Source organism: Populus euphratica, unplaced genomic scaffold (assembly GCF_000495115.2).
Source record: "Populus euphratica unplaced genomic scaffold, PopEup_1.0 scaffold395.1, whole genome shotgun sequence".
Lineage (NCBI taxonomy): Eukaryota > Viridiplantae > Streptophyta > Magnoliopsida > Malpighiales > Salicaceae > Populus > Populus euphratica.
The window spans coordinates 162,130-218,996 of record NW_011500282.1 but is presented as its reverse complement, the minus strand read 5'-3'; the positions used below and the strand labels follow the sequence as shown (position 1 = coordinate 218,996).

Sequence of the window (56,867 nt, the reverse complement as noted above, 5' to 3'; positions counted from 1 at the left end):
TAATAATTGATTAATTTATATTCATTAGGTATATTGTCTAGTAATATATCATGATCCACCAAATATTAGAAAAATAATGGTTTGACTTAACCTTTTAGTGGTCGGTTTCTTAGCGTAATTTATATCATTTTATCAATAATGTTTTTATTTGATATTAAAGCATGGAATATATCTTCTATGTTAAATCATATTTGTTCTCTGTATAATAATAATTGATTGTTTGAATAAGATTTGAAATTCTTTTCAAATCTTATTCTATATTGACCAAAGATTTCTCAGTTAATAATATTTGAGAACATATGAAACATTTTTCATAATTTACCTAGGGTGATAAATCATTTCTTAATTACTTAAGTACCTTTATATAGTTAATAATAGACCTAATGTCTGCCCTTTCAGTATATCGATTAAGATAATATATAATAAGATCAAAGCATAACATTCTCTATATAAGATCACTTAGTAATTTCAAGTGTAAAGATACTAATACAACTATTACGTGAGCCTTTTCATAAACATAAATGATCTCTTGATATAAAATTTTTATATGGATCAGTTCAGTGTATATATCTTATAACAAGTATCTACATATTAGTTATATGTATCTATTTTACTCTAGCATATGCAAATAACTATTTCCTTTTATAAATGAAAGAACATAATATGAATTAATTTTTATGACTTTAATAAATGTCTAATATTTAATAAAACATTGAGTATAAATATTTAGGAACAATGCTTTGATGTAATAAAAATACTATAATTATTACAACTTTATGATTTTCTTTGCAAAATATTTTTATCAAATGGACTTTATTTTTACTCTAGATTTATAAATTAAATATTAAATTTATTAATCTAATATTATATAAATATTAAAATGAAATTAAGTCTTTATTAATCATAAATATATATTTAAATGAATACAATAATGCTACATGTGATATGACATATTAAACTAAGAAGGATAACATTACCTCTAACAATGGACAAGAAAAAAACAGAAATTGTTGAATTTGTTTATCTACAAGAAAAAAAAGAAAAAAAATATATATATATATATATACCTTGGGAAATTTGATGTGAAATTATTGATTGCAGCACTTTTGCTGGCTGTAAAAGCCTTGGGAGGTTGTGAATTAACTTGGCTTTTCTTGAGGTGTTTTGTACTAAACATGGCATCAAGTCTCCCATTACAAAAAAGAAACCTTTCCATAATTATAAGGACTCTTGTTTGCTTTAACAATTATGAGAGTGCCAGTATTGAAGTTCCACAGTAGATTTTTGCACATTGGGCATCTCTTCGAACATTTAGGAAAGATGGGTTTTGTTCATATAAAGAAAAAGGAATTCATTAAATGGTATTTTGCCTGATTGAGTGAAAAGACTATTAATCTCACCTTTAATACACTGATTTCACACACTAACATTTCATGGCCAAAAGTTAATTACGTGTTGCTCATAGGCAGTGGTGCCAATGGAAGAGTAAATTGGACATTGAATGGATTCTGATATTGGATTATTTTCTGTTTTAGTGAATGATATACAGTACTACATTTGAGAATTGCCAAGGAAAGGAGTTATTGTCGAGTTTCTTTTTTACTCTCCGGTGAGGGGCTCGGTGGACTTTCGGCTAGACAGGTGAGATACTACATTACAAACTCTAAATTTCCAGATTACCGCTCCCAATTTTACAGTCTGAACCTTACACCTCTTACTGGAAATTTCGTGTCCTAAGCAAGCTAGTCCCCTCCAGTGAAAGAAAGTGTTTTAACACAATTGAGAATACATTAATGTTAACACTGAACTTTCCTGGTTGAAATATGAAAGATAATAGCATGAGAGTTGTTGGCTTGTAAATTTCCCTTTTGGGGATCCAGCATCATTTGATCTGCTGGCTCCTGCGTGCACCTAAGGCCGAACAACCACTCAGTTTTTTAGGTCATTATCACTAGCTGTATCCGTTCAAAATTAGGTTAGTGTTCATACAAGTTTAGCTTATAAGCTGTAATCAAAACTAAATATCATATAAAAGTTTCAAGTTGGATCATGAATTATTTTGGGTTTTAGGATGAGTTTTTTTTGTCAATCAAGCACTTAAGTGTTTCATTAATATTTGATTAGTATTTAAAAATGTATTTTTATCAAGGTTTTATATTATTATTTTGCACTTGAAGTATCAATAACTCCTTAACTAAAACATGTTTTATAATAACAAGTCTTATATCATAAAATTCCTTTGATTTATGATAAATATTCATCTTAAATGCAGGCCTATCATATAAATAAAAAGATTGATTGATGAGTTTAAGTATTAAAATTGAAAGGACAAAAAGAGAGTCAAACTTAGAAAATAGATGCTAGTTCAGTCCAAACTAGAATACTATTTGGTAATTGGATCATAAATGGAGTTATAGAACTTGAATTTAGATTTGCTTTATATAAATAAAAATCTAAGACATAGATCTAAAAATTTCATAGAAGGCAAAACTCAATTCTTTTGTTTTTCAAATCTTAGCAATAATGGATTAGTCCGAATTTGTCCTATAGCCTAGACATTGTTCAATATTTAGCTCATATCTCGAATTTTAGAAGTCTAAATGACTTCAATTTATTTTTTTTAAGCTAAGATAATTTCTTAAAACTTTTATGATTTAAGTTTGTTTGAATTCTGATGTTAGCAATGACGTTTTTAGCAGAAAAAAAAACATAAGAATTGTCATCAAGTCAAGAGTTAGTCACTTACTCAACTCAACTATTAATTATCAAATCAATAATTCTCAATTTTGGCCTATAAAAGGAGGTATTTTTCATACATTTAGGCATCTTGGTTTCCTGATCAAGATCATGCTCTTGCTTCCTCTCTTTATATTTTGTAATGCTTAAGTTTTGTTTATATTAATCTTTTGTTTATGCTTTTCATTTTCTTTCCTTTAAAGTTAACTTACATCTTATTTATGTTCTTATCTTTTTTATTTATATTTCTTTCATTCATTATGTTTAGCTAAGTTTATTATGTCTATGTGAAAAAGTTATACTAATGATGTAAGAATAAATATAATATAAACTCAACATGAACTTTAATGTTGGATACTAACATGTTTTATATTTGTTATCTTATTCACTTTTAATACCTTACTTGTTAAATGATTAATCTAGATTTATGTTGTATAACTTTTGGTACAACAAATATTTGGCACTTTCATAACCCAAATCGTATAGTATAACCGACACATGTGCTATGAAAGAAACTTGATTTATTGTTAACATAAGTTATAATCATGAATGCTAGATAAAATTTACAAGTATTAGTATTATTCGAATAAGATAACTAATGTAATCATGTTAACAATTTATAATCTGATTGGAACCTCCTTTATGTGTGGTTTCCAGTTAAATAATAAGAGTTTATACTATATTTGTTTGAAATACCATTAATGGATCCTCTAACCTTGACATTTGTTGTTATCATTGTTTAATCCTTACATTAATCTTTCATTTCAAAGTTATTATTGCTGTACCATTAGTGGATCCTCTAACTGATTAGCACATAATCAAGCAAATTATTGCTGATGAAATTTATTTAACAGCTAAGTTGGATTTTTATAATAATCTACAATGAACAGATAAAATGTTATAAAAAAACATTTAACAATAAAATGAAAAACTAATGATTTCTCAATTTCACATTAAATTCTTCCAACAAAATATGCCAACAGAATATCTGTACAATTCTGCCCATAGACTTTTATTAATAGCATTTTTCCGGTTTTCTTGAAATCAATAACGATCCACGAGAACAAAGAAAGTGTAAGTGGAATCAGAGAACATCACGTTAATACAGTGAATAATAATCACTAATTATTTTATAATAAAAAAGCATAATTGCTCAAAACTAATTGAATTACTTATGTGATGTGATTTCACGGTTATATAAATTAATTACTCTAATTTAAATAAATAAAAAAATAAAAAGTAAATAAAAGATTAATCCCACAAGTAAGGTTTAGTTTATATTTTATGCTATATGCAAATGAAAAGGGGAGGGATTGAGGTTATCTAGGTTATAATAAAATTAAACAATCAAGCTAAATTAAATAAATCAGAAAACTATTAATAGAACAAACATTGGTTTCAAGCAGATATTCACTTATAGAAATTAGAATTTAATTTATATTCTAAACATTTATCTTTTCTTAATATTGGTTAGTTAGCAGACCTATCATATAACTAACCCTAACCATATAACAATCACAATGTTCGCATTAGTAATTTAATTCAATGGTAACCTTATGAACTAGAAAAGTTGATTAATCTAGACAACATAATTATACGCAGTTCATGTTAGATTTGACTGAATATTTTTTTCTAAAATTAATAATCTGGATCCGCCACAACTATTAATCTCAGTTGTTTCACAAGTTTATATACTATAACTCCAATTCTGATAGCAAACTTAGCAATAAATTGTTTACAATAACAACTGAGAGTCCACTCTAGTAATTAAAATAAACAATCATAGGAAATAAGCATAGGAAAACAAGCATGTTCATCATATAAACTGAAAAGAAAAGGTAAAATAAATCTTACAGTTCGTGAAATCCAAATGTTTGAAGGATGGAAAATGTATTTGTTGCTTGCTATCAAGTTGATGAAGAGAGAATTCATACTAAAGAAGCCATGATGATTCTCTAAACTTTCATCATATTGTATACATAATAAAGATATCCTTTAATGATGAAGACCTTTTACTCAGATCAAAACTCTATAATTGCCCCCTTTTTATAATAAAAGGTTACTTTATAAGATGGTGAATTGTATTTTGGTGGATAATCTTAAAACCATGAAAGAGTTTGGGATTCCTATGAAGAAACTCTTTCTAAGTCATTTTATAATTCAAGGCTTTAATCAAGGAGAACAAAACACCATGAGAAAGATAAGACTTAAGATACAAATGAAAGATACAAAGTCCAATTCTTTTTCATGTCATAAATGCCAAAACTATTTACAACACGCTACTCGAATGATTATCGATACATAAAAATGGTATCATCTTCTTCACGCTCCACTAATGTTTTAAGTATTGTCAAAATAGATAAGTGAGAAAGATAGTGGTGAATACTAAACTATTTACCATAGCTTAAACCTATCAATGCAAAATTCTATTTTAGGTTAGTTATGATGGAAGAACTATAATCCCTACCTAATCACCAAGAAGAGGGGAGAGTTTACTCTAAGAGCTTAAAGGAGCATAGGTCATTTGCAAATAAAAGAATGACTCATCCAGTGAAGAATAAAAGAAAAAAAAAGGTAGTATAAAATACTCTTGATAATAAAGTATCATGTAAAGCTATGATACTCTGATATATCCTAGTGTTAACAAGAAATGAAGGTCAATCTTCTATTACTAAGGATAGAGAGAAGATCACAAAGGGGCTAAAATACTTGACAATGTCACCTACTAATCTTACATTGACCAAGGTTTCAAAACCTTTATTGAAAGGGTTCATCAAATTGAGTCGGTGGTTGTGAATTTCGAAGGATGCTCCAATAAATGAGTGAATAACTTTGATTCCAATACTTATAAACTTTTAATCAGGGCTGGTTAGGGTTATAAAGATATTAATAAATTAGCAAAGAATGATGATATGACTCGAGTTGAAGGTAAACAAGTTCTAACAAAGACTAAAAAGGTTTAAAAAGAGACAAAACTTCTAGAAAAAATTCAAGGGTTGGTATTGGATGCAAATCTTTTACGCCACTTTATTATAAGATTAAAAAAAAGGCTTCATGACATATAAGTATGGAAAAAGTGAATGACAAATAGCAAAGTTAGCTTACACCTCTTAGAGCTTCAATTTGGGATTATCTTGGTATGACTATGACTTGTGCTTTAGTCTTGAAAGGATTGGGACCCAAAAGAGTGGAAGTACTCTAAAACAAACATCAATATTCACAAGACTTGGATAATCCAAGTTAAAAGATGATAAACACATACTCGATTATTAACCAACTTTGTTTAAGGGTTAAAAGGATCTTTATAGAAAAGTATCTTCACGTGTGAAGAGACAATGTGAATAAGTGGTAAGTACTGAGATGACACTAAAAGGCAAAAAATACATGGTAGTAATCATAAAACCCTTTAATGAAAAGAAAAAAGAGAAAATGATGCATCTCACTTCAAATCACATCACTATTAAAAAGGATGATAATGATGAGTTTTAATTGAAGAAGATGTTGAAAAGGCTTTGCCTATCTTCGAATCAAAAAATAAGTTTATAGTGAATGAACTTAAAGAGGTTAACTTAGGCACCGTTGAAAACCCATGTATGACCTTCATCAATGCAAACTTATCACCTAAAAAAAATGGATTACATTGAACTTTTTATGGAGTGTCGAGATATCTTAACTTGGTCCTATAATGAAATGCCAAGTTTAGACTTAAGGGTTACAATCTATCATTTAGTAGTAAGAAATAGGACAAGTAATATTATTGGATTTAATAGACTAACCATTCTGATTCATAGAGAAAAACACCTTATAACTTAGGTTATCTCAGAACTAGAAATCTATCAAATCTTGAATAGTCATCATGTAATTAACATTAATAGTCTCACATTCCTTACAAAAGTTAATAAATAAATATTTATAGTTTTTGGGAAGAAAATAACCTCTTTTCTTACTAGCTTCATTAAGTTCATCAATAAAAGGGATGAATTCATGATGAAAAGTGCTAAAAATAAAAATACCATTAGATTATTTTAATCACTGAAGTGACACAGACTCCTCTCCACTTGAGGTAGATATTGTATTAGCAGAAGGATTCCAAAGGTTATAGAAATGATAGATAACGTTCATTTGCCATTCATACGTAAAAAAAAAAAGATGCAAAAATAGTGTCTCAAATATGTGCCCTCTCGAGGATCGACTCATAGCGTGTCAAAACATGTTATTGAGAAGAAATCCTTAAAAGTAGCGTCACTAGCATCTTTTTGGTGGTCAAGTTGTAATAAATTAACTAGAAAGGATGTTGAAGGATTGAAGTTATAAAACTTCCTGATATGAACCCCCATGACCATAAAAAGCTTACAAGAAGTCTCAAATGAAAAAAAAACTTAAATGCTTAATGCTTTCAAAAGACCATTTCTTAGTGAATAGAACATCGACTGGTTCGCGTACACAAAAACTTGTTTAATGATATGTGTCTAATGATGTTTACATATCCTTTTTTTTTCTAGAACATACATTTATCAAGAGCCAAAGAAAAGTGGTGCTCTAGCGTATGAAAAGAGAGATTATGAACCATCCAAATTTGATGGTTCATCAAAAGTAGTAGCCGATGATTGTTAATTGACACGACTAAAAGGTTGATGTCTTCTCCCAAGTGCAGGAGTGTCGAAGTAATAAATAACCCGCCAAGACCGGGGTCGAACCACAGGGAGATTATTTGTACAAATTATAAATAACAATAACAATAACAATAAAAACAACAACAACAACAACAACAACAACAAGAATAATAATAATAATAATAATAATAATAATAATAATAATAATAGTAGTAGTAGTAGTAGTAGTAGTAGTAGTAGTAATAGTAGTAGTAATAATAATAATAATAATATTAAAGAAAGAAAAGAAGAAAAAGATGATGAGAACTTCGAGATGGAAAATTAATGTAAGGATTAAACAATAATAATAACAAATGTCAAGGTTAGAGGTTCCACTAATGGTATATCAAACAAGTATAGTATAAACTCTTATTATTGAATTGGAAACCACACACAAAGGAGGTTCCAATCAAATTATATATTGTTAATATAATTACATTAGTCATCTTATTCAATTAATGCTAATACTTGTAAATCTCGTCAAGCATTCATGATTATAACTTATGTTAACAACAAATCAAGTTCCTTTCATAGCTCAGGTGTTGGTTATACCATACATTATGGGCTATGAAAGTGCCAAGCATTTGTTGTACCAAGTGTTATACAACATAAATCAAGATTAGTCATTTAACAAGCAAAGTATTAAAGAGTGAACAAGATAACAAATATAAAACATGTTAGTATCAAACATTAAAGTCCACATTAAATTTACATTATACTTATTCTTACACCATTAGTGTAACCTTTTCACCTTGACATAACTAACTTAGCTAGACATAATGAAAGAAAGAAAAATAGATAAACACTTAGCTAGACATAATGAAAGAAAGCAAAATAGATAAACAAAATAAGAACATAAAAGTTAACTAAGTAAAGGAAAGGAAATGAAAGGCACAAACTTAATATTAATGAAAGCAAAGCATAAACATTACAAAAAATACAAAGAGAGAAAGGAAGAGCATGATCTTGATCTGGAAACCAAGATGCCTAAATGCATGGCAAATGCCTCCTTTTATAGGCCAAAATTGGGAACTATTGATTTGATGACTAATTGATAAGTGGGTGACCAACTGTTGACTTGGTGACAATCCTTATCTTCTCTTGTCTGCCCAAAACGTCATTGATAACGTCAAAACTGGAGCCAGTTGCAAACATGAAAGTTGTAGGCAATTGTCTCATCTTTCTTGTGTAAAACATTCAGCTCATTTGGACTTCTAGAACTCCAGATATGGCCAAAATACCGAACAGTGCTCGGGCTGGAAGACAGATTCGGGCTTTTTTGTTGTTGCTACAATTTGGACTTGATAATGGCCTTTTTAGATCTTGGGCTCCATATAAAAGTTGTAGGCCTATGTCTTACCTTTCCATCCATATAAATTGGACCTAAATCTGAGATATATCATATAAATTGGACCTAAATCTGAGATCTGTAGCTCTAGATATGACCCAATTACCGAACAGTGTTCCGGTTTGGATTGCACCGACATCTCTTTTCTAAGTTTGGCCATCTCTTTATCCTTGCAATTTAAGTTCTTCAAGTCATCAATCAATCCTTTCATTTATGTGATAGGCCTGCATTAAAAATAGACATTTACCATAAATTATAGGTATCTTATATTATTAGATACATTATTATAAAACATATTTTAGTTAAGGAGTTATTGATATTTCAAGTGCAAAATGATGATATAAAACCATGATAAAAATGCACTTTTAAGTACTAATCACACCCCCCAACCAGCTTATTACTAGTCCCTAGTAATCAAAGCGTTAAAATAGAAAACAAATTTGCAAATTTCACAAAGCAAGGTATTCATCATTTAACTTCCATTAATCCATCAAGATAAACAAACTCTCATTAAATTTATATATCTGCTCAATACCTCTTAACAAGATATTAATAAACCTTTCTTTTGTGCTCAATGTATCAACACATAATTATGGGGCTTTTCTTGGAAGAAAACAAAATTTTTGTTCTAATGTTTAAGGTTAACTTCCTTGGGTTGGGATTACTATTTTTGTCTTTTTTTTTTTGTCTCTTTTTTTTTAACTCTATATACATATACTTTAAAAACATCATGCATCTTTAACCCATGTAACGAGCTTTCAGCTAATGACTCCCAGACCAGTTGGTCTTAGGGCATTAGATGTTAAGACACCCCTACGAGCTTAGTAACTCGGGTCGCAGATACTGATATGTAGATAGTGCAATGTTTGATTCCCTTAAGCTTTTCTCCTCAACCCATGTAACAAGTGTTGGGCCAATAGCTCCCAAGTCAGTTGACTTTAGGGTATTAGGTGTTAAGACACCCCTACGGGCTTAATTGCTTAGGTTAGGGAGGCTACGAAACCAAACTTATCTACATTTTTATTATCATCATTTTTTTTTCTTTTTTTCTTTTTTTTATGTTTTTTTATTTTTGTTTTTTAATTATATACAATCCCTTTCCCTTAGTTGTTACCTTTAACAAAAGAACATAAATAATGTAATAATCCAATATGCAACCCACAATCATATGCTAAAGTGTGTGTGTGTGTAAATTAAGGTTTAAGAATACATGTTAAATAAGTATATGAGCAGAATTAAGTGGTAACAATACGAGTTTGTAAACCTGAATATTTCAGGAAGTATTATAATAGACCTTGTTAAGAATGATTACTAAGATGCGTCTCAAAAGTCACTTTAACAAAAGAGCTCCTTTACTTTGCCATCCTCGTAACAACAATTATGCACATGCTTTATGAAATGAAAATTTTTTTTTTTTTTATCAACTACTACCCTCTCCCCCCAACCAAAACGAGACATTGTCCTCAATATTTTAAGGTAGAAAGATAGAGTATAGAAGATATCACCTGAAATAACGAACACCGACAAACCTGAAACACACTAAAACAAAAATAAGAAATAACAAAACACAATAATAAAACCAAAAGACATAAAAATTCACAAATGAAGGCTCAAATCCAATCTAAGCTTTTTACGGCTTTCCTTAGATGACCAATTTATGCGACTCATGGAAGGATCAATCATAGGAATGAAAGATTGTAGTTGGTCAATCAATTGTTCAGTAGTAGCAGCAGAGATTATGATTTGTCGTGCAGAAGATGTTAGAAATTCCTGTTCCACAGCATGATCAGGAAAAGACAACAATTTATCATAATAACCATTAACATTTAACAAACCTATGGGTTTATAGGGAATGTGCAGTTGAGTCCAAGAGGAAATATGAAAGATCTCTTCCAATGTGCCTAGACCACCTGGTAAAGCAATGAAGGTATCAGCATGGTTAAACATTGCATTCATTCGAGCTAACATTGTGGAGGCCTGAAGTTCCTCTCCAATTGTTTTTCCAATGATGTCCCCTTATGCCAAAGCTTCAGGGACGACCCCCAAAACTTGACTACCTCTTAAAAATGCAGCTATTGACACACCTCCCATTAACCCAAGACTGCCTCCCCCATACACTAAATGAATCTTTCTCTCAGTTAGCACTTGACCAAGATGATTTGCTGATTTTAAAAACTCCTTTTCTTTCCCACGACTAGATGCACCGAAAACACAAATATTTCTTATTTAATGACTTGAGGAACTTGCCATTTCTACACACTTCTGTATTTGTTGAATGTATGGGTTGAGTAGAAATGAAAGGAAGGAAAAGAGGGTTTTATAGATGAGGAATTAGAAAGGCAATCATAATACATATATGTAGGTTAGCTGGAGTCTCACACACACTCTCTCTCTTTTTATTTATTTATTTATTTACTTTTGAAAAAAGCATGTGTATGTATAGGTAGTTGTGATTGTGGCTCACATCTTCCCTTGGTTTTACGTCCAAGAACAGCTTAAACGCCCTCTATGGGTCGGGGATAGGCTTCCCATCCAGTTTTCTTAAAAACTGGCAAACAGGGTCTTTTTTAGTCAGATTCCCAAGACTAAGTTGATCATGTTCTTTATGAAATAGTGGCCATAAATCATGAATTACACGATGCACATCTCCACTAGGATGCGTCTCAAGAGTCAATAGAAGATTATCTAAAGACTCCTTACTCAGGCCATCCTTAATGAATTGTATTTTATCTTCACGGTTTATAGATACCATTCCTAAAGAACGAAATTGTGTATTACAAGTCCATCTAGCACATCGATGACAGACTTTTAGTCGTTTTGCATGATGCTTCTTTGCAAAAGTGCTTTTACCTGTTCCAGGCATGTGTGAAATGAAGGAGTTAGAGGACTCACATGATAATCAGACCTTTGCTTCAATCAACCAGCGAATATCTTCAGGAATTCCATGATTCATTAACAATCTCAATCTTGCACATCTAGCACGGTAAATTTTTGTAATCGCATTCTGAGGTAGAGCGGGAAAATACTTTTTCAATTTTTCAAGATTAGTGTCCATTTTCAAATGAGAATTGGAAGAGAGATTCAAAGAATTGCACAAATATAAACACAGATATCAGTTATTGTGGGAAACTGAAAGAACCGACTTAAGTCATGGAGTACTGTTGTCCGCCATTTCACCGGGGTGAGAGAAACTAGCAAAAATCACTCAAAAAGAAACACAAAAACAATGTGAGAAAAAAAAATCATCAACCTTTATCTACAAGATCATTCCAACCAGTTGATTCAATTTTACTAGGAAAATTATCAAAATAAGTTTTCAAACAATGTCCATTTTCCTTAAAATCATTGTCATTCATTGAATTCTCAATATCACAGGCCCCATAAGAATTGTTCCATCTTGATCTTAGCTCTCTAGGGAATGCATAAAGTTGAGAATTATAAAACAAAACTTTTTTATCAGTATCAACTTTTTGACAATTTTCACAAGTTTTGCAGAATGCATGCGTGTCCTTGAACATTGTGGGCCAATAAAATCCATTTTGAAAGATTTTTATAGCTGTCTTTTTTTATGAGAAATAACTTCCACATGCTTCAGAATGACAAAGTTTAATGACACTACTTACCTCATTGTCGGGAATGAATCTTTGAAATATTTGATCAGGACAATATTTGAATAAGTTAGGGTCATCACAATAAAAGCTCTTCACTTCGTTCAAAAACTTTTCTTTGTCTTGGGTACTCCAATCAGCTGGCAAATCTCCTAAAGCAAGAAAATTGATATTTTTATTATACTAAGGCATTGGACTAAGAGAAAGTAAGGATTCGTTAGGAAAGTAATCATCGATTGGTGTGATGTCAGTTTTCGAATCTGCTGTCACTTTTGACAAAAGATCTGCATTAACATTTTCGGTGCTTTTTTCATCCGTGATTTTTTCCTTAGAATAAATCATTTGCAAATCTTCAGATTCATCCAACTCATTTTTACTTAAAGTAGATTCAAGGTGATCATAAACTAATTCGTCAATATGATCTACTTCTTGTAAATCATTATCATCTCCAGGTTGCTTGCAAATGTTGAAAATATTCATCTCCAATGTCATGTTTCCAAATGATAGCTTCATCAGTCCATTCCTACAATTAATCAATGCGTTAGAGGTTGCAAGAAACGGACGTCCTAAAATAACAGGAAATGAATTACATGCTTCAACAGCTTCTGTGTCCAAAACAATAAAATCCACAGGATAAATGAATTTATCGACTTGTACTAACACATCTTCAATTATTCCTCTAGGCACTTTTACAGATCTATCGGCAAGTAAAAGAGATATAGAAGTTGGTTTTAACTCACCTAGATTGAGACTTTGAAAAACTGAATATGGAAGTAAATTCACACTAGCTCCAAGATCAAGTAAGGCTCTTTCAATTTTATGCTCTCCAATAAAGCAAGAAATTGTAGGACAACCAGGGTCTTTATATTTCAAAGCATTATTATTCTGAAGAATAGCACTTACTTGTTCGGCTAGAAAGGCTTTCTTTTTCACATTCAGTTTCCTCTTCACAATGCATAGATCTTTCAAAAATTTAGCATAGGAAGGAACCTGTTTAATAGCATCCAACAAAGGTATATTGATCCTTACCTATTTGAAAGTTTCAAATATTTTAGAGTTGTGATTAACTTTCCTTTGTTTGGTCATGGCTTGAGGAAATGGAAGTGCTGGCAATGAATCAGTCGTTTCTTTGCAATTTTTAGATTCACCCCTTTCCTTACCTTCAGAGATTGACTCATTATCTTTCTCATAAGGTTCAAGAGAGGGTTTTTCAATAACCTTACCACTGCGCAGAGTAGTGACTGATTTGACTTGATCCATGTGTTGGCTTCCGAAACTACTTGCATTTGCATTGTATTGCCCCTTGGGATTTTGTTGTGGTTGAGATGGAAACTTACCTTTCTCTTAGAAACTGAGAGCAGATGTTAATTTTGCAAGAGTATCTTTAAAATCTGTCATGTTTTGAGCAAGTTGAGTATTGATTGTCTCTTGCTTTTTAATGAATGCATGCAATGTTTCCTCAAGATTTCTTCTAAAAGGTGGAGCATAAGGAGGTGCATATCCATGAGAATTTTGGAAATTGTGGTGTGCTTGAAATGGTGGTTGTGAAGTTTGTGCATTGTTGTTCTCACTCTTCCAATTGAAATTTGGGTGATTTCTCCAACTAGGGTTGTATGTTTGGGAGTATGGGTTGTGGTTAGCCCTTTGGAAATTATTTAAAGCATGGGCTTGTTCATGGAGACATTCCTTAAAAGAAGGCAAGGTTGGACAGTCGTTGGTTGAGTGTTCATTTGTTTCACAAATTTGACACACAATGTTTTCAACAGATTTTAATTGACCAATCTTTTTCAATTCTAGTGCCTCGACTTTTCTAGCTAAAGATGCAAACTTGGCTTGAAGGTCATGATCTTCCCTAAGGTTGTACATACCTCTACTAGATGTATGAGGTTAAGTTTTACTCGGTGCCTCATAAGTACCCGTGGTGTCCCAATTTTGAGCATTTTCAGCTAACAAGTCTAAGTACTCCATTGCTTCATCAGGGTCTTTATCTTCAAAAGTTCCATTGCACATCAATTCAACCATTTGCCTATCTTTAGGTGTTAACCCTTCATAGAAATGTGAAATCAATCTCCATGTTTCAAAACCATGATGAGGGCAAGTACTAAGCAAGTCTCGATACCTATCCCAACATTGGTAAAATGTTTCTCCTGGTTTTTTAGTGAAAGTGGTGATTTGTCTCTTGAAAGAGTTTGTTCTATGAGATGGGAAAAACTTCTTTAAAAATTGTTGTTGCATTTCATCCCAAGCATGAATGGATCCTGGTCTTAAATTTTGTAGCCATGTTTTAGCTTTATCTTTCAATGAAAAAGGGAAAAGCTTTAATCTGATGGTGTTCATGCTACAATTTAAATTATTATATGTGTTGCAGACCTCTTCAAATTCCCTTAAATGCAAGTATGGATTTTCCAATTCTAAGCCATGAAAAGAAGGTAAAAGTTGAATAATGTCTGGTTTAAAATTAAAATGAGATGCATCAGGAGGAAAACTATGCATGATGGTGCACTTGTTCTTGTGGGATTCATGTGGTCTCTAAGTGTTCTAGCACGGTTATTCTCATTATTTTCATTATGAAGTGATTGATTATCTTCTTCAGCCATATTTTCTGAAAATGATGAGGATACCCTACAAAGTCTACCACTTGATGTACGTGACCACACTCTCATGCACGTGTAGGAATAAAATGAAAATAAGAAAAAAAGCAAAAGAAGGAGGAAGAAAACAAAATAAAAAGAAACAAAAGAAAAGAAACAAAGTTATATACAAGAAAAGTGAAAAGATAAAATAAAATAAATACTGTAATTTATACAAGAACTTACCACCCCGGCAACGGCGCCAAAAATTTAACACGACTAAAAGGTTGATGTTTTCTCCCAAGTGCAGGAGTGTCGAAGTAATAAATAACCCGGCAAGACCGAGGTCGAACCACAGGGAGATTATTTGTACAAATTATAAATAACAATAACAATAACAATAAAAACAACAATAATAATAATAATAACAATAATAATAATAATAATAATAATAATAATAATAATAATAATAGTAATACTAATAATAATAATAATAATAATAATAATAATAGTAGTAGTAGTAGTAGTAGTAGTAGTAATAGTAGTAATAATAATAATAATAATAATATTAAAGAAAGAGAAGAAGAAAAAGATGATGAGAACTTCGAGATGGAAAATTAATGTAAGGATTAAACAATAATAATAACAACAAATGTCAAGGTTAGAGGTTCCACTAATGGTATATCAAACAAGTATAGTATAAACTCTTATTATTGAATTGGAAACCACACACAAAGGAGGTTCCAATCAAATTATATATTGTTAATATAATTACATTAGTCATCTTATTCAATTAATGCTAATACTTGTAAATCTCGTCAAGCATTCATGATTATAACTTATGTTAACAACAAATCAAGTTCCTTTCATAGCTCAGGTGTTGGTTATACCATACATTATGGGCTATGAAAGTGCCAAGCATTTGTTGTACCAAGTGTTATACAACATAAATCAAGATTAGTCATTTAACAAGCAAAGTATTAAAGAGTGAACAAGATAACAAATATAAAACATGTTAGTATCAAACATTAAAGTCCATATTAAGTTTACATTATACTTATTCTTACACCATTAGTGTAACCTTTTCACCTTGACATAACTAACTTAGCTAGACATAATGAAAGAAAGCAAAATAGATAAACAAAATAAGAACATAAAAGTTAACTAAGTAAAGGAAAGGAAATGAAAGGCACAAACTTAATATTAATGAAAGCAAAGCATAAACATTACAAAAAATACAAAGAGAGAAAGGAAGAGCATGATCTTGATCTGGAAACCAAGATGCCTAAATGCATGGCAAATGCCTCCTTTTATAGGCCAAAATTGGGAACTATTGATTTGATGACTAATTGATAAGTGGGTGGCTAACTTTTGACTTGGTGACAATCCTTATCTTCTCTTGTCTGCCCAAAACATCATTGATAATGTCAAAATTGGAGCCAGTTGCAAACATGAAAGTTGTAGGCAATTGTCTCAGCTTTCTTGTGTAAAACATTCAGCTCATTTGGACTTCTAGAACTCCAGATATGGCCAAAATACCGAACAGTGCTCGGGCTGGAAGACAGATTCGGGCTTCTTTGTTGTTGCTACAATTTGAACTTGATAATGGCCTTTTTAGATCTTGGGCTCCATATGAAAGTTGTAGGCCTATGTCTTACCTTTCCATCCATATAAATTGGACCTAAATCTGAGATCTGTAGCTCTAGATATGACCCAATTACCGAACAGTGTTCCGGTTTGGATTGCACCGACATCTCTTTTCTAAGTTTAGCCATCTCTTTATCCTAGCAATTTAAGTTCTTAAAGTCATCAATCAATCCTTTCATTTATGTGATAGGCATGCATTTAAAATGAATATTTACCACAAATTAAAGGTATCTTATATTATTAGATATATTATTATAAAACATGCTTTGGTTAAGGAGTTATTGATACTTCAAGTGCAAAATGATTATATAAAACCATGATAAAAATGCACTTTTAAGTACTAATCAATTAGATATTTTTATTATTAAAAACAAATATGAAGCTAGCTATCTTAGATAAAATGTATAACATGATTGTTATATTATCTATTACATAATTAATTTATTATCTAGAATTTCTGATGACCAATTAGAGTTTTCTAGTAAACATAAAATTAGATAGCGACTTATTTTTCTAATATTACCTTTTTTATATATGGTTCGCTGAAATGTCCCTACAACACTACTATTTAATAAATCTTAATTATTGCTTTATTTTATCTTTTTATTTTTTATTTTTTTATAATTAGATAGATATGTTGTTGATTACCAATCTTTGATCCGAGGTTTAATTATTCCATTGACAATTTCAAATTAATAATTAGAATTATAAAATATACTAAAGTTAAATCATTATTACAATTCAATTCGATACTAACTCAAAGGTGTTGATAGTGATAAGACTTTTTTAAATGGTAAAAAAGTTTTTGCATGAATGAATACTCTAAATATTATTTTATATGGCTAAGTGGATCCTAAAATTAATAATAAAAGCCCAAAGAAAAAAAATAACAATATTACATATGTTAAATGGATATATTACAAGGATTTAAAAGAATATCACAACACATCAAGTAGAATTTCTCATATATAATATTTAAGATATAAGGATACACACAAATAGGAATATTTTATTGGTTATGTATTTGGTATTTCTTTTTTATATTTATTTTGGATATTATATAATAAAGAAAGACTTGAAAGTTAATTTGTGAAATCATCCGATTTAGAAACTACTAGGATAATAACATCAACGATAAAAGCATTGCTAGAGGTACCTCTTTTTAAGTGGAGCCAACTTAAAAATCCAGAATAGAGGATGTAGTTGATGCTTGGTAGGGGAAATTTAGGGTTAGTATGTAATCAATACTAATTATTTTAGAAAAATGATTTTAAGAAAATGTTTTTGTGGGATGAGACAAACTTAAGGGTGGGAAAATCACAACATCACTAGATATGTTTTTATGTGTAAAGTAAATGTTTTTTTTAATTTTAATCTTTTATTTCATTATATCTTTTTTAGTTTAATGAATTTCTAAACCAAATTGTGTGATTTTTGGTATAAAGCACACATCTTTTGCTGAAAGAAAAGTTGAGTTAGGTAACTTTGAGATGTGAAAGAATTGTAAACCTCCTTGCATCATTAAGAGCAACTGGGAGAGATATTTAGAGTTTTATACGTCACCATAAAGGGTTTTAAGAGATGCTCATGAAGTGGGTCCTCAAACAAAAATAAGGAGATTTATGGTTTTAAGAGGTGTTCATGAAGTAGATCCTTAAACAAAAAAAAAAAGAGACTTTTTGGTATGAAACTTTCATTAGAAAGTATACTGACGGATTTCTTCATTTTACAAACCATGCAAAACATCTAGTAAGAAAGCCTACTTTAATTTCAAGTATTTTTTTTAAAAGATTATATCTATAGTTTGTGTTTAACTAATAACCAACATATTTATTTTGTAGGCTATAAAACTTGGACGCATGAAAAGGGGTGCAAACGTTTATCGATAACCGAGCTAAGGTGATTATTGTAAATAAAGCCTTTTTGTATATTGTTTGGACAAATGATTTTTTTTCCATATCTCTAACTTGTTTTTCTATGGTGTAGGAACAATATAATGTTACCATGAATGCAAAACATACGATCCAGATTTATGGTTGGAAATTAAAGCAACTAGTAGACCCAATAGAAATCGAGTTTATAATATTTCTATGATTACAATCCAAAAATATAAAATCAAGTTATAATGTTTCAAAAACAAGCATTTCATAATCCAGCACGAGTAAATTATTACTAGCCATTAAAAACTTGGTTGAACAACTAGTTAGTTCTTTAAGGGCCAAAATGAAAGCAAACTATGAAGCACCGAAAAAGAAGTTAAAGGAAATCATGGCAAAGTATGAAGCATATTTTTTAATTAACTATCCTCCCCCGCGGATCTCCACACGATATTTTTCTCTCTTTTCCCTTTCATTTGCAATTGGAGTTTGTAATTAATTTGTTTATATGTTTTCAATTTATTTTTACATTATGAAAATTTTGTTTTTCACTTGAATTGATTTTTATTGACATTTGTAATTGTATTTTTTTCAATGTAAATTACTTTTTTGATGTTGTTTAATGCTATTGAGAAATTATTTTATAGCATTGTTTTCAAATAATTTGTTTATAAATTGATAAAAATTCAACCGATCCATTTTTTCATCATATAATTATAAAAATTATAAATTATTTTGATTTATTATGATAACATTACTAATAAAATATATTATCAAGGTTATGTTGGTGAATAATTAGTGACACAAAAATATTACTAAGGAAATTATCAATCTAGTTGACAACTTGTTTAAGAACCGACTACAATAATCATTGCTATATATATATATAAAAACTAATAGATAAAACAAGATACTTTCGATTGACAAGATTCCATCATTAAATCCATCCGCGTTTTGAAATTTTCTAGTTGTGAACGGAAACAACGTATAATTCATTTTACACTTGTGGTGAGACTGGTAGATTCAGTAGTGTCCAAAATGTCTCCAATCCTGACTCTTAGGTCTTACTTTTCACATCATATATATCACGCTGGCATTTATAGCACGTGTTCGGTGTTAAAAGCGTGCCGTGTCCATCAACTATTGCTTCCTACGCGTTTACTAGACTTTTGGCCTTCTCGCAACTGGAATGTGTTTGGTATTTATGGCCAAAAAAGGAAAAAGAGTCAACTTCTGCGCTGTCGAAATCTAGATTATTCAGTTAGAAAAAATTATTTTCAGACAGTCTGCAGTCGCAGGGAGAAAGCAAATTTTGCATTAGGGGCATCAGACATGCACAAGTTCATACACTATCACTTGAAGACTTGTTGAAGACATGGCTAATAAAATAAGAGTACGTGAAAGACAACAAATGACAACTTTCTATAATTAGAATTTGTTTGATCACATTACCTATTGTAGAGCTTCCGTGTTCATCCTGATTTTTACATTAATCTTTCTCATTAATTTTTTTTCTCATTTTAATTATATCATTCAAATTAAATGACTTAGTATTACAATTATGGTAAAATTATTAAATTAAAAGAAATAGAATTGGATCATAAAATAAATAAAAATACATGTGAGGTGAGAGAAAGGTATTGGTTAGGCTACTTTTCAATAATGAAACTCGTTCTTTTTAGTGTTAATGAATTTTATTTGATGAAAAAATTTTAATTATAACTAGTTTTTATGTTTTTAGGCAATGTTTGTTTTCTGGAAAGTAGTTTTCGGGAAATCACTTTTCAAATTTTCATGTGTTTGTTTGTCATTAGAAAAGTTGGTTAATGAAAAACACTTCTAGTCAACGGAAAATATTTTCTAGTTAACGGAAAATACTTTTCAGTCAAAGAAAAATTTGACTTGGTTTTTAAGAATTTTTTTTTTGCTATGTTTGTTTTTTGAAAAGTGATTTCCGGGAAATCACTTTCAAAATTTTCTTGTGTTTGTTTACTGTTAGAAAAGTTGGTCAATGAAAAATACTTTCCAGTCAAATGAAAATTTGACTTGGTTTTCAAGAAAGTGTTTTTCTGAAAAATTTGGACGGAAAACACTTTTCAAAAATTGTAAAAAATTTAGAAATATTATTTTTTGCTGATTATATCAAATTTGATCCTCAAACTTTTGATTGCTATATATATTTTGTTTTGAATATTTATTTTTCAATTTTATTTCTTAAAAATTAATTTTTATATTAACTTTAATCCTTATTTTTATAATTGTTATTTGCTTTTCTCCTATTATTTTTTTATTGAAATATTTTATCTATCAAATTTGATCATCATTCTTTTGATTGTCATTTATTTTATTTGAAATACTTTATGAAATGTTTATTATTATTATTTTAATTTCTTCATTTTTTTTAGATTTGATCTTTATTATTTTGATTATTATTTATTTTATTTGAGATAATTTATGAAATTATATTTTTTTTCAATTTCATTCTTATTCAACTTTTTAATTTGTAAGATTTGTTCCTTATTATTTTAATAAACTTAAGAAAAATAAAAAATTAATAAATTATTTTCCAGTTCATTTTCCATAACATAACCAAACACTAAAAAGTGTTTTCCAGTTTATTTTTCATAACACTACCAAACATCGAAAAATAATTCACTTTCCAGGAATTCATTTTCCCCAAAATTCGCTTTCCAAAAGGAAACAACTTTCCTGCAAACAAACGGAGCCTTAGATGATTTTAGTTTTTATAGGTGATTTTAGGGAGTTTTGAGATTGGTAAATGATTTAGAAAGACTTTTGGTGTTTTGGAGGTGTGTATAAATTATATACTAAAATTTTATTTAACAACTTATCTTTTTAATTTAAGATAATTTTTTTGATATCAAATGATACTTCAATTTTTTTTATTTAAGATTAATTAATTGCACTAGCTTTAATTTTATTATCTTATTTTTTAATTAAAATTAATTAATAATACAAGATAGTGTGAGTTTATACAAATTTTAAATTAAAAAAATCCACTGAAAAGAGTATGTTAAATAATAATATAAATTATATGTTAGAATTTTCCTGTTTAAATTTTTAAGTTAAAATTGATTTTTAATATTATTACAGTTTATTTCCATAGATAAATTTTGGATCAAATAAATGTTTTATTTTCTTTGAGAACTGAAATTTAATTGTCATAGCACAAGGTAGGAATTTGAGGTTCAAATTGAAAGAGACTTGGAGAACTTGTAGGAGTATTTATTATAGGTTCTAACTAACCAGGAACGTTAGTTGGAAATGGTAGTTATGTCGACAGAAGTCTTTGAATGTCAGTTGGGAAGGATGTGTTCAAAGTTATTTTCTCAACCAAAACCGTACAAAAAAAACGAAAATAATTTTGTGCCGTGGATGCCTCATCCTCTCGAGGATTGCCTCGTATCGGCACCAGGACTGCAATTCGCTATGAATTAGATAGGCCGCTGGAGGTTGGGTTAAATTCTTTTATATTAAAAAAAATATTTAAACAATGATAATTTTAGATAATTTAAATTAAATTAAATAAAAATATGATTTGAAATATGATTCTAGAAGAAATTATTTAAAGAAAAAAATTATAAAGTTTAAGACCTAATAACTTAATGTTAAAGATAAAAAAAATATAATACTAAAAACAAACTCAATTAAGGAGAACTTGATGAACTAACAACCTGTAATATAAAATCAGGATAAAAAAATTAAAAGGATGACCTTATAAAAAAAATCAAAGTTCAATAAAAAAACATTGAACAAATTCTGAGCCAAATAGTTCAATAAAATAAAATCAAAAAAATTCTAAGTTAACCCGAGTTAACTTTACCAGCTTGATCTTAGAATAATAAAAAAAGAAGAAAGTGAAAAAAAAAACTATGCTCAAGGGCTAATAATATATTGTAAAATGATGAAATAAAAAAAATAAAAATATTATAAAAATAGAAGAAAACAAATTCTAGCCAACCCGCGTTAACTTAATTAATCCGTTATCAGTGGCATGAGATTAGAATAAAAAAATAGACTTTTGAAAGAAGGACCCAACCAAAAAGGCTCAAGCCATAGAAAAAATTTGAGAAAACAAAACTGAGTCAATTTAGATTCATTCGACTAACCCGCCATTCATGACATGAGATCGGAGTAAAAAATATTAGACTTCCAAAAGTTAAACCTAATAAAAAAGACTGAAGTTAAATAAAAAACTTATTGAGTAAGAAAATGCAAGCTAACTCGAATTAACTTGATCAAAACACACCCGAGATAACCCAAAAGAAAAAAAATCACTCAAAGGTCAATAATTTAACGCTAAAGTATGAAATTGCAAAAAAAAAAAATCATAAAAAACAAAACTGAGAAAAAAAATCTAATACAACTATGATTAACTTGACTAACCTATTATCTGTGATATAAAATCGTGATAACTCAAAAAATAAAAAAACACAAAAAACATTGAAGCTAAGGGTTTAATAATCAAATGACAAATGATGAACTTTTTTTAAAATCGATTTTTAATAAAGGACTGCTATGTTGGAAGGCAACGAAAAAAAGAGAGTAAAATATCAAACTAGAAAACAATTTAAAACCCAAACAATATAAACCAAATATGGTATAAACAATGAAAAAAGATAATTAAGGGCTAAATTATAAAACAAAAAACTAAGAAAATGATTTAAAAAAAGGTTAATGAAAGAATGAGAATTGATTAGCACTTAAAAGTGCATTTTTATTAAAGTTTTATATCATCATTTTGCACTTGAAGTATCAATAACTCCTTAATTAAAATATTTTTTATAATAACATATCTAATAATATAAGATACCTTTAATTTGTGGTAAATATTTATTTTAAATGCAAGCCTATCTTATAAATTGAATGATTGATTAATGAGTTTAAGAACTGAAATTGAAAGGACAAATAGATGGCCAAACTTAGAAAAGAGATGCTGGTGCAGTCCAAACCAGAATACTGTTCGGTAATTGGGTCATATCTGAAGCTGTATATCTCAGATTTAGATTTATTTTATATGGATGAAAAGGTAAGATATATAGGCCTACAACTTTCATAAGAGCCCAAAATTTAGAAAAGTCATTTTCGAGTTCAAATTGTAGCAACAATGAAGAAGTCTAAATCTATCCTCCAGCTCGAATACTGTTTAGTGTTTCACCCATATCTAGAGTTTTAGGAGTCCAAATGACCTCCATTTTTTTTTTCTAAAAAGCTAAGACAATTACCTACAACTTTTATGTTTTTAAGTGGTTCTAATTCTGACATTATCAATGATATTTTGGATAAACAAGAGAAAATAAAGATTGTCACCAAGTCAAGAGTTAGCTACCCACTCATCAATTCGTCGTCAAATCAATAGTTTTCAATTATAGCCTATAAAATGAAATATTTTCCATGCATTTAGGCATCTTGATTTTCAGATCAAGATCATGCTCTTGCATTCTCTCTTTGTATTTTTTATATTTTTCTTTCATTAATATCAAGTTTATGCCTTTCATTTTCTTTCCTTTACTTAGTTAACTTTTATCTTATTTATTTTCTTATTTTATTTATTTATTTTCTTTCTTTCATTATGTTTAGTTAAGTATATTATGTCAAGGTGAAAGTTATACTAATGGTGTAAGAATAAGTGTAGTGTAAACTTAATATGGACTTTAATATTTGATATTTATATTTTTTATATTTATTATCTTGTTCACTCTTTAATACTTTGATTATTAAATGACTAATCTAGATTTATAGTGTATAACACTTGGTACAATAAATGCTTGACACTTTCATAACTCAACCGTATGGTATAACCTATACCTGTGTTGTGAAAAGAACTTGATTTGTTGTTAATATAAGTTATAATCATTAATACTTGACAATATTGACAAGAATTAGCATTAACATTATTCGAATAAGATAGCTGATATAATCATATTAACAATTTATAATCTGATTGGAACCTCTTTTGTGTGTGGTTTTCGATTAAATAATAAGAGTTTATGCTATACTTGTTTGACATACCCTTAGTGGATCCTCTAATCTTAACATTTGTTGTTATCATTGTCTAATCCTTACATTGATCTTTCATCCCAAAGTACTACTACTACTATTGCTATCGCTATTATTACTACTATTACTGCTGCTACTATTATTATTGTTATTGTTACTATTGTTGTTGTTGTTGTTGTTGTTGTTATTGTTGTTGTTGTATTATTGTTATCTATAATTTATATAATTAACCTCCATGTGGTTCAATCCCAGTCTTGTCGGGTTATTTATTACTTCGACACTCCTACACTTGGGAGAAAACATCAATATTTTGGTCGTGTCAAGAACCAAGATTGTATAGAAAACAAAATAAATTAAATATTGAGGGATAACATTGAAACAAAAAAAGATAAACAAGAAAAGAATAAGAATATAACAATAAAAAAATGTGGTCTAAAAATGAATTAAAAAAACAAAAGCAATAAAATGGAAAGGGAAGAAATTGCAAGAAAAAAAAATAATCAAGAAAAATGTAAAGAATAAAAATAGAGCAATTAAAATTAGGGGGACCAAACTAGATAAAAAAATTAAATTGAATAAAATACCCCGATATGAAATTGAAAAAAATCCAAACTTCAAAAAGGTTTGAAAGCTAAATAAACAGTGATTAGAAAAGGAGTTATAAAATCGATAAGATTACAAACCAGAGGTTTGGAAGTTCAGGCATGATTTTTTAGGGAATAAGAGAGAAAAGAAAGAAGAGAAAAAAAAATAAGAAAGAAAAAACCTTCACCCCATCGCAACCTAATTAAACCTCCTTTATGAGAATATATCGCACCACTTGAAAGAGGATGACGTGCCTCTCCTAATGTCGCGATGGAAGGAGAATTTTGGTTGTTGTATGGGCTCTCATTCACCACTTCAATGGTATGGAGGCCATGTTATACACTGATATGTTTTTTTAAATAATATTCTTAAATCTAAAATTACCAAGACATCCTTGTCAAAATCCAAGAATAATAAAAATCCAATCTAAAAATATCACCATAATTAGCCTTTGATTTTTAAAACTCTAAGGGTAATTCTATCATTAAATTATTTTAATAAAAGAAAGGAGGAAAAATCCCTCTATGCACTAATATTTTTTCCCTTCCAATGGTATGATCATACTTATACTATTCTTTTTTTTATTATTATTATTTAAAAAAACAATTGAAAGATTATTTTTTTATGCTTCTAAAGGCAAAATAATATTTATATTGCAGTAAAAAAAAAATTCATGTGACATTGTCCCCCAAATCAAATATGCAATGCCGTATGTATCTCATCGAAAAAAAAAACATTTATGCCACTAATTGCATGTTCAGTTTGTTTTTTTGGCAAGGAAGAAATCATTTACACACCGCTTCAATAATTTGTAAATTATTCAACTTTAGATTTGCCATTTTCTTCGCTTGCTGGAGCTGCTCAAGTTCAAGACTTTTGTACCAGCTTCTTGATCACATGATATATTTCATTGTTTAGGACATGCAATGAATCCGTTCAACCAGCTTGGCATCTGTATTCTCACAACTTGGCATCCTCTTACACACAATAATAGATTATACATGTCAGTTCCTGGCAGCAGCGAGTAATAATACATCAATATATATGACACCAAATATCATATGCCTGAGATGATATAAACAATAATAATATACACACGCAGCACGACACCTATATACATTAATGCGGGATTTAATGTCTAAAATATAAACTAAAGTCTAAAACTAGGGACGATCTACGATATCATGCATGAAAAGGAAAAGAAATTAACCTACTAAGATTAGGATATTTACAAATTGATCCAAACATACAGGTAATCTGATCGTGGAAGACTCGTTACTGAGTTTCCCCTGCAATAACATGATATTTTGTCTCAACAACTTGCAAATTTTCATTAAATAAATGAAAGAAAAACCTTCTCAAGCATTATGGTGACAGAAATGGAGGGGGAACTATGACCAGCCATTATTATGAAGAGATCATGGGAATGCGGAACACGGCTGCGTAGACAACAAGAGGCGACCACAAGACATGTGGAATCTTTGAGATTACCATATCCTTTATTTGTATACGTGTTAACGTATCATTGGGTGTTGTTATTATTTTTCTGACAATTATTTCAAATTTACAAGTACAAATCGTCGGAACAAATTGTGAGAGTAAATATTCATAAAAAATAATGTCAATAAAACTATTAAATTTGATAGTGTTTATTTTATTTAAAGACAGTGCTGGACCATTTGTGTTTTGGCTGACTTACCGACGCTTCTATTTAAAGGCAGCAACATTTACAATAAAAGTTTCACGTATCAACAAACATTCTCACATCTTTAAACCTATCTTCATAAGAAAGAGAGTGTACAAAATTAATATCATTTTTGCGACATGGGGGATGAGGAAAAGCAGGCACCTGCAACCCTTGAGATCTCCATGGAGAACGGAAATTTAAAGGAGGAGAAAACCACTTCAAATGATGAGCCAGAGATTAAATACGGAGGAATTAAAGCCATGCCCTTTGTCATAGGTAGGTTCACACATAACTTTATATATATATATATATATATATGATCCTACTCTTCATGACCTATGCATCTATATGTATATAACATATATATACGTACGTGCAGGAAATGAGACCTTTGAGAAGCTTGGTACAGTTGGCTCTTCAACAAATCTTGCTGTGTATCTGACTACAATTTTCAACATGAAGAGTGTCACAGCCACCACACTTCTTAATGTCTTTAATGGCACAACGAACCTGGCACCTCTGATTGGAGCTTACCTCTCTGATACCTACTTTGGACGTTACTGGACCTTGGGTTTTGCTTCTGTCTTTTCTTTCTTGGTAATTCTTTGCCTTTTAACTCACCTTCTTCAATTGTTTGAAAGGTTTTTGTTTTCTTTAAGGAGTTCAATAATGAAGTAAGTGTCGGAGACTGATACTACTAGTTTTGACCCTGCAAAAAATCAATAGAGATGGCTTTAAGTATACAGCTGCTACCGAACGGTTTCAAGAATGAAACAAAATAAGAGTCTAAACTTTTCTTTATGACATTTTCTCAACATGGTCTCAAGTTGATGATGAGTCTCACAGCACAGGTACATCTTGTTTTCACATAATATGGAAATAAAAATGCATTTTTCTCTTAATATAATTTCATGGAAATTTGGAAAATATAGCTATCACCTCTATAGTAAAAGGAAAAAGTTGTCCTAGTTTTATGTTTTATTCATCGAATTACAGTGCTTATGTTACTTTAGTATCTAGAGGTGTCATCTCTAAAGAAAAAAAAAAATTCCTGTCTACGTGGAGTTCTTGGCAGTAATGCAGTCATGATAGATTTCTTTTATTTATGTATTACTGTGGCTGTTCTTTTGTTTTGTTTTTGTAGCTGTTTTTTTTTAAAAAAAAAACAAAAACCATGCTCCTGCCGTGGATTACTGCTTATCATAATAATTATTTTTGTGTTTAGGGGATGTTGGTATTGATGCTAACAGCAGCAATCTCCACCATGCACCCTCCAAAGTGCGCCCCAGGTGCAGTATGTGCTGGGCCAACAAGCTGGCAACTAGCCTTCTTATTGAGTGGGTTTGCTTTTTTGGTAATCGGAGCTGGTGGCATCAGGCCTTGCAACCTAGCCTTTGGAGCTGATCAATTCAATCCCAACACCGAATCTGGCAAGAGGGGTATCACTAGCTTCTTCAATTGGTACTACTTCACCTTCACTTTCGCCGTGATGATCTCGGTAACTGGCATTGTCTATGTGCAATCAAATGTTAGCTGGGCCATTGGTTTGGGGATTCCTGCATTTCTAATGTTCCTTTCATGTGTAATGTTCTTCGTGGGAACGAGCATTTATGTTATAGTGAAACCTCAAGGCAGCCCCTTAACTAGTATAGTACAAGTGCTTGTTGCTGCTACCAAGAAACGAGGCCTCAAGGTTCCTGATAATTCAGCTCTGTCTCTTTTCAACTATATTCCAGCCAAATCTATCAACTCTAAGCTTCCTCGCACAGAACAATTTAGGTTAGAAGGATCAATTTCTAAACACCATCTAACCATGACTATCATTTTATACAACAACATGATCGATATGTTTTCTTTCATAATTACCCCTGCAGGTGTCTTGACAAAGCTGCAATCATTACAGATGAAAATCAGATTAACTTGGATGGCACAGCTAACAATCCATGGAAACTTTGTAGCGTCCAACAAGTTGAGGAGGTGAAATGCTTGTTCAGGATAATCCCCATATGGTCAACATCCATACTTTATCATATTCCCTTGCTCCAGCAACAGACTTACGCAGTGTTCCAAGCCCTTCAGATGGATAGACGTCTAGGCAGTACCAGTTTCAAGGTGCCCGCCGCAACATATATAATCTTTACAATGTTAACCCTCACCATTTGGATTCCCCTCTACGATCGAATCATCGTTCCATTTCTTCAAAAGCTTACCGGCAAAGACGGTGGGATAACATTGCTTCAAAGAATGGGGATTGGAATGATTCTAGCGATTCTTTGCACGGTTGTTTCTGGATTGGTGGAAGAAAATAGAAGGCACATTGCTCTAACAAGGCCACCGTTAGGCCTTACGAACAAAGGTGGCTCTATATCATCAATGTCTGGTATGTGGCTGATACCACAACTTGCACTTTCTGGACTCTCTGAGGGTTTCAATTATATTGCACAGATTGAATTCTACTACAAGCAATTCCCAGAAAATATGAGGAGTATTGCCGGATCAGCCTTCTTCGCGGGTGGTGCTCTCTCTAATTATCTCAGTGGTGTCCTTGTTTCTATAGTCCACCAAATTACTTCAGGGAGTAAAACTGGAGATTGGTTGGATGATGATCTTAACAAAGGGAAATTGGATTACTTCTATTACGTGATTGCTGGTTTGGGGATCCTCAACTTTGGATATTTTCTTTTGTGTGCCAAATGGTATAGATACAAAGATGCAGATGATAGCACAGTGGGGATGGCTACAAAAGGATCTGAGAAGCATATTGCATGAAGAGGAAATTAAGCTTGATGGCCCTGGAATGGAACTATACTACCAGATGTTTCCCTTCCCGGCAGCAACACGTCAAAGAGTTCATTAGAAAGAAGAGAAAGAAAATTGCAAGAACTATTGTAACCATAATATCATGGAATATGACAGATTTCTTGTCACGTTTAAAGGAGCCCAGGCTACGAAACCCATCATAATATTTTTTTTTACTGCTCCTAAATGTATATTCTTGCTTTTTTCCTTGTTAGATTTCTAATATTTTACACGTATTAAAAATAATAAAATAAAATTATTTAAAAATTTATAAAATTTTGTTAGATAAATTTAAAATTATATGAGAATTTATTATATAAAATTTTGATTTTTTTAATTTGAAATAATTTTTGAAAAGTTAGGTTGTTGTAAACCAGAAAGAGTTCAATGATCTAATCTCTAATGATAATATATACAAATTATCTGCGAGAAATCTCCTGAATTCTTATCTAGAAAAAATAGATTGATATGTCTAGAGTGTTAGCTTTTTATATATTTTGTGACAAAGTTTTTTTGTTTAACAAACAATCCTTAAAAAATAAAAGGCATAACTTACTATTTATAGAAAAATATAAAAACCTCATAAATTGATAAAATATCAATTTACCCCTTGAATAATATCCATATATTAATTCATAAAATTTTTAGAAATTAACTTAATTAAGTCCTTGACTTTTCTAGATCTAGAAATATAATTCTTGTATTAATTATATTCTAATTCTTAATTTTTAATATATATTTTAATCAAGTCATATTTAATTAAACCATCCTAATTTAATTTTTCACTAATGGTTCTTAATGTGTTTGGCCCATTAAATTCCTTATATATTGATCCAAACATGAATTATAATTCTAATTAAATAGAATTAAATAAATTAAACAATTTAATTTATTATCAATTTAACAATTGATTAATTTATATTTAAAGAGCATGTATATTATCTAACAACGTGTCATGATACTTCAAATATTAGAAAAGTTTTAGTGATTGGTTTTTTAGTATAATTAATATTTTTCTCATCAATAATGTTCAAATTTAACATTATAATATGAAATATGTCTGACATATTAAATCATGTTTGTTTTCTACATATTAGACATAAATTGTTTAAATAAGATTTGAAACTAATCTCATTCCACCTTGGCTTAAACTTTCTTAACAATGCTATTTAAGAATAAATAAAATGTTTTTTTCTCATTTACCTAGGGTGATGAATACTCTCTTGATCTCAAGTACTTTTATATAATTCATGTTATACTTAATGTATGTCATTTACCTTAATTAAAATAATATCTAATAGAATCAAAGTTTAATATTTTTTATATAAGATAACTTAGTGATCTCAAGTTTAAGGATCATTTATATAATTTTCATGTGATCCTTTCGATAGATATAAGTGATTATAAAATAATATGTGATCCTTTCGATAGATATAAGTGATTTCTCTATATAAAATTCTCATACGGGTTAGTTTAATATTCATGTTTTATGACAAGCACCTACATATTAGTTCTAGGTATCTCTTATATCTTAACATATAAGAATAACTATTTTTTTCATAAAAAAAAAAGAACATAACATGTACCAGTCTCTATGACTTTAATGTATGTTCAGTATTTAAGAGAGTATCAACTATAAAAATATTTTAGAAATAATACTTTGATTCAATAAAAATCTCATAATTATAACAATTTTATAATTTCCTTTGCAAAGCATTTTTGTCCCATGAATCTTATATTTATTCTAGATTCATAAATCAAATATTAGATTTATTAATATGATATTATATAAACATTAAAGATATATTAAGCCTTTATTAATAATAAATATGTATTTAAATTAATATAATAATATTATGTATAACCAACCAATTAGTTATATGACATATTAAAATAACATATAAAGTATTTGATTGTTTATATATCCATTACAAAATCTTGAATGTAATCTATAGCATCATGGATTTTTGAAGACCTTCAAAATATTAATATCAACTTAAGTTATCTTATCCTAATAAAAGATTAAAGAAAGCAAGCATGTGCCTATATTAGAAAGGAACTCATGCAAATCCAAGCCTTTCAAGTAAAGGTTTATAAGCACAAGCGCCAACCATCGAAGAGGTAGACCTGCTAACAATAGAAGTAAGTGTGCATAACCTTTTATTCTCAATTCATGCACACTAGCTCCCATATAAACTTAGCATATTTCTCTCTCTTTTTTATGTGATTTTCACCACATTCTTATCTTTTTCAATACATTCTATTACCATTTCACATTACCGTTTAAGAATATTTTATTTAAGAATGCTCATTATTAACTTTACATATAAGAGTCATGAGACATCTTACTGCAGAACATATAAGAAGCATTTGCTTATAACTAACAAAATAAAAGAATGAAAAGAGTTTGTTTGTATTATTTTGAAAACAATTGTATAAAACTTATATATATAGCTATTAAATATGAGACACATTATAAATTTAAAAATACCATCATAATGACCTTCCACTAATATAAAATTATGATATGAAAACTAAATATAACTTATTATATATAAAAAAGCCTAAGTATAACTAATATTATCTAATATTCCCCCTTGAACTTAAGGTAATAAGGTTGACATGTAATTTTCTCAAATCCAGAATCGGACAAGGCAATCAAGATTACTGAATATTATGAGTAAATTTTTTATTTTTTTTTTACATTGTAACAACATTTCTACCAAGATTTCAATAGTCTCCCCTATATCAAAAGATCCCAAGTTATCAACAATTCATTTTGCACATTTCTTATGCTCATTCCATAATCATCACACATCTATGTCACATCATGATCACATGTATTATTAGTCATGTTATATTAAAATCCACAAATTCATTTCAAACATATCATTTACAACACAGATTAATAGTAATAAACTTAATTAATAACATTAATATTGCAAGCATAAAATCTTGAAGGTCTCTAAGATTAATATAAAGGAATACTAACATTGTTCCAAATTCATAATTATCTAAAGCAAATACAATAATATTCATTTCATTCCAAGTTCGTATATAAGAAATAAAGATGCTACCCCTAAGTTATACAAAAGGAATTAAGAACATGAAATCCCTTATTCATATAAAAGAATTGGAAATGCTAATTTTTGAATTCATGCAAAAAAATTAGACATCTAGGACACTACTTCTGACGGGAATGAGAAGGACCTCCAACATCAAAATAAGAGGATAATTATATTAAATAAATAAAATATAACAAAATAATAAAGGATCACTACTACGTATGTCTACACATATAAGTACCCAATTAATAAGGTATAATCATAGTTGATCTGCAAAAAAAGAATCACATCTGACATTTCTACTACATATAAAGCTTATCCTTCCATAACCTATTTATGGTTTTCTTTTCGATTATTACACATTAATCTTCTTCTGATTTACTCATTTCCTTATTCGTCCCCAAGTTTTGAGGAGGTAGTTGTTGACATTAATAACTCTTATAGATGTGAGACATCTACATGCCACCAATGCTCGATTTACATTCCCTTGTTGTTGTTGTATTCGCCCTGCTGTTTCTCCTGAATTCACAAGTACAACATAATAGTTCATAGCCAGTTTCCATCTTTTAAAAAGCTAGGCAACAATAATAACATTTACTCTTTATATCTCATTGTTTTAAATTATTACGCACATCATCAACTTCATTTTTTAAATGTGGTTTATTCCCTACTAGTGTTAAGGTTTGATGTTACAATAATTTTGGTGGAAACTAAAATGGTTTTCTGCCCCTATTGTGGCTAAATCCCCCTATTTTATTAATTCTCATCGAATCTGCCAACAAGGATGGTAGTTACCTATATCTGGAGCTCTAGAATTCTAAATTTAGTGAGGTTGGATTCCTTGGAAAGCTAACATCTCATGCCATAATTTTTATGAGAGGTATTTCCCAAATATTATCATTCTGGGGCCCGACTATCCCCTAAAACTAGAGTGATGAATATGTCTAGAATTCCTCGGTGATTCCTAAGTGAGCTTTCTACTAGAATTGATTCATGCCTAAAAAAATACATAGCACACCATAATTCTTTTTTTTTTCCTTTTATTTGGCTTTTGGCCAATCTTAGTCTAAGGGAACTAATGATCTTTTTTTTTCAAGCTGATTTTTTTTCTTACCACAATCACTCATTATCCATATTCTACACGTGCTATAAGTGCTTATCAATACCAAATTTCAGAATCCCTTTCCTCCCCCTTTCTATCTTTCACATGACCGGCCACTTAAGTTTTGAGCCAATGATTTTTTTTGTCTTTAATAATTTTGTGTGTTTTATTTTCAAGTTTAAAGCATCTTATGTTAGCTTATTAACCTCATTTTATTAATTTATGCATTTCCCTCAAATCATCCTTTAAGGACCTCAATTTATAAAATCTAAAATTTGTGTATAATTCCTAATTAATTGGTAAATTGTTTTATAAAATCAAGTCTAGTGTCCATACCTTTAGAAATTTCATCTCATGTAAATTGAAGATTTTAGCCTCTTTTCTTAAGAATTTCAGCTCATATAAATTGAAGATTTTAGCCTCTTTTCTTAAGCTTGCAGTTGGCCTCTTCTCCCTCTTTTTCTTCAATTCTGCACTTTGTTTATCCTGCTATAGTGTATATTATTAGTTGTCCTCTCTACATGAAGGTTCTAGGTTCATATAGTCCTAGGTGATTTAGTGTTTTCTCTTTTTTTTAAAGAAGAAAATCTGCACTCTCCCCCTTCTTTTTATTTAGCTTCCAACTAGCCATGAAAAAGGAATGAATGGGGTATTTATAACCCCTATTGTTTCTACTTATATATTGGGCCTCATTCTTTCATTTTATTTACAATTAATGCAATAAAAAATAACACCATGTATAATATGTTGTTGGATAATTGACAATCATTCTCTATATATTTATTATGCTCATAAAAAACATAATTATGAGCAGTTTTGGATAGCATTTTGACTATTATAATGTGCATCATAAAGTTGTATTTCCATACCTTTAAAAAGCTAACGCAACCAAAGAAGTTATATTGTATTATCTTATATAACTTTTCATGGATAAGTTAAAGCAAACCACATTCAATTGTTCAATTTCTAACAATAATCCATATGAACTACAAGATAAAATTTTTTAGAAAACTCTTTTAGGATAGAGAGGTTGTTATGCCTTAAGTGCTAATTTTTTTTCCTAATTGTTTTTGTACCGTATGTTCTGAACAAAAAAAATAAGACATAATATTTTTTTTATAGAAAGAACTTGACAACCACATGAATGAAAAAAATATCACTTCTTAGAAAGAACCTAACAACCACATGAATGAAAAAAATATCACTTTTCCCTCTAAATAATATCATATATATTATTTTAGGATAATCTTAAAAATTTATGCAATGAAATCCGTAATTGATTTTTTTAGATCTAGAATTATAATCTCCTATAAAAATTATATTATAATCCTTAATTTCTAAAATTTATTTACAATCAAGTCTCATTTGATTAATCATCTCATCTTAATTATTTATCAATGATTCTTAATGTATGAACCATGAGGTTCCCTAAAATGTTGACCCTAATATAACTAACAATCCTAAATAAAATAAGATTTAATAAATTAAATTATTTAATTTATTATAAATTGAGTAATTGATTTATTTATATTTAAGAACACCCTTTAGCAATGTTTTATAATCTCTAAATATTAAAAAATTTATAAGTGGTTTGACTTAACTTTTCTTTGACCAAATTTTAGTGTAATTATTATCTCTTCATCAAGAAGTTTTTGATTTGGATATTTGAGCATGGAGTATATTTTCTCTTTCAAATTATATTTGTTCTCAAATTCATAGTCATTGATTACTTGAACAAGATTTGAAATTCTTTTCAAATATCATTCTACTTTATGTAAGAATTTTACAATCATTACTATTAAAGAACATGTGGATCATTTTTTTTTCTAATTCATTTAGGATGATGAATCTTCTCTTAATCAATCAAATGCTTTTATATAATTTATGTTATATATAATATCAACTTGTTGTTACCTTTGATTAGGCTAATGTGTAGTCAGAATCAAGACATAACATTTTCTATATAAGATAACTTAGTGATATTAATTTTAAAGATCACTTACATAACTATCATATAAGTCTTTTTATAGACACAAGTGATCTCTCCATATGAAATTATTATGCGAGCTAGTTTAGTATATATGTCATTTGACAAGAACTCATATATTAGTTTTAGGTGTCCCTCATACCTAAGGTTATTATAACCACTTTATCATTTCCTTGCATGGCATTTTCATCTTAAGAAATTTATATGTATTCTAGATTTATTAATCAAACATAAAGAACTATAAAACAGAAATCATTTATTATTAATGTATATATGCTTTACATAAACAAATTTAGTATCATATGTAGCCAACTAATTGACTATAAAACATATATACTAACAAATCACTGAAGAAATCTCTAGAGAGGTAGATAAAGATATCATTAACTTATATTTTTTCAGTATGTTTGTTTGAAACTACAAAAATCTCATAAAAAACCAAACCAAAACAAGTTATAAAAACCAATTCAAAATCAATAACATATTTAAGGATAAATTTGAAAAAAAATCAATAAAAATATAATATTAAAGGATGAAAATAGAAAAAAATAATCAAAGTAAAAAAAGGCTAGGCATGCTTTAAGTGGCCTAGCATGCCTAGCCCCTAAAAAAATACACATGCACATAGACTTATCAGCCTTATCCTGTGTCTGGTTTTTTTATTTTTACCTTATAGCAGATGAAAAATCATTTGCTTCTTTTAAAAAATGAGTGATAGATCACCTTCTCGATTACTACCTAAAATTCAATCACCTTTATTATGGTAAAAAAAATTAGAAGTAGGGGTTTGTACTAAAAATCCATTTTTCAACACATTATCAACTGGGGAAAAAAATAGTATAAAAAAGCCATAAAAACCTATATAAACCATTCAATAAGCCCAAAACACTCTAAAATCACTCCAAAAAATAAAAATAAACTGAACCCCAAAACTTAAAACCAAACCCAATATACCTCACCCACTATGTTTATAGATAAAAATCGCATTTAATAAACTCCTCTTGAGAATAAGAACTTGTTGACATAAAGATTCTTTCTTTTTTGTAATCAAATTAGGGTTAAGTGATAATTTTATTATTTTTCAAAGAGTTTCTCTTTCCCCTCTCAATGCAAAGACTATATAAAAAAAATAAAATAAACCTTTAAAAGAAAATTAAAAATCTAAAAACTTTGATTGGTTATGCATTTTCACCATGTTTTAGATTGTCATTCTCTCACTTTTAATTTTATCTTTCTACAGTATTTTAAAGCTTTATCTCATGGAATTAAGCACAACAATGATCAAATCAAAGGAAAAAAAAATATAAAGATGAAAAAAAGATGGATGAAAACATTAAAAAAAAAAAGTTGCATCACAGGTAGAAAGGAAAAACCCCTAGTTCTTTTAGTTTATTACTAACATATTTGTCTGCACTTTGTTGCAGATTCAATTATTCTTCTTCTAAATTTAAAAGAAATATTAAGAGTATGAAGTTTTTTTGGTAGTATCATTAAATTCAATCAAACAGTTTGATCTTGAAACTTGTCAACCCGGCTCCTTATCTATCTTGAGTTTCATATCTCGAGTTTCAAATTAAATCATATGGAAGCTGATCCAAAATGAATTACTCATTTATTGTGTCCAAAAACAACTTGGATGACTAGTAAAAATATGAAGTTGGTTTTAAAAAAATTTATGACAATAATTTTTTTTATTGAGACAATGCTAGATTGGGTTGACCTTGGTTACCATGCGACCTAGGTTATAGATTTCAATAGGTTTAATAACTTTATTGTTTTTGTAAATTATTTTTGTTTAATTTTATAATAACACTAAATGCTTTCAAAATCAAGCATCAACTTAAAAAAAATATTTATTTGAGATTGTGATAACCCTATAAAAAGTAGAAAAAAATAAACCATGAATTTTATTTCTCAACCAATCCAATATTGAATAAGAATGGGAAAAAATAGGAAAATTAAAGGATCAAAAACTAAAAAAAAAAAACATAATAGGTTTGATGGGTAAACCCACTAACTCAGGTAATGGACTCCATTGGAATTAATAACTTGTTATTTTTTCTAAACCATTGTTTATTTAAATATATGATAACAAAAATAGATAATCATAAAATTGAGCGTTAAATCAATCCTAAGACTTCTTCTTTTTTTTAAAGACTATGATAACCTTATAAATTATGAAACTCAATTCTCAATCAGTCCAATATCAAAGGATAAAATTGAAAAAAATAAATTTATAAAAAAAACAATTAAACTCGTCATACTCATCAATAGGCCCATGGACTTTCTAAAATTTTATGACATATTTTTTCAACTATATGATAAAAAAAAATAGACAATCGTATAATCGAGTTCAATTAGAAAGAAAAAATACCCTACTAAACCCGCAAACTAGGGCAACCATAGTTATTTCGCCAAACTCACAAACCAAGTTATTGACTCCATAAAGTTTATTAATCTAGTTTTTTAAATTATTTTTTATTTAATTATTTAAAAAAAATCATATCATGATGCTGTGATATTTTTTTGATACTAACCTGATGCTAGGATATTTATTTATACTGGAATAACTATGTAAAAAAAATTAAAAAAAATTATTAACTTTAAGCCTCCATAAATATATTATATAAGAACTAAATAAAATAATCAATAATAAAAGTAAAAAAATAAAGGTCAAAATGCATTAAAAAAAAAAGGGCCAATACTATAGATTATTATTATAATTTACAATGTTAATGGGCATGAGAAAACTATGATTATTACACACTTTTTATCTTTATTTATAATATAATAAAGGTAACCTAGCAAGTATCTCCATGTTCAATTGAGTACATACTTATAAGAGTATATAATGTAAAGCGTATGTACCATCATGTCATGAAATGAAGGACAGTGACATTGAAATTGAACTTGTAGCAAAGGCATCACGGGGTTTTCCTATTACATATTATGTAAGAAGAAACTTAAAGATTTTAGCATATATTTATAATATAATATATGATATTTTTGTATAAGTTCTTTTCAATTAAAATAATATTTTTTTAATATTAAAAAATCAAAATTATTAAAAAATATATTAAAATTTTTATTTTTTTCAAAAAAATATTTTAAAAAATAATTTAAACAATTTACCAAACAAAACTTTATGTTTGGTTTGGTAAACTACCTCTTAAACCATATTTTCATTAGTTACTTTAATGAGTTGGTTTATTGCAATTGCAGTAGACAGTTAAATAGTGTTTAAGATTTTGGTGGGATGTGGTTGGATGATGTTTTTGAAAAAAATTAAATTTTTTTAGTTTTAAATTAAATTTTTTTATGTTTTTAGTTAGTTTTTAAAAAATAAATTTTATAAAATATAATAAATATTATTTTAGTGTATTTCAAAGTAAAAAATACTTTGAAAAAAAATTTCAACTATAATTTTAAACACGTATTTAAAGTGAGAATCGGACCTAAGATGCTAGTAACAATTTGTTTGGTATTATGACAATAATTATTTTATAAATTTATTTTTACTTGAAAATATATCGAAATAATATGTAAATTAATTTTTATTTGAAAATATATCAAAATAATATTTATTTATTTTTAAAATTTTATTTTTAACATCAATCATTCAAAATAATTTAAAATATTAAGTTTTTTCAAAAATATCTTTATGCTGCAAAAACAAATGGTGCGTAGTGCTAGAGTAATATTGCTAATTTAGCTTTCGGTTAATCACTAGTTTGCTATAATCATAATAATAATATCATAATAGCAGTTATTTTTTAAATTATTTTTTATTTAAAAATATATTAAATTAATATTTTTTTTATTTTTTAAAAATTTATTTTTAACATTAATATATTAAAACAATTTAAAAATAAATAAATAGATATATTTTATCCTAACTCTATCTAGGCTACAGCTCCAAACGGCATATCATCATCGTCACGAGAACAAGTATAGCTTAAAGATTGAGATAAGAAACAAAGTAAAACGACACCACCACGCTCGATATATAATAAACCAAACCCACTCTGGTTCACAGGCAGTAGGTACGTGTTGTCTCTGAGCCAGTTTGCACACTCCTCAATAACTCATCGAGGATTTCTTTTGGTGTATCTGATATTAGAAGTAGAAGGAAGAAAGAGAGATGAAGGATCAAAAGAGTGAAAGTGGTGGTGGGTATGTGAGAGCAGATCAAATAGATCTCAAGAGCTTGGACGAACAACTGCAAAGGCATTTAAGTAGAGCATGGACGATGGAAAATAACAAAAGCAAGAACGATGGAGATCAAGGCGAAGGAGAAACGCAAAGACTCACCCAGAATAATAACAGTACAACCATAACTAGGCATGAATGGGAGATTGATCCCTCCAAGCTCATCATCAAAAGTGTCATAGCTCGTGGCACCTTTGGCACCGTTCACCGTGGCATTTATGATGGCCAGGATGTTGCTGGTACGTATATCAATACATATGCATTCCCTTTTTTATACCTTCAAATGTCTTACCGATCCTCCTCCTCCGGTGCATTGATATGATTTCCAATGTGTAGTTTGATTAACACAAGAAACTAGCTATCTGCGTTTGCGAAATTAATGTCCTCTATATATCTTTCTCTAATTTGGCATCCAATTGCTGTTAGAAGCTAGGGAGGGGGTGTTCTCTGGCCCCATTACAGAAAATTATATATTTTTATCAAGTTTACGATAAAGAATTCTAGCAAAGAATATACATAAATGTTGATTATTAGGAATTCCCTGCTTGGTTTGCTGAGGAAAGCTTCGTAAAGATGGCAGATTCAGACAATTAATTTGTATTAGCCATCTCATCATTTGTGTTTAAAACCAGCAGTTTGCCGAGGAAAAGTGTTTTGCTTTCTCTAACTTGCGTGCACCTCTTAATAATTCTGGATCCTTGTAGATCCATGTTTGCAAAAATCCGTGATTTCACGAGATTTTATGAGTTGGCAGTTGGCTGCAGCACAAAATATTGCCTTTTCTTCTGTTTATCTTTAACTTTCATGTGCCAAACTTTAACTATTTAATTATTGTGTTGTCGTCTTTTACTTTACTCTCAGGAAGTTTGAGATTACTCGGTATATATTTTTCCCTCTCTTGTATAAAAAACAGAATTCATAAATAATTTCAATAATAGATTTCATGTTTACGTGGAAGCGAAAGACAACGTCAAACAACTTAAGTGATAGAGCTTTGCTCTAAAGCCGCCACGTGTATGTTCCAACTAAACACCAAAGAAAATCCGTGCCCAGCTATCGGGCAAACTGCTGCCTACTAATTTATCAATTTACTTATTATTTCCCTCTATTTTCTCATGTAAATTAAATTGTGAGATAAAAAATAAGAAAAAGCTGCCTTGCATAAGAGGCTGTCGAGAATATATAGCTCTCCAGTCATGAGCTATATTCCTAAATTAATAGTTAGTATGTTAAGTGTTTTATTCTTCCTCTGGCCCAGTTAAACTTCTTGATTGGGGGGAGGAAGGACACCGATCAGAGGCCGAGGTAGCTTCTCTGAGAGCTGCTTTTACACAAGAAGTTGCCGTTTGGCACAAGCTTGATCATCCTAACGTGACTAAGGTACGATTTCATTTCATGTATGACGTTCTCCTCTTTCTCAAGATAATACAAACCTAACAGAAAGTTTGAAAACATGCAACCTTTCTTTGCTCTATAATTTTAAAATTTAAATCAATAACGTGATATCCTTTCTAATGCGTCCCTCGTTTGGTTACTTGATAGCAAATTTTAATGGAGAATTGGATAAAACGTATAAATATGATATGCTAACGAGAGAATGTTGGAGATGTAGTGACAATAGTGGTTGACGTTGTTGTTAATTTTTATTTTTATTTTTGACATTTCTTAATGTATTCAATATAGTTATAGCTTAATGTTTTCGAACATAGTTTTTCCGGAGCATTTCAATTTGTACTTTCTTCAAGTATATTGTTAACATCTTCGATATGGAGGTTTCAGTGTTTAGCTCATGTTCATATCTTCTTGCTTTGAATCAAGCCAAATCCCTTCTGCAGTTTATTGGGGCTACAATTGGCTCATCAGAGTTAAACATACAAACAGAGAATGGTCACATTGGCATGCCAAGTAACATTTGCTGTGTTGTTGTCGAATATTGCCCTGGGGGTGCTTTGAAATCTTACCTCATAAAGAATAGGAGAAGGAAGCTAGCTTTTAAAGTGGTTGTTCAGTTGGCACTAGATCTTGCACGAGGGTCAGATACTCACGTCCATCTGTGTTTATTTTGACTTTCAAATCATTTGGATTGAAAGCTTATATTTTGGATGCTTTCAGTCTTTAATATTGTAGCAAACAATGCAATGTGAAATTATTGAAGCTGCCATTTGGAATTACTTACAGGTTGAGCTATCTCCATTCTAAGAAGATTGTCCATAGAGATGTCAAAACTGAAAATATGCTTCTGGACAAGACACGTACAGTGAAATTAGCTGACTTTGGGGTTGCTCGCATCGAGGCATCAAATCCTAATGACATGACTGGAGAGACTGGAACGCTTGGGTACATGGCACCAGAGGTATAAATTTACAAGGCATACAAGCCTCTGCTTTTCCGAGCCTTCAATATTAAGGTTCTTTATCAATGAAACAACAGTCTTAGAATCTTGAATGTCGATTGCTGACTGAAGTTGTCATGAAGAAGAGTAATATCTTTTAGTTTTACTTGCATGCTCCACATATTCTAATGGTTGATTGTCAATGAATCGCAACTCCTCAAGTTACTCGTTAAATTTCCAAGCATTCATTTCAGTTTTGATAACATTTTTATCCTATCTATCATCCAAGTATTGTGGTCGGGCAGGTTCTCAATGGCAATCCGTACAACAGAAAGTGCGATGTGTACAGCTTTGGTATCTGCCTGTGGGAGATATACTGCTGTGACATGCCATATCCCGATCTTAGCTTCTCAGAAGTGACATCTGCTGTTGTGCGACAGGTAGATGAAGTGTTTTAAATGTTTTTTTCTTTCTTTTACAGAAAAATATGTGGTAAGGCAATACATGGTTTTCTGCAAAATTTGAACATCACCTGCTAGCATAGAAACTAACATCCAAGCCTTTTGGATGTTTTTATCTAGCTCATCTCACAACCAAAGCTTTTATGTCAAATTACCACCCTTTCCTCTTTCTTTTACTCTGGTAACATATCTCCTCTACTCCCTCTCTCTGTCTCTCCAGATGCTTAGTAGTTTTTCTTACCAGTTATTGGAAGCAATAACAATACAGTGTTCATAATAATTTTAACAATCACTACTATTATAACAGAATCTGAGGCCAGAAATTCCTCGTTGCTGCCCGAGCTCTCTTGCGAATATAATGAAGAGATGCTGGGATGCTAATCCAGACAGACGACCGGAGATGGAGGTGGTTGTTTTCATGTTAGAGGCAATTGACACGTCCATGGGTGGAGGTATGATCCCTCTTGATCAGCCTCAAGGTTGTCTCTGTTTTCGCAGGTACCGAGGACCGTGAAAAACTTCGTCCTTGAAGTAAACTTCGTCCAATTCGTCTCATGTTCTGTTCAAGGCACTGGCTTAAAGAGCTGAGGGTAGAGTCTGCGGAGACTATAGGCTAAGAAGAGCCTTGCGATCCCGGTTTCTTTACTGGACAATGGATTCTGTAAAGCTTTATTTATGAAACTTGAACATTAGTTCTTGCTCTGTTTTTATGTTTCTTGATCGATTGAACGTTAATATGATGATGGGTGGGCCCTATACACCCTTTCTGGTGGAGCTTTTGATACCCAATTAATATGCATTAATCATAGTAGGTACTTGATAGATTTTTGTTTCTGGGTATATTTACAATCATCGATCCTATCTTTTCTTGTTTCTCAAAAAAAAAAAAAATTATTTGGTATAAACTAGTTTATTGCTTGTGTTTTTGTTGCAGGTTGGACGAAGATGTTCTTGGAATATAAAAACATAATATTTAAATCTTCAAAAAAATTTCAGTATTGTTATTAAATTTAATATAATAGTTTAAATTTAAAACCCTTTCATTATAATTTTTTATTTAGTTTCAATTTTAAATTATATCATAAAATATATTTTAAAAAAAAAATTATTGTCTAGAATACCAGGATTATAAATTTTAAATTTTAAATTATATCATAAAATATATATTTTTAAAAAAATTATTGTCTAGAATACCAGGATTCGATTCCAGAACTGGAACTATTTTATGGATTTTTCACTACTAATATTAAAACTCATTATAGAGGTATGTATTTAGAAGTATAGTTAAAGCATATTTTTGAAAAAATTTATTTTATAAAAAAATTAATTTTTATATTTTTATATTATTTATGCTAATGTAAAAAATAAATTTTAAAAAATATTATTTTAATATATTTCTAAATAAAAAATATTTAAAACAGTATCATTATTAAAACAAACTTACAACTAAACAATTAAAAAATATATATTACGCTGGTTAGCAATTCATATAAATAATTTTAATCAACCAATTCATATAAATAATTTTAATTGTTCTAGCAACTAGTAAATTTCGTTGGTGTTTTTGTCAGTTATTCATTCCTTTCCTTATATTTTTAATTCATTCAATTAACTTCTGTGTTTTGTGAATTCGTTCAGTTAACACTTATTGTTAGTATACGCAGAGACCACAAAACTCCACTAAAAACTCATTACTATTATATGGTTTTGCCTTGTACTTTAAAATCATTACAGTCAGACCTTCTGTCATTCAAACAATAAAGGAAGGTTCTTGTAGAGCAAAGTGTGAGGATGTTATTTCCAGGATTGAAAGGATGCTTAGGGTTCCTGGTTCGTTTCTTTTTCAAGAAGTTTAGGTTTCTAACAGAGAAGATTGGGGATTTTATGGAGAAGAAGGTGAGAAGAATTAGTGCATTAATTGTAGCTTAAATGTTTCGGTTCATGGAATCCGAAACGTCACACCTAACAGCCAAAGAACACACACACACGCATGCATATACATAACAATGCTTGTGGTCGAGGACGCAATGCGAAGAATAAATAAATCCTCAGCTGGAAAGCAACGACTCACTGGAGATGAAAGGTTGCAGTCATATACTGAAATCAACAGAAAACAAGCTTAAAATCTGCTCAGGAACGTCATTGCAAGTTGTCACCGAACTCCCGGAGGCAATATCAGGTACGGAATGGACTAACGGGCAATTTTATAGCTTGGATTAACCAGATTATCGAGGCCAGAAACCACTTGAATGGACTCTATGACGTCTCCAACCTTTAGATCTGCTAAATAATCCTCATTTTCCGTAACATAACCAAAGACAGCATATCGACCATCCAATATATTTGCATTGCTGGGAGTTAGCTCACTTTCTTTTAGTAGCCAAAATACTTGGCTTGAAGCCGAGTTGTTCTCAAACTCCTGCGAGAAGAAAACCCAACTTCCGGTTAATCTTTCAGAATATTGGAATCACCGGATAGCACACACGTGAGAGAGTTCAAAAATCAGGTTCTCACATCTCTGGCCATGGCCATTGTTCCAAAGGCATTGAATGGAAGCCTCGTTTGAGCCTTGTATAAACCAAGCTCCTGTCAAGAAACATAGCAATAATACCAGTAAATCTTACAAAATCACTTATTTTCAGAAACAAGAGGAGAAAGTGAAATAAACACACAATATATGCCTTCATGGAAAATTACAAATAAAATACAAGGAAATACCCAAAACTAATGAAAATTGCAATTTTTGATGCTATATTAAAACTTCGATTGAGATGAGTCAGAAGAATTTGAACATTGTGGCACCACACAAATTAACTTATTCAGATGAATTTATCACTAGTACTAGGAATACTTGTTTTTCATCGGCTGCAATGAGTGTTAAAGAGTTTTAAAAACTATACTTGTTTTTCATCGGGCAATGAGTGTTAAAGAGTTTTAAAAACTATTTTTAGAGCTCCACTTAATAGCTAAGGTTTTTGAGCTGGGATGGTTACTTCATATGGTATTAGAGGATGATCAAACACTTACAAGTTTAAATCTCACCATATTCATCTAACTAAAGGACTTTCACTTCAAAGTATGTTGAAAAGTAATATAAATCATTCTTAGAGTTTCGCTTCATAGCTTATACTTCTAGGTTGAGATAGTTCTTTAAAATGACCAATATGAATTTCAATCTACCAGAGTCATGCTTTCACACAATTAAAGGGAGCTGCATGTATTTCCTAAAATTATAAATTGATTGACCAAATTCAAATAATTGTTTAGTTCAAGGTCCATGGTAAAGGGCTAAAACCTTTTAACTGGAAAAAGACAAAAAAAAGGTATGACCATGCCATGTGAGGGGTTAAAGATTTCTTAGAACTGCTAATTCAAGTGAGATGAACACAAAGTCAAGTGACAGTCAACTGAACCATTGGGTAAAGAGAGCCGAAATCAGACAATAGATTCAGTACAATTATAACATGGAACTGGATAAAATATACACCATATTAGAGACAAAATGCGATGAAATTAAGACTTCTTTCTTCATGATCTTTGTATTCTTAGTCCAAGATATACAAGTGCTTGTGTGGGAGTGGGGATTACCTCCAAAGTTGCCCCATAGAATGGTGATTTCTCTCCAGTGACCATGATTTCCAATGGTATTGTCCGAGTTTTCTCTGTACTAGGATCAATAAAACCCTCTGCAGGACCCTCAGGATCCCCGGTTTGAACAACAAAGCCATCAGCTGCAGTAAGTCCAAGGAAATCTCAAAGGTATTTACATAAACAAAATCTCAAACTAATGGAAACACTTCCAATTTATGTATGATAGTGAAATTACATTGAAGTGAAGCAATTTTAGCACCATTTTGCGGGTACAAATGAACAGGCCTTAATATTCAGTAATGCAAATTTAAAGTCTGATCCTGCTAGTGTGAAAATAATTACAGTAAAAGACAATCCAAAGGCAGAGTGATTTATAGTTGAGCTCAACTTTTTTCTTATACAATGTTTTAAGGCATTTACCTCTTTGAATTTCCATTCCATCATAGAAGTGCCGTTGCACCAAGTCCAAAAAGTTCCCAGCAGTTACTGGTGCATTGTAACCATCTAGAACAATCCTGAACATAAACTCGTCTGTATTGGGATTGTCTTTGACCTTGACCTTCATATCCACAGTTGCTCTTCCCTTCAATAAAGGCATACTCTGGTATTCCTCAGGCACCTCGTATGGGAAGCCATCCACCATATCCTCTTCAACACTGCAGAAACCCAATGCCCCAGGAAGATCTCAGCTGCAGGTCAATGACAAGGGTATATATGAGAATAGTTTTTATCTTAAGAGGATTAACTTTTTCAAGTCCTCAATTTTTGTGTTACATGCAGGAGGCACTTATAAAAGAGATACCATACATGGACACATTCTCGTTAGTGATCCACAGCAACATGAGAGCGGGAAAAACAGTGGTCACAGTAAGAACTTCAGCCAAGTGGGGTATTGTTTTTGTACTTGGTGTAATGGAGGAGTTAATTCCGTTCAATTTATTTGAATACCATATGGTTGTATTGGAGACCAAAGATGTTGGTGCAGCTAGATGTAAAACGCAAAGGGAAAGTAAAGATTTGCAATTAAGAGAGAAGGGAAGATGCTAACAAGCACAATCACAGGGAGAATGTTTTGTGAATTTATTTGCTTTTGACCTCAAGTCATGCTTTGCAGATTATCCAGATTTTTAACCAACATGGCATATGCTAATAGGAGCTTGCACACCGCATGGAAAAACATCAAACATTCCAGAACCTCTATTCAGTATTCTTCATGGCTGTTCTTTTAGATCAAAATCTATTACTAGACTAAAGGTATTGTGAGAAGCCAACTTGGAAACTTCACAAATTCTTCGTGCCAGTTATTCAAGATCAGATTCAGTAACATGACTGATGTTGTTATCATCAGGTCGCAAACTTCACAAAGTTTCTCCATTGCCGTTATTCAACATTAGATTCAACATGATACAATGAACCACACAATCCCGTGACATACACATTTGACAAAAACTTTATTGTTTATAACTTCATCACAGCTTCATAATCTGTACATCCAAAGGTATAGTACTATTTCATTTTAAAATTAAATGCCAATTGCCTTTTTGAACCAACTATATTTCAATTTTCAATGCTTATATTTAGGAACACGGTAACACTTCACAATCAATCATATTGATTTAAAATACAGTGGCATCCATCTCAAACCATCAGATGCGACTGTAATATCACAGCAACAACAAAATAAAAATTGTTATGCACTAACAGAGAAAACACGTCATTGAAGTCCAACTGAAGAAACGTTTGTCCCTAAGTTCAAATCACGTCTTCATGCACTGTACTCATTTCGAAGTAATCAAAAAGCTAATCCTTAGCAAAATGATTCTACTAAAAAATTTACCTGCCAACATAACTAAGCAACTCCTTCTGCTTAGGTGCTACTGCATCTCTGTTCCGATCCACCACAATCTGTTGAAGTTCATCCATTCCAGTTTCAAGCTTATCAAGCAGCTCCACTCCATGGTCCTTCTTTGATTCTGCTAAGCCTGAGATAATCAAACTCTTTCCCTGCTTAAGGGCCTGAGATGATTGCCTGAGATTCTATATTACTCAAAAAGAAAATTCACAGCTACCATTAAGCCATCATATCTCCGAAACAAGCATAGAAAAGGAGGGGGAAAGGGAAAACTTGAGTTTTCTTACTCTCTCCACAGAATCAAGTGCCTTGACTCCAGCGACCTTGAGACTATCTGTGATATCTTCAAGTGGCTTTTGTACTTCCCTTATAGCTTTATTGTCAATTGGCAGAGCGTATCTTAATAATGCACCCGGGTCTTTGATTGGGGGTCCAGATATTAACACTGAAAGATCAAGCATCGCTGGATTAGCTGCATAAGCATTTGGAGAACAATCTACAAAAGGCATTCCTGTTAGCAATCCAACTGCCAAAGCAATAGAGATTGCACACTCCTTCAAGGAAAATAACTTCACTTTCTGCACAAAAGATAAAACAAACTCTTATCATTGTAAGGCATTGTTTGCTTCCATAAGGAAAAGCTGGTCAAATCAATTGGTTTCCAAGTCAACAAATAAGCTACGCGTTGTTTAGGGAAGTTTTCTCCTCTTCTCCCAGAAGACTCACATGCCTCTATTGTACAAAAAAAAAAAAACATTTGCAATGCAAACAAATCACCAAACACTCTATTTAAAACATAAAAGCTAGACTTCATCAAACCGCAATAATTGAGAGGCATCATAAATTTTCAACTCTTTAAAATCAACACCATATTCAAAGCAAAAACACCAAATACCTACCAGTTTATTACGGAGCTGAGCCTTCTGGGAGGCATTGAGAGAACATCTGAGTGAGAGCTGCCGACCCCACCAAGCAGCATTGACGTGGTTAATGTTCCCCAAAGGAAAATGGCTTCTGGGTAGTTTGGAGATAGCCATGGAAGAACAATAGTGGCACGGGATTATGGCTGCCATGGCACCGTATCTAGTATTCTAAAAAGATATCAATCCAATATAGATACTTAAGACATATAACATCGCAAACTTGATGTCTGGTCTGGTTTGCAAGTGAAAGAGAGGAGAGTCCAATAGATAAGGTTTGGGGTGAGATGGGAATACAATAACGTAGATCCCATCCTCACGATACGGATAAGATGCCTATTCGTTAAGTAATATTTAAATGATTTTATTTCAATTTATTTATTATTGAAAAAATCAAACATTTAGGCACAAATAAATAAATGATATTTATTACAAACATTAAATAAGTCTTTAATTGTTTATAAATAAGAACAAATATAAAGGATATGTAATTTTCACTACTGGATTACTCCAACAGGTGAAAGGATTTACAGTTTTGTTCAGTTTTGTCTCTCTTCTTCAACTTCAATCATTTAATTTGTTTTTCCAGATTCGTCCTCCATGTATTCTATAATTTGTTTTATTTTATGTTTTATATTATTATTTTAATGTTAAAAATTATTTTCATATTAGGTTGATACTCAAATATATATATACTCAAATATATATATATATATATAGAATGATTTTTTTTTTCTTAACCATTTTTGCCTTATGAATTTGGTCAAACCAAATTTGGTCCCTATTGTTTCCCACTTTTTTGCTTTAATCAAAATTTTATTTTATTTATTATTTAGCTCTTGTATTTAAAGATAAAAAGTCATCGAAAAATAAAAATTATAGAAAAAGTTATTGGTTAGTTATATTATATTATATTAATAAAAAAAACTTATTTTTAATATTGACAAGTTCCTTCCATTAAGAAAAATTTTGTAACTTTTATTTTGCCATAAAAACTAAATTGGGAATAGACAAGATTTTTTAAATCAAGTTAATTTTTTTATTTTTCTCAACAAAATAAATGCTTTTTCTAAAACCCTTAATGGATTTATTGATGTTTCAAAAGATTTTTTATATATCTTTTTAGTTAAGAATAAAGGTTTAAAATCGTTGTAATAGAAAGCAATCGTTGTAATAGAAAGCCCGATTTTCTAACCACATGAGGTGGCTCGAATTGAACTAGAGATAATACATTATTTATCAATACAGTCTAGTTGTTTTTTGAAAAAAAAAATATGGATGAGATGCTAAAAAATTGACTAATGAGTATAGGTATTAGCACATCCTATAAGCTCTTTTAAAATGACTCTTGTTTATTTTTTATACAAATTTTTAAAAATAAATTAAATTACCTTTTTGAAAATTATTTCATTATCATTCACTTTTGAATTTATTTTTAGATGAGATTATGAAAAACAATTTAATATTAATAAGTTTTCTTTACAACCTTTTATGATTTTTTAAAATTCTTTTCTTAAAGTTTGATAAAAACTAATTATAGTTGAATAAATTAAATTATACTTGATATATTATTTTATTAGATATCATTCAATTTAATATTAATTTTTGAATGAGATTCTTGGATTTTCTTATAATGTGAACAATTATCTCATTAATTATCTTAGTTGAACCCACTATGCGGTTTTTATTTTATATTTGTGATCGTAAAAATTCTATGAAAATGATGTCCAAGTTCTTGTAGTTATAACAAATATTCTTCTTTGAATTTCTTTTACTTTTTATTTAACGAATTATGGATCTTATAAAAAAATTTATTTCTTGGTAAAAAAACAGAAATATTAAATGAATCATTTTGAAAAATAAAATACATTTTACTTCATGATTGTATTCATTTTTTTATATGAATACTTTTTTATTAATTAAGAAATTAATTCTGGAAATTTTCCTGTTATAACATGCAGTATATCATTTTTTTTTTTAATATATTCACATAAAAATATCTACATGCAGTATATCATTTTTTTCTTTTTTTAATATATTCACATAAAAATATCAAAAATATATATTTTTTAAACTATCATTTATGATTATGATAAGTTGTTGTTTATAAAAGAATTATTTTGATAAAAAAAAAATGTATTAACGACATAACAAAGTTTGGTTGATAGGGAATTTGTTTTATATTTTTATTTTAAATTGTATATATTTTTTATGGATTCTAATTGTTTTTTATTTTTATCATGTTAAGAACCTAGAAAAGATAATTTATTGAATATATATATATATATGAAAAAAGAAAAGGAGGAATTTTTTCAATGGAGTTGGGATTTTTAATTTCCTTGCAAGAAAATTTTTTTAATATACGCATATCTAAAATAAATGGAAGACCTCCCTGCTTGATGAGGTAATTTATATCTTAATATGTATTTTTATTTTAATTTATTGACTCAATCTTTAATCTTTAATTAGTGTTAAAAATATTTTTAACATTTTAAATACATGCAACATATTTTTTACGAATATTAAATTCTATATTAAAGTTTAATTATTAAATTCTTTGCAAAAAAGAATTGGTTTATCCCATAGGATTGCGGGTGTATGAATATTAAATTCTATAACTACAAAAGAAAAGGAAGACCAATTTGAAACATTAAATAACTCTTAACGAGTGCCATAAGAACACTAATTAACTAAAACTTTATTTTATTAGAATTTAACCTAAGGATAAAAGATTGTTTGGCAACATATTTTCATCAAATAATAGTAATAACATGACAAGGCACGTTGATGTTGCTGAGAAATATGCCTTGTTTGTGAGGATGTGAGCTCTCCTCGAGTCATCAACACTTGACATTTCTCGCTGCTCATTTCCTGTAAAAATGGCACTGTTGAAATTTTGCAGAGGGTTGAGGTTTGTGACCGTTCTTCAGAAACATCTGCATTGAGATTTGTTGACAATGATATTGTTGATTATTTGTTTTTTTTAGCAGGTATTACAGATGTTATGGTGTTTTCTTCTTTCTTGGTGTTTCCTGTGTTGTTTGCTTGGATGTTAAAGGATTGCAGGTATTTGGTTCTACTTCTATTTATTCCACTTTATGTATATCCCCCCTTCCCTTATATTTTTTAGGCTTAAAACCCTTGTGATTCTTTTTGGTGTGAGAGATGTTAATGGACGGGTGTTTTCTTTCTTTCTTAATAATGGTTGTTCATAGCAAATAAATTAGTTGATTCCTCAATATATTTGATATTATTTATGAAATTAAGACAGTCTATCTTTATGATCACCTTTGCTTTCTTCTTTATTTTTTCTAAAATCATGTGGCTAGGAAGGCTTTATTAATCTCTCACTTGTTATGATTAACTTATAAAAAGTACTTAATTATTTTCGGTCAAATTTTAAAAATTCTAAACTTTTTTATAAAAGTTTCCAAAGTTTATTATACATCTAGAAAGCAAAAAATGAGAGCAATAAATGAGAAAGAACCCGTATAATTTAGTTTTGAAAAATTAAATTCAAACCCATAAATGGTTTTACAACTATCTCTCATTTAAGGCTATAAAAAAAAAAGATGTCAAATAAAAAAAAAAACAAAAAACCTTAGAATATTAGATCATCAAAAATCTCTTGATAAAAAGGTTACGAAAGATTGATAAAAATTGAAAAGAAAAAGATGAAAGGCAAAACTCTTAAATCCAATAGTGAAAGTACAGGACCAACATTTAAGGAAGGAGAAAAACATTCCAAGGAAAAAAGATAACATTGTTTAGGTATTTCTTAAACTTTAACCAGGGGATGGAGTTCAATAAGCACATCCTTTTCCTTTTCAATCTTTTACTATATGTTTGTATTGATTGTTTACTATGCTTTTTCTTTTCAACTATTTGTTATTTTTAATGCATTTAGTGACTTATTTAGTTCTTTTTCAAATGATTAGATTTGTTTATTGAAGTGTTAAATGTTAGTATAAAATAATATTTTGTAAGTTTTAGTGTTATGTTAATCTTTTTTTGAAGTTATGGTTTTAAGTATTGAAGTTATTGTGATTTGGGTTATTTTAAAGTAGTTTGTTGGGTCTACTAAAGATAATAGCCATGTTGCTTATACTTCAAGACAATGAGTTTAATCAATTGAATAATATTTATGCCAAAAAAAATGTTATGTTTGGTTGTTTTCATTTTTTAATTTTCCTTATTATTTTGTCTTTAATTTTTTGTTTTCTTGTTATTTTGATGGTTTAATCAAGTTGTTTTGAGCATGTTTAAACTTTGATTACTAAATTTATGTTATTTTATGGGCTTGTTATTCTTCTTTTCTGGATTTTGCTTTTAGTGGGCATTTCTGGGTTTGATAGCATTTCTAGGTTGACAATTTATCTATTGAAATTTGCCTTAGGTTATTGAGTTTTATGTCTTTTTGATTGATTAATAGTTTTTACACATATTTTTACTTTTTGTCATTAATCTAGGATATTGGTGGCTTAAAAATATAGATATAATCATTTTTTATTTTTTATTTTTTATTTTGTAATCATTTTTTATTTTTTATTCTTTCACTTTGTCTTTTGTATAAAATTGATTAATCATGATGATTTGATGTTTGTTGTGATAATCCAACCCTAAATTCTTACTTGAATGTTGTTTTCACATACATCTATACTTTTTAAGATCATATTTCTAGGGGTTTTTTTTTTGTATTCTTGAGCATATTCAAATATTTTTTCCCTCCTTAGTCTTCATTCTTTCTTTTCTGGTTTGGGGTCATATTTGTGAGCTTGGTGGGCTTTTGAACTAAAACTCAATTCACGTGGCTAAATGGAGTCCATTCTCTGTAAAGTTATTATTGGCAAGTTTATTTTTATCAAAAGAATATATATATATATATATATTGTTCTTGGAGTGTGATTATCAAACACGGTTTTAAGATATTTTTTAGCATCTGATTTTTTGTCAAGTCATGTTTAGAAAACATGCCTTACTGATTTTTTAGTAATGCTTGTCTTCTTATTTTTTATACTTTTTCCAAATAAATGTCAAATAATTTTTAAAAAAATTGAAATAATTCATGCACTGTTTTTAATTTATTTATGGGGTCCCTTCCATGTTTTCCAATCATTTTATTTAATATCTTAGTTGTAAACTTATACTGTAAGATATTAACCTAATATCAATTATATTTGCTTTTTCTTCAAAATTTCAGAAAAAAATACAAAAAAATATAACAATTCCTTATGCCAAAAATACATATTTTTTTTGTATGCATATAGTCAAATTCTAAAATTTTCATGCATATTTCATAAAAAAATGTATTTTTATCATACTTGAAAATATATATAAAAAAATATATTAATGCATATCACAACAGGCTTGTAATTATCTATTAGAATTTAATCAAAATATTAAAAGTACCTTAAAAATCAACTTATTTAAGTAATATTTAGAATATGAGTTTCACAAAATAATGTATATTCCCAATACTAAACTAAATGAATTGACAAGAATATATCTTTAATTTTTTAGGCTTTAGAACTATTAGGTTTTAACCTAATAAGATAAAAATATTCTTATAAAGAGTGATTTTTCTTAAACTTTAGACAGACCAAATAATAGAAATATATCTCGGATAAATAAATAATGTAACTTATTTTAAATAAAATATACTAGAGATGATGCGTCCTTCCTATATATAATTAGTCTTTTTATCCAAACTATAAGACTAGTTAAAGTTTTTAATGATCAAAATACTAATTGGTGAATTCATCATTTTTTACTGATAAAAAACAATAATTTCTTGTTCTTTCCACTAAACCATGAAAATCCAAATTCAAAACGATAATCATCACGACACCATACACATACAATATCTTTTAATGCAACATTATAAATAAGATTTAAGATCTTGTTATACAAATAAAATAACCCTAATTAATGGCCCAGGATTAATAAGAATCCCTCATTTGAAAGAAAATAGAATGATTTCTTTTATTTTATCCAAAGTGTTATATTATAGACAAATTTAATTCACCAGATGTAGTATAAAAAATAAAATACATTAAAATACCTTTAGATGTGCAACCATTAAATAAGGGTTACAAGATTCATAAGAATAATATTTTTTATTTGGAGTAGAAACAACAATCCAAAATGTAGATCCTTATAGATTAAATACTTCTCTTTTATATATATATATATATATATATTATGTTTTAGCTTCTACCGTTAAGAAAGCAATATCCATTAAGGTCTCGATCTTATTACTGTTAGAGATATCATAATAATAAATAATTTTTAGAGACATGTCCTCTTGATATTTTTTTATTTTATCATAATAATAAATATTGTTTATAAAAACATGTTCTCCTTATATATTTTATTTTAAAAATAAAAAAATTTATTTTAAAATTATTATTAGTGAATATATCACATAACCAATCGGTTGGTTACATATAACACTTATTTTATTAATGTAAAACATAGTTTTTATCAATAAAAGTTTTTTTTATTTTTAGTATTCATTTATATTTTATTAATGAATCTAATATTTAATTAATAAATATAAAGTCAAGATAAAGTTCATGGAAAATACTTTATAAAGAAAATTATAATTACAATTATGATATTTCTATTACATCAAAACATAATTTGTAATTAATGTTATATTAAGATTATATATTAATTAGAATTCTTAAGACTGATAGATTTTTTTTTATTTTATGAAAAGAAGCAATTATTCTTATAAGTTGAAATGAAGGACATATATAATTAAATTGTAAGTTTTTGTTAAATAACATGTTCATTAAATTAACTTATATAAAAATTTTATATGGAAAGATCATATATTTTATGGAAAGGTTTACATGATATTTGTGTGAAAAATCTTTAGATTTGATATCACTAAGTAAATTATCTTATATAAAAAGTGTTACATTTTGATTTTAACTACATGTTATCCTAATCCTAGTCGAGGGTAATAAATAAACAAATATTAAACATATTATAAACTATATAAAGATATTTAAATACTCAAGAGATGATTCATTACCCTAATTGAATTAAAAAGAATATTGAATTTGATGATTCATTATCCTAATTGAATTAAAAAGAATATTGAATTTGTTATTAAATAACATTTATTGTAAAATTCTTAGCCAATACAAAATAAAATTTGAAAAAAAATTTATATTTTATTTAAATAATCAATGAATATAATGTTGAGAATAAAATTGATTTAACAAAGTAGATATATTCTAAGCTATAATATCTAAATCAAAACATTTATAATGAATAAATAATTATATTAAAAAATTAATTACTAAAAAATTAAATCAAATTCCTTATAATTTTTCTATGCTATAATGCTTTTTGAGAAATATGAGAAATCCAACAATTGAATCATTGATAGATTTATTTTTATATCTTTATATGTCTCTGTCTATTCAACAACTTACATTTTTATCTTTACTATCTTTATGTTTTTTCTATTTTCCCATTAGCGTCAACACTTTTTGTACCATGAGTTTTGGTCTCGGATTGCCCATCATAAACGATAAATTTTAATTCTATTGAATCGCAGCCTAATAAATGGAAGAACAATGATTTACAAATAAAATTTTTATACAAACTGATGTCTCAAATTCATAAGTTGTAAAATCATAAATTTTAAATGAATATATATATATATATATATGTTTTTTTTTTCAATTTATGTTCTTTTCTTTGCTGTCATGGAGTGATATATACATAACTATTTTGGTGAGAGTAAAAAATATTTTTTTATTTAAAAATATATTAAAAAAATATATTTTAAAAATATATTTT

The 56,867-nt window shown here is 29.2% G+C and overlaps 3 protein-coding genes across 4 annotated transcripts; 2 read left to right on the top strand and 1 right to left on the bottom strand.

Annotated features, from left to right (window-relative positions):
• Positions 1–26,729: 26,729 nt before the first annotated feature.
• Positions 26,730–29,721, top strand: LOC105113172 (protein NRT1/ PTR FAMILY 2.9-like). The gene is made up of 4 exons (XM_011009223.1): positions 26,730–27,007; positions 27,111–27,328; positions 27,957–28,510; positions 28,606–29,721. The coding sequence occupies exons 1-4, from the start codon at positions 26,869–26,871 to the stop codon at positions 29,498–29,500; spliced, it is 1,806 nt and encodes a 601-aa protein (XP_011007525.1). The 5' UTR covers positions 26,730–26,868; the 3' UTR covers positions 29,501–29,721.
• Positions 29,722–39,626: 9,905 nt separating this feature from the next.
• On the top strand, positions 39,627–43,460 carry LOC105113171 (serine/threonine-protein kinase HT1-like). 2 transcript variants are annotated; one of them, XM_011009222.1, is made up of 7 exons: positions 39,627–40,132; positions 41,152–41,273; positions 41,729–41,925; positions 42,072–42,246; positions 42,531–42,665; positions 42,807–42,867; positions 42,994–43,164. In XM_011009222.1, exons 1-7 carry the CDS (start codon positions 39,826–39,828, stop codon positions 43,065–43,067), a joined length of 1,071 nt encoding a protein of 356 aa, XP_011007524.1. In that variant the 5' UTR covers positions 39,627–39,825; the 3' UTR covers positions 43,068–43,164. The 2 variants fall into 2 exon arrangements, with proteins under 2 accessions (XP_011007524.1, XP_011007522.1); XM_011009220.1 differs by lacking the exon at positions 42,807–42,867 and having other exon boundaries at positions 39,629–40,132; positions 42,994–43,460.
• Positions 43,461–44,583: 1,123 nt separating this feature from the next.
• On the bottom strand, positions 44,584–49,371 carry LOC105113170 (peptidyl-prolyl cis-trans isomerase CYP38, chloroplastic-like). The gene is made up of 7 exons (XM_011009219.1): positions 49,029–49,371; positions 48,417–48,707; positions 48,115–48,314; positions 46,698–46,933; positions 46,275–46,417; positions 45,201–45,272; positions 44,584–45,105 (listed from the first exon to the last, which is right to left on the bottom strand). Exons 1-7 carry the CDS (start codon positions 49,200–49,202, stop codon positions 44,878–44,880), a joined length of 1,344 nt encoding a protein of 447 aa, XP_011007521.1. The 5' UTR covers positions 49,203–49,371; the 3' UTR covers positions 44,584–44,877.
• Positions 49,372–56,867: the final 7,496 nt, after the last annotated feature.

Excerpts from the sequence above, each read along its gene's own strand:
- LOC105113172 (XM_011009223.1), top strand. The coding sequence starts at position 26,869 with ATGGGGGATGAGGAAAAGCAGGCACCTGCAACCCTTGAGATCTCCATG. Across the intron at positions 27,008-27,110 it reads AGCCATGCCCTTTGTCATAG|GAAATGAGACCTTTGAGAAG; the intron begins GTAGGTTCACAC and ends ACGTACGTGCAG. Across the intron at positions 27,329-27,956 it reads CTTCTGTCTTTTCTTTCTTG|GGGATGTTGGTATTGATGCT; the intron begins GTAATTCTTTGC and ends TTTTGTGTTTAG.
- LOC105113171 (XM_011009220.1), top strand. The coding sequence starts at position 39,826 with ATGAAGGATCAAAAGAGTGAAAGTGGTGGTGGGTATGTGAGAGCAGAT. Across the intron at positions 41,274-41,728 it reads ATCATCCTAACGTGACTAAG|TTTATTGGGGCTACAATTGG; the intron begins GTACGATTTCAT and ends TCCCTTCTGCAG. Across the intron at positions 41,926-42,071 it reads GCACTAGATCTTGCACGAGG|GTTGAGCTATCTCCATTCTA; the intron begins GTCAGATACTCA and ends AATTACTTACAG.
- LOC105113170 (XM_011009219.1), bottom strand. The coding sequence starts at position 49,202 with ATGGCAGCCATAATCCCGTGCCACTATTGTTCTTCCATGGCTATCTCC. Across the intron at positions 48,708-49,028 it reads CTCAGCTCCGTAATAAACTG|AAAGTGAAGTTATTTTCCTT; the intron begins GTAGGTATTTGG and ends TCTTTTGTGCAG. Across the intron at positions 48,315-48,416 it reads CACTTGATTCTGTGGAGAGA|AATCTCAGGCAATCATCTCA; the intron begins GTAAGAAAACTC and ends TGAGTAATATAG.